General features: G+C 44.3%; 1 pseudogene; it reads left to right on the top strand.

Annotated features, from left to right (window-relative positions):
• The first annotated feature begins 12660 nt into the window (after nucleotides 1–12660).
• On the top strand, nucleotides 12661–69586 carry LOC145861178 (uncharacterized; annotated as a pseudogene).
• Nucleotides 69587–72089: the final 2503 nt, after the last annotated feature.

Raw genomic sequence — 72089 nt, 5'->3', positions numbered from 1 at the left:
AGCTCCCCTTCAGAAGACTCTGGGCTGTGCGGCATCGCTGGAGACTCCGGGCTGAGGAGCGTCGCTGGAGGCTCCTGGCTGAGGAGCGTCGCTGGAGGCTCCTGGCTGAGGAGCGTTGCTGGAGGTTCCTGGCTGAGGAGCTTCGCTGGAGGCTTCTGGCTGAGGAGCGTTGCTGGAGGCTCAGGGCTGAGGAGCGTTGCTGGAGGCTCAGGGCTGAGGAGCGTCGCTGGAGGCTCGTCGCTGGAGGCTCAGGGCTGAGGAGCGTCGCTGGAGGCTCAGGGCTGAAGAGCATCTCTGCAGGTTCCGGACTGGGGACCTTCGCTGCAGGCTCCGTGCCATGGGTCATCACTACTGGTTCCGCGTCATGGATAATCACTGGAGGCTTTGTGCCATGGATCATCACTGGAGGCTCCGGACCATGGGTTATCACTGGAGGCTTCGTGCCATGGATCATCCCTACAAGCTCCGGGCCATGGACCATCACTGGAGGCTTCGTGCCTTGGATCATCCCTATGGGCTCCGGGCCATGGATCATCACTGGAGGCTTCGTGCCATGAATTAACACTACAGGCTCCGGTCCACGGATCATCACTGGAGGTTTCATGCCATGGATTATCGCTGGAGACTTCGGACCATTGACCATCATTAGAGGCTTCCTTCGGGGCGCTGGAACTGGTCTCAACAGACTGGGGAGACGTACTTAGGACCGCGTGCTCACAGCAGGCACCGGCCTTACCGGGCTATGGTGGCGCACTGGAGGTAAAGTGCGGGGAGCAGGAACAGGACGTATTAATGGCCGAGTGCTCATAGCAGGCACTGGCTGTACCGGGTTTTGGAGGCGCACTGGAGGTCTGGAGCGCACGGCCTGCACAACCCGTCCTGGCTGGATGGTCACTGTAGCTCGGCACGGGCGGAGCACTGGCACAGGGCGAACTGGTCTGTGCTGGGGAATGAGGGCTGCCGTGCGTAGAGCAGGTGCAAGGTAAACTGGGCCGAGGAGACGCACTGGAGACCAGATCCGTTGTGCCGGCACACTTCTTACTGGCTGCCGGCCAACTCTCGCCTTGCAACGCTGTGGAGCCCTTATTGGCCTCACCGGACTGTGCGTGCATATGGGCAACACCGTGTGCATTTCTGCGTAACAAGGTGCTTGCTTTATCCGTCGCTCCCCATAATAAGCATGGGGAGTTGGCTCAGGTCTCCAACCTGACTCTGCCAAACTCCCCGTGTGTCCCCCCCCCCCCCCCCCCAATTGTTTTGGGGGGATGCCTCTCGGCCTCATGTAGCTCCCTTAATTTCCTCTCCCAGAAACGTTGTTCTGCCTTCCATGTCCATCCTTCTCCTCGGTGCTCCAATCCCCGCTGCTTGGTCCTTGTTTGGTGGGTGGTTCTGTCATGGGCGTCGTAAGGATTGGACCAAGGTGCAGTGGGTAAAGTGCTCATCTTCTTAATTTATTAAAGAAAACACTTAAACAAAATAAACAAACGATGAAACAGTTCCGTAAGGCAACACAGGCTATACAGGAAAACAACCACCCACAAAACACAAGTGAAACAAACACAACTAAATATGGCCTCCAATTAGAGACAACGACAACCAGCTGCCTCTAATTGGAGGTCATTGCCAAAACCCCAACATAGAAATATAAAACTAGATATAAACATAGAAATAGATAACATAGAACCTAAACACCGAAACACACAAAACAAACACCCCCTGCCACGCCCTGACCAAACTACAATGACAAATAACCCCTTTTACTGGTCAGGACGTGACAGAGGCAACCATATCTGTCGGCGCCATCTTGCCCATAGTACCGCCTGGCGTTTGCTAAACAGCATTGGCACTTGGATTGGAATCGGTGCTACGGCCAGATGACATGAAAATAGAGCTCATCGGCCACGCACACCAGTGGTGGGTTTGGCGTCAAAAACGGAAGCATATGCAGAAAAGTACCTCATACCTGCTCTAAAATATGGTAGTGGATCTTTGATGGGGCTAATTGGCTTCCACTGGTCCTGGTGCCCTTTTGTAAGGTCAAGGGATGGTCTAAGATCCCTCCCAATGTGTCCTCAAATCTCATTCAACATTTTAGAAAAAAGCTCAGTGTCATTATCCTCACAATGGGAGAGTTTTGGAGTATTGAAAACTAGTGTGGCAATAATTTTGACCGCTATTTTTTTGTAATTGTTTTATCAAATCAAATTCAAATCAAATGTATTTATATAGCCCTTCGTACATCAGCTGATATCTCAAAGTGCTGTACAGAAACCCAGCCTAAAACCCCAAACAGCAAGCAATGCATGTGAAAGAAGCACGGTGGCTAGGAAAAACTCCCTAGGAAAAACTCCCTAGGAAGGCCAAAACCTAGGAAGAAACCTAGAGAGGGACCAGGCTATGAGGGGTGGCCAGTCCTCTTCTGGCTGTGCCGGGTGGATATTATAACAGAACATGGTCAAGATGTTAAAATGTTCATAAATGACCAGCATGGTCAAATAATAATAATCATAGTAGTTGTCGAGGGTGCAACAATCACGTCCGGTGAACAGGTCAGGGTTCCATAGACGCAGGCAGAACAGTTGAAACTGGAGCAGCAGCACGGCCAGGTGGACTGGGGACAGCAAGGAGTCATCATGCCAGGTAGTCCTGAGGCATGGTCCTAGGGCTCAGGTCCTCCGAGAGAAAGAAAGAAAGAGAGAAAGAGAGAATTAGAGAGAGCATATTTAAATTCACACAGGACACCGGATAAGACAAGAGAAATACTCCAAATGTAACAGACTGACCCTAGCCCCCCGACACATAAACTAGTGCCCCTGTGACCAAAAATTTGGACCCCCTTGTGGCCCCCCTAAATGTGGAGTATGAAATAATTTTTACATAACACATTTTTGCTATCGTTCTTTTTTTACATCAGTTATTAGACAGTGGCAACGCGGAACACGGTTTTTTGCTTGCTAATGCCTGCAATGCAGTGAAGAAAACGATATTACAACAATAACGTCTAATGTAACTGGCCCCTCTAACAGTACAACTGGCCCCAGCTTGGCCCCCCCAGTTGAAATGGTCTAGAACCGCCACTGCGGAGGCGGCGTCAAGGAGAGAGACGAAAGGAAAAGCAACGTTCTAAGGTGGTGTTAATAGCTGTTTTGATCACTTAAAACTTGTTTTGATAATCTCTCGTGTTGAGTTAATCCTGGTCTTCTTCATCTTGACCTCCAATGCTATCCAATGGATCATGCCCTTTCCTCTCCTCCAGAGCACCGGCTCTCTCACGTTAAAATAAAAATAGTTTTTGACTCCAAAACACCGTCTTTGAAGGAGACAAATTGATTTCAGTGGTTTGACAGTTTGCTACTGTAGTTTATTTGAAAGAAATTCTGTCTTTTTTAAAGCCTTGGCTGACACAGGCTGGAATGAGTTTGAAAAAGGCAGTATGTAACGATACCAGTCTGCGAACACTTATTGGGCTTTCTTGGATACACAGAATTTGGAGTGTATACACAGTTTAAAATGTGTGTGAGACATTTTGACAATCAGAAAGAGAGTAGTTGTGGTGGGTAGAGCAGTACTGTCAATATGCACTTAAGTGACCTTGTAGCACCCAGTGTATGTTTGTGTGTGTGCCGTGTGTGTTAGAGTTGATTTAGTGATACCTGGAAAAGAGGGTTGGATTCTCTCCGATGGGTGTGTCCACCTGGAGCTTGCTGCATGTCTGAGTTCCATGTCGGCTAGCTCATGGTTATATAAGGGAGGATGCTGAAACCACTGTGAGTTTGAGGTGAAAAAACAAGTTTCCACAAGCACGGTTTTTTGGATCCTACCTTTCTCCAAGGAGTGGAGTCACAAAAACAACATGCTTGTTCCTCCAGCACTCCATCTTTCAGCGGCCAGTCACTCCTACCTATTCCAGCTTATTCTTCACAACCCAGATCAGCCCCGCTCCAGCCGCGTTCTGTGTTCCAGTATGGATTACTATGTTTCACTGTTCAGGACCCAAAGCAACACTGTTCAGTTGGAAGTTCAGACCCAATTCTTTTCTGTTCTCCCCACACCACATGTCCACATTATTCCACTGGCAGACGTCGCCTTGTGCACTTCATTACTTTTGCATTTTATTGACCCAAGATGTGTTTCTGTCTCTCAAGCAGATCAGAGGAGAGATTGACTGCCCTAGTGCTCTCGCTCGCATATTTGATCATTTTGTTCTGTGTGGTGATTGGCCTTTTTGAACTGGTGGGGGAAACCCCATAAAGAAGTCGACTGCTTCCCTGTCCCGTTTGGGTCAAGATTTATAGTAATAATCACTTAGCAGGCTGGTCACGGCGGGGACAGTTACATGGAGAAATGCTGCAGGCCTCTTTCACAAACAAGCACATTTGGCGTAGTCTCTCTATGGAACCTGGTCCCTCCACAGGGTTCTACACTAACTTTTACAACTTGTGGCACTGGTGCTACCAACTTTTTCAGTTGGTGGCACCAGCACATGATTTGGTCACACCAATTTTTTTATAAAATCATTTATAATTGATAATGACCTGACCTGTGTAACATAATGTGCCTGCATTCCATACAGAACCAGGCTAACATTGACTATCCATCTTTTAAATTAGCCTGCCCTTTTGTTCTTACATCGATTTGGATAGATTTACTGTAACTACAAAATGTGATTGTTGTGTTTGGCTAAAGGTGTTTCTGTAGCGCACTTGGGATGGAGTTTTCAAAACAAATGGCCACTGGATTGATGCAAATAATCATGATTCTGCAAAGTGGTAATAGGCTAGTAACCAGGCCTGGAATTTCATGATTTTAGGGGCGAGGTCATTTGGCCTTCAAGAGGTGCCCAATCTGTCAGGGCACCAAAGCCATTAACCAAAATAGGCAATTAAACTGATTAGAAACATTAGGTATTCTGTAAAAAAAATATAGAAGTGAATGTAAATATACATACATAATTAGCCTACATGTCAAATTGTAGGTGATGGACACATTGATGCTGACATAAGGGAGGTGCCAGAAAATGTAGCCAAACTTTAATGATGCTTTTAACCTCTTACATCTAGACGTTCCGCTAGCGGAACACCTGCTCCAATATCCAATGATAGGCGTGGCGCGAATTACAAATTCCTCAAAAATACAAAAACTTCAATTTTTCAAACATATGACTATTTCACAGCATTTTAAAGACAAGACTCTCCTTTATCTAACCACACTGTCCGATTTCAAAAAGGCTTTACAGCAAAAGCAAAACATTAGATTATGTCAGCAGAGTACCAAGCCAGAAATAATCAGACACCCATTTTTCAAGCTAGCATATAATGTCACAAAAACCCAGAAGACAGCTAAATGCAGCACTAACCTTTGATGATCTTCATCAGATGACACACCTAGGACATTATATTATACAATACATGCATGTTTTGTTCAATCAAGTTCATATTTATATCAAAAAACAGCTTTTTACATTAGCATGTGACGTTCAAAACTAGCATACCCCCCGCAAACTTCCGGGGAATTTGCTAACAATTTACTAAATTACTCACGATAAACGTTCACAAAAAGCATAACAATTATTTTAAGAATTATAGATACAGAACTCCTCTATGCACTCGATATGTCCGATTTTAAAATAGCTTTTTGGTGAAAGCACATTTTGCAATATTCTAAGTACATAGCCCAGCCATCACGGGCTAGCTATTTAGACACCCGGCAAGTTTAGCCTTCACCAATATCAGATTTACTATTATAAAAGTTTGATTACCTTTTGTTGTCTTCGTCAGAATGCACTCCCAGGACTGCTACTTCAATAACAAATGTTGGTTTGGTCCAAAATAATCCATCGTTATATCCGAATAGCGGCGTTTTGTTCGTGCGTCCCAGACACTATCCGAAATGGTAAATCAGGGTCGTGCGCATGGCGCAATTCGTGACAAAAAAATTCTAAATATTCTATTACCGTACTTCGAAGCATGTCAACCGCTGTTTAAAATCAATTTTTATGCAATTTATCTCGTAAAAAAGCGATAATATTCCGACCGGGAATCTCCTTTTCGGCAAACAGAGGAAAAATCACAAAGACGGGGGCGGCCAGGGCACGCGCCTAAGTCCCTTGATCGGCCACTTGAGAAAGGCGATAATGTGTTTAAGCCTGGGGCTGGGATGACGACATTCAGGTTTTTCCCGGGCTCTGAGCGCCCATGGAAGACGTAGGAAGTGTCACGTTAGAGCAGAGATCCTTTGTAAAAGATAGAGATGGCAAAGAAGTTCAAGAAATGGTCAGACAGGCCACTTCCTGTAAAGGAATCTCTCAGGTTTTGACCTGCCATTTGAGTTCTGTTATACTCACAGACACCATTCAAACAGTTTTAGAAACTTTGGAGTCTTTTCTATCCAAAGCCAATAATTATATGCATATTCTAGTTACTGGGCAGGAGTAGTAACCAGATTAAATCGGGTACTTTTTTTATCCAGCCGTGAAAATACTGCCCCCTAGCCATAACAGGTTAATTACATAGGCCTATTTATAGGCCAAGCGCCAGTCATGTTTGACAAATACAATGTAGGATAATTAATATTAACGTCATTAACATTAAAGGCTTGATTCTGTTGACAAACAATCTAAATACTCAGTGCACGGTTCATTTAGATCAAATGGTCACAAGAGTGGAGAGAAAGGTCAGTGCCTGTTGCACACCGCAAACATCAACCACCTTGCAATCTGAGTGGAGGCAGTCAGCATTTTAAAACTATTTGACCATAAACGGAATTGTTTAATCCAAATAATTAATAATTGATTGGATTTATATAGCACTTTTCCTGCGGACCTGGCACCCAAACAAGTCCCTACACCCAAACAAGGGCACTGCGTTCATCCACCTCTGGTCTGCTGGCCCCCCTACCTCTGTGGAAGCACATTTCCCGCTCAGCCCAGTCAAAACTGTTCGCTGCTCTGGCACCCCAATGGTGGAACAAGCTCCCTCACGACGCCAGGACAGCGGAGTCAATCACCACCTTCCGGAGACACCTGAAACCCCACCTCTTTAAGGAATACCTGGGATAGGATAAAGTAATCCTTCTAACCCCCCCCCCCCCCAAAAAAAATATAGATGTACTATTGTAAAGTGGTTGTTCCACTGGATATCATAAGGTGAATGCACATATTTGTAAGTCGCTCTGGATAAGAGCGTCTGCTAAATGACGTAAATGTAAATGTAAATGTTCTACTAACTGAGGTACTCAAAGCGCATTACATAGTAGGGGGAAACTCTTCCTCTTCCACCCCTCCCTTCCCCCAAAAAAACGATGTCATTTTATGAGGCCTGTCTACCTTGTTTCAAAGTAGCCTATAGCCAAAATCCGATCATATGTTGAGGGAATTATTTTATAAACACTTCCTCATATGCCATTGAAATCAGCATTTCTCTCATGTTCTATTGGGTTTCACCTTTCATTCATTTGTCCAGTAGCCAAAGACACAATAGTATTAGCAACCCATGCTAGTTGTTGCATGTTTAGATTTCAGACACTCGTATGTGCGGTGCGCTTTAGAGAACAGTGTTTTCCCTAGCATTTTGGAACATTTGTGCGTATAGCCTACTGCCGTGTGTGCATTGCTGTTCTTATAAGGTGAAGAAATAATAGTTTATCAGAAAGCTAAAAGTTCTTATGCTGCATCAGTCTAACTGCTTTTTCAAGTTTTTTTTATGTACAGTGGATGTATGAATTTGGGATCTATCGTCCCATAACTGTCCCAGTCTGTTTGGAATATAATTTTTTTTCTCGCACAGAACAAAAAGCTGACCAATAGAATAGGTCAACTTTTCTACAATGGGGGATAGTAGATTGACATAGGCTAGTGATTTTGCTGTCTGTGAAGTGAATGTGGACAGTTCTTCTAACATCTGGGACGCATGCTGTTGCATCCCCGATGTGTCTGTCTGAATAGCTACATGGACTATCTGAGCTAACCTTGTATCCTTATTGACTCACAGGGCTCTACACACTCACACACACACACTATCATCTGCTCACTCACACATAATATGCACATACATTTATACTGGCTCAACACACACGCACACCCACTCACATACAAGCTGCTGCTTCTCTGCTTATCTTCTATACTGTTGCCTAGTCATCTTACCCCTATACATATCTACCTCCATCATTCTAGTATCCCTGCACATTGTAAATATGTAAATACTTATTGAGTTCTTCATATTTGTTCTTATTTTTCATGTGTTTTTTTTCTAGAATTACATTTAATTGATTATTGCATTGTTGGGTTTTGAGTTAGCAAAAAAAGCATTTCACTGTACTTGTGCATGTGACATTAAAACTTGAAACTTCACGTGTAGGAGGTGGTGGGCCATGGCAAGCTATCTGCTTTAGTTTTTGAGATCTCTCTTGAGTGATCTCTGTCAAGGGATCTCTGTCAATCTCTGTTGAGGGAGGAGATGGTTTTTACATATTGTGTATATTTATTTATTCTGAATACATTTGCATTTGTTGACAATGTCAATTCTTGCAAATTATTTCGAAATACTTACTTTTATGTTCACTAGCTGGACAGGCAAATGCTACCAAGTACTAAACTGTAAACCAATCAAAACTTGTGTACTCTTCATGGTACTATCTCTGCTAATCATGTCTTCCAATCACGTCATCCCTATCTAAGGTAGTAGACAGCTGGTGAGATCTCCGTCCGACAAACTGCTATCAGGTCGTCTCTTCTATTTATTTGTAATCTAACTATTTACTTATAGGAACGTGATACTCTCAATGCAAGCAGTAAAAGGACTCACACAGCACCTTAGTAATGTAGCTAGCTTGCTAGTTAGCTATCTAGTTACAACCTGTAGATATGTTTCTAGCTAGCAGGAGCAGCTACCTGTATCACTAGCTAGTGTGTCATTCTGGGACAAGGAGCGTTTTAGCTATCAGTTTACACCAAGTAATGATTTAAGACAAAAAAAATCCATAGGACAAGTAGTGTAAATCTAATACAGTCATCAAGGCAGGACCCACTCATTAAATTCATTCTGACAAATAAAAAATGCAACATTATCTCTGTCAATAGAATGAGTCAGATGATTGCACAGCCCCTTGCTGACTGTCAGGATGTTCATTTCGTAGCTCACAAACAAATGACCTTTGCAGTGATGATTTATTGTATAAATTTTTGTCTGTCACTTTTGTCTCACATGATCTATTCAGCCCTCCTGTGTCCTGCTCCCAGAGATCAACCAAGTCCTATTCATCATGCATGAGCTGGTTCACTTGTCTGTGAGGAAAACCATCCTACTGCAGTTTGAACTATTTAGACATTGGGACCACATATGCATTTGCCTGTTGTCTTTTCTGTGTCTTACACAGTCTAGTGCATTTTAAAGTTGAAGAACACCAACTACAGATACACGTGCTTGTTCGAGTATCTCAAAGACTAAATTCAATGTGGAATCAGTTTATTAACAGGTGATAGATTATTTTACTATTGTAACATGCAGTGGGGAGAATTCTATTGTCCCCGCCAGGAGCCCAGGCTTTTGCCATAGATGGTAGAGTGCTTGTCTCTGAACCACACAAGCTTAAGTTTGCATTCTGCTAAGGTACTTGTCTCTCTCTACATCGGTCAGCTACATTGGTGACCAGGGTGGGATCCTTTCGATACACTTATGGGGTATGGGCACACAAATTCTCCCAAAGAGAAAGAGGAAAACTGAAGTATGCATTGATGACAGTTCTACAGTCTCCATTAGAGGCCCAGGCTTTTTGCATAGATGGTAAAGCTATTATTTCTGGACTGCAACATGGTAAGATTGTGCCCTCCACGCCCCTTGATATACACTATATACATTTGTGGACACCCCTTCAAATAAGTGGATTTGGCCACAACCGTTGCTGACAGGAGTATAAAATCGAGCACACAGCCATGCAATCTCCATAGACAAACATTGGCAATAGAATGGCCTTACTGAAGAGCTCAGTGACTTTCAACGTGGCACCGTCATAGGATTCCACCTTTCCAACAAGTCAGTTCGTCAGAGCTTCCCCGGTCAACTGTAAATGCTGTTATTGTGAAGTAGAAACATCTAGGAGCAACAATGGGTGCATCCTGGTCTCAGAGCATTTCATATTATTCTGTATGTAGATCCGAGACAATCCATCTAGTATGGTATTTATTAATTTGAGTATGTCTATCATCCACTTTCGTATGACGTGTTACAAATTTGCTAAACATACAATATGTTACAAATTTGCAAACCGTACAATATGTTTTTGCCTTAACGCTGCAATATGTAACTTTTTGGGCGACCCAACCAAATTCACATAGAAATATTGAGTTATAGATCTGTCATTCTCATTGAAAGCAAGTCTAAGAAGCATTAGATATGTTCTATGTGCACTATTCCTATGCATCTCGTTCTTACGTTTTGTTTTTGTACACCAGCTTCAAACAGATGAACATACAATATTTTTGGTTATGAAAAATATATTTCACAGTGGTTTAGATGGTAGAATGATTCTCTACAAAATAACTGCCTGTTTCTTCCTACCTCAGTCCAGATCAGAATGGACAGGTCAGTAGCATGGAGAAGTATTTGTTGCGTGGATTAGCTCAGACACATCCGCTATTCTGCCCTATCTCAGACCTTAAGCAGGGAAGAATGCTTCTTTGCTTCCATTGAGAACCGTATTTCCAGACATTGGCTGCAACTTTTCCAAAACCCAACGCAGGTTTTCTTATTAAGCTCAGGAATTCGGAAATGGGTGCTGACAATTTAGATCGGGAGTACATGAAAGGTAAAGAGGGGGGGAGTGTGTCTCAGCGTTGTGTCTGCGGCGTGTCTGTCCATGTGTGTTTAATTTCATTACCTCTGAACATGGCCGAGTCAGTGTTTTCATCCTCTACTGTCGATGGGATAGACTTTATTAGATCCGCTCTTGTATAAAATGAAGGCTGGGGCAACATGTACGTCATTGTTTGAAATGGAGTCAGACTATTTCGACTAGCTTAGCATTATTGTTTGAGGGCATGTTATAGTTCACCTCAGCCCAATGGTTGGGGGGGGGGGGGGGGGGGGGGGGGGTATACACACCACCAGCTCAGTTGGATGTGGCGAGGATGACGATTGTATTTTGATCAGGACCGGATGCACTATACAGCTTGGTTTTGGGTATATAGGCTCTGCTTGGTTCTGGATGGTAGGCAGTGCGTCGAGTTACCACAGGGTTAGGATCTCTACTTAACCCTATCTAAAAACGATGTGGTGTTTTTGCTCACCTTGCCCAGGTAACAGGTACTGTATGTGGCCATAATGACAGAGTAATAAAGACTAGGCCTACAACCCTGACCACAGGTACCACTGAAGAAAGACATATAGGCTAAACATGTTCCCCAAACAAATGAAAGTTGACTACCCTCTTTATTGTTGGTCACCATAGCAGCACCCACCTGTAGCACGCGCTCCAGCAGGTATATCTCTCTGGTCACCCCCGAAGCCAATTCCTCCTTCGGCCGCCTCTCCTTCCAGTTCTCTGCTGCCAATGACTGGAAACGAACTACAAAAATCTCTAAAACTGGAAACACTTATCTCCCTCACTAGCTTTAAGAACCGCTGTCAGAGCAGCTCACAGATTACTGCACCTATACATAGCCCATCTATAATTTAGCCCAAAGAACTACCTCTTCCCCTACTGTATTTATTTATTTATTTTGCTAATTTGCACCCCATTATTTCTATTTCTACTTTGCACTTTCTTCCACTGCAAATCTACCATTCCAGTGTTTTACTTGCTATATTGTATTTACTTCACCACCATGGCCTTTTTTGCCTTTACCTCCCTTATCTCACCTAATTTGCTCACTTTGTATATAGACTTATTTTCTACAATATTATTGATTGTATGTTTGTTTTACTCCATGTGTAACTCTGTGTTGTTGTATGTGTCAAACTGCTTGCTTTATCTTGGCAAGGTCGCAATTGTAAATGAGACCTTGTTCTCAACTTGCCTACCTGGTTAAATAGAGGTGAAATAAATAAATAAAAAATGGTTGTGCAGTGTTGTTGTTGTCGATAAAGTTATGAATTGGCAGCCTGTAGAATGCAATACTTGGAGGAGAGGAAAATACAGTTCTTAACTTCTGTTTAGATACTTTTTCATACACTGTACAAATGACTTGTGACATTGCTGTTATTCATTTCAACAGAGCAGGTAAAGTAGTTGTGCATCTGAACTAATGTGACAACTAGTGGAACTCCAGCCCAGTCAATTCAACTTATAACACATCTTATACAGTGGGGGAAAAAAGTATTTGATCCCCTGATGATTTTGTATGTTTGCCCACTGACAAAGAAAGGATCAGTTTATAATATTAATGGTAGGTTTATTTGAACAGTGAGAGACAGAATAACAACAAAAATATCCAGAAAAACACATGTCAAAAATGTTATAAATTGATTTGCATTTAATGAGGGAAATAAGTATTTGACCCCCTCTCAATCAGAAAGATTTCTGGCTCCCAGGTGTCTTTTATACAGGTAATGAGCTGAGATTAGGAGCACACTCTTAAAGGGAGTGCTCCTAACCGCAGCTTGTTACCTGCAAAAAAGACACCTGTCCACAGAAGCAATCAATCAATCAGATTCCACACTCTCCACCATGGCCAAGACCAAAGAGCTCTCCAGGGATTTCAGGGACAAGATTCTAGACCTATACAAGGATGGAATGGGTTACAAGACCATCGCCAAGCAGCTTGGTGAGAAGGTGACAACATTTGGTGCGATTATTCGCAAATGGAAGAGCCACAAAAGAACTGTCAATCTCCCTCGGCCTGGGGCTCCATGCAAGATCTCACCTCGTGGAGTTGCAATGATCACGAGAACGGTGAGGAATCAGCCCAGAACTACACGAGAGGATCTTGTCAATGATCTCAAGGCAGCTGGGACCATAGTCACCAAGAAAACAATTGGTAACACACTACGCCTTGAAGGACTGAAATCCTGCAGCGCCCGCAAGGTCCCCCTGCTCAAGAATACATACACAGGCCCATCTGAAGTCTGCCAATGAACATCTGAATGACTCAGAGGACAACTAGTGAAAGTGTTGTGGTCAGATGAGACCAAAATGGAGCTCTTTGACATCAACTCAACTCGCCGTGTTTGGAGGAGGAGGAATGCTGCCTATGACCCCCAAGACACCATCCCCACCGTCAAACATGGAGGTGGAAACATTATGCTTTGGGGGTGTTTTTCTGCTAAGGGGACAGGACAACTTCACCGCATCAAAGGGACGATGGACGGGGCCATGTACCGTCAGATTTTGGGTGAAAACCTCCTTCCCTCAGCCAGGGCATTGAAAATGGGTTGTGGATGGGTATTCCAGCATGACAATGACCCAAAACACACGGCCAAGGCAACAAAGGAGTGGCTCAAGAAGAAGCACATTAAGGTCCTGGAGTGGCCTAGCCAGTCTCCAGACCTTAATCCCATAGAAAATCTGTGGAGGGAGCTGAAGGTTCGAGTTACCAAACGTCAGCCTCGAAACCTTAATGACTTGGAGAAGATCTGCAAAGAGGAGTGGGACAAAATCCCTCCTGAGATGTGTGCAAACCTGGTGGCCAACTACAAGAAACGTCTGACCTCAGTACTTGGTGGCAAAACCCTTGTTGGCAATTACAAAGTCATGTTTTGCAGAGGGGTCAAATACTTATTTCCCTCATTAAAATGCAAATCATTTTATAACATTTTTGACATGTGTTTTTCTGGATTTTTTTGTTGTTATTCTGTCTCTCACTGTTCAAATAAACCTACTATTAAAATTATAGACTGATCATTTCTTTGTAAGTGGGCAACCGTACAAAATCAGCAGGGGATCAAATACTTTTTTCCCCCACTGTAAGTGTTATATCTAGCCAAGTGTAACTGAGTAACTAACCATATTCCAGCATGATCTAGGCTCCAAATTACTGTAAACTACCCCCAACCCACACCATGGCAACGAAATCATTTATTTGAACGTGACTAGGATTTCGCAGACCCTAGCCCCCTGGTGGGGATGTGGAGAGAGAGGGGTCTGTATCTGGTTACCTGGTCCCTGACGTATTCGCCACACACACCCTAAACAATGTCTGATTCATCCGTCAGTCCGTCTGTCTGTGCCATAATTCAGGGAAGGAGGCAGAGAGGAATGAAAAAAACCTTCCACTGGGAGAGAGTGCACCATGAGAAGGAGATACACACGCAGACATGTGAGGAAACTAACAGGCAGACACACACACACACACACACACACACACACACACACACACACACACACACACACACACACACACACAGGATAGCTGAGCATAAACCCGTAATTGACTCCCAGCAGCAACTTGCACAATATGTACTGTATTTCAGGTTGCCATTATATATCAACGTATTGTCAGTTTTCTCACCTGTTTTAAGGTAAAGGTTATGAACTTGGAGCATTGGAATCTTACAGCATGAACTGTGTACATCCATTTTGTACTGTGGAAAGGACATTGTACAGGTAGAGTTCTGTGAGAGTAGCTAACTGCTTCGATACCCCGGGTCCAATTTCTACTATCACATATGGATATTCACTTAATCTCTCCTCTCTGAATTAGAGGTATTCATGGATCTACCCTAACCCGATTACCCAAGATTATTATCTCGACCGGATCGGATCCCACATTTTGGAGTTAACCCTTGGAACCTGCATCGGATCCCACCTGGTGTCCATGAGCTTCGGATCTATGTGGAAATATTTGAGTACCGACCGGATCCGACATTATATTTGAAGAGTTATGTACCAAAACAACATAAACGCAAATTGCACACACTTACATTTTATTATCTTAAATGATTGTCAGGGGGTCTCCTTTCATCAAACCAAATGTGTCAATATAATTTTGTGACAAAACAGCATATTCGTTTTATGAAAAGCAGCCACACTGCACGTGACGCGGGGTGAAATAGGCTATAGGCCTAGTTGTTGTGGGAGAGGAGGAGGAAGCAGTGGAAAATAATGATAGCCTATGCTATATAAAATTAGTTTCTGAAACATTGAGTCATTCTTAGAAACTGAATGAAAGAGAGTACAGGATTGAAAAACCGACAGGCAAATTGTCTGTATGTGTCAAGGGTGTGCACGGGAGGCGAAGTCAGGTGCAGGAGAGCAGAGTGTAGTGAACAGGTGCACTTAAATTCCATTCCACAAAATACAGCATATAAAAACAATAATGTGCCAAAAACACGGAACATGGCAAAAGTAAAGCGCCCGACAATAATCCACATCACAAACAAACAATTACACACAAAGACATGGAGGGGAACAGAGGACTATATACATGCAGTAATTATGGAATGAAAACCAGGTGTGTAATGCTCTCTCTAATTTTCTCTTTCTCTCTTTCTTTCTTTCTCTCTCTCGGAGGACCTGAGCCCTAGGATCATGCCTCAGGACTAACTGGCATGATGACTCCTTGCTGTCCCCAGTCCACCTGGCCGTGCTGCTGCTCCAGTTTCAACTGTTCTGACTGCGGCTATGGAACCGTGACCTGTTCACCGGATGTGCTACCTGTCCCAGACCTGCTGTTTTCAACTCTCTAGAGACAGCAGGAGCGGTAGAGATACTCTCAATGATCGGCTATGAAAAGCCAACTGACATTTACTCTCGAGGTGCTGACTTGTTGCACCCTCGACAACTACTGTGATTATTATTATTTGACCATGCTGGTCATTTATGAACATTTGAACATCTTGGCCATGTTCTGTTATAATCTCCACCCGGCACAGCCAAAAGAGGACTGGCCACCCCTCATAGCCTGGTTCCTCTCTAGGTTTCTTCCTAGGTTTCGGCCTTTCTAGGGAGTTTTTCCTAGCCGCCGTGCTTCTACACATGCATTGCTTGCTGTTTGGGGTTTTAAGCTGGGTTTCTGTACAGCACTTTGAGATATCAGCTGATGTAAGAAGGGCTATATAAATACATTTGATTTGATTTGATTTGTAATGGAACAAGACAAAACCAATGGAATATGTGAAATGGAGCGGCGATGGCTAGAAAGCCGGTGACGTCGATCGCCGAACGCCGCCCGAACAAGGAGAGGAACCGACTTCGGTGGAAGTCGTGACAGTGCCCCCCCCCCCTTGACGCGCGGCTCCAGCGGCGCGCCGACACCGGCCTCGGGGATGATCCGGAGGGCGAGGCGCAGGGTGATCCGGCCGGCGACGGTGAAACTCCCGCAGCAGTTCGGGGTCCAAGACATCCGCAACCGGAACCCAACACCTCTCCTCCGGACCGTACCCCTCCCACTCCATGAGGTACTGAAGGCCCCTGCCCGACGCCTCGAATCCAGGATGGAACGAACGGAGTACGCCGGGGCCCCCTCGATGTCCAGAGGGGGCGAAGGGACCTCCCGCACCTCAGATTCCTGGAGCGGACCAGCCACCACCGGCCTGAGGAGAGACACATGGAACGAGGGGTCAATACGGTAATCAGAGGGAAGCTGTAAACTGTAACACACCTCGTTCACCCTCCTCAGGACTTTGAATGGCCCCACAAACTGCGGACCCATCTTCCGGCAGGGCAGGCGGAGGGGCAGGTTTCGGGTCGAGAGCCAGACCTGGTCTCACTGCGGTGACGATCTGCGCTGTTCTTCTGGCGAAGCGCAGCTCGCTGAAGGTGAACATAGGCGGCCTCCCATGTCTCCTCCGCGCACCTGAACCAGTCGTCAACCGCAGGAGCCTCGGTCTGACCCTGATGCCATGGCGCCAGATCCGGCTGGTACCCCAATACGCACTGAAAGGGGGAGAGGTTAGTAGAGGAGTGGCGAAGCGAGTTCTGTGCCATCTCGGCCTGTCAATAGGACTGCAGAACCCTGCCCACATCCTGGTTGACTCTCTCTACCTGCCCGTTACTCTCTGGGTGAAAACCCGAGGTAAGGCTGATCGAGACCCCTAGACGTTCCATGAACGCCTTCCAAACTCTCGATGTGAATTGGTGACCCCGATCAGACACTATATCCTCAGGCAACCCGTAGCGCTGGAAGACGTGAGTAAACAGGGCTTCCGCAGTCTGTAGGGCCGTATGAAGACCGGGCAGAGGGAGGAGATGACAGGACTTAGAGAAACGATCCACAACGACCAAGAAAGTAGTGTTTCCCTGTGAAAGATGTAGATCGGTTAAAAAATCCACAGACAGGTGTGACCAAGGTCGTTGTGTAACTGGTAAGGGGTGTAGCTTACCTCTGGGCAGGTGTCTCGGATCCTTACACTGGGCACACACTGAGCAGGAGGAAACATAAACCCTCACATCCTTAGCCAAGGTGGGCCACCAGTACTTCCCAGTCAGACGGCGCACCGTCTGGCCGATCCCCGGATGACCAGAGGAGGGTGGTGTGTGGGCCCAATAGATCAACTGGTCATGAACAGCAGACAGAACGTACATACGCCCGACAGGACACTGGAAGGGAGCAGGCTCTGTACGCAACGCCTGCTCAATGTCCGTGTCCAGCTCCCACACTACCGGCGCCACCAAGCAAGAAGCTGGAATTATGGGAGTGGGATCCATGGACCGCTCCTCTGTGTCATACAGCCGGGACAGTGCGTCTGCCTTCGTATTCTGGCAACCTGGTCTGTAGGACAGGGTAAACACAAAACGGGTAAAGAACATGGCCCACCTTGCCTGATGAGGATTCAGTCTCCTCGCTGCCCGGATGTACTCCAGGTTGTGGTGGTCAGTCCAGATAAGAAAAGGGTGTTTAGCCCCCTCAAGCCAATGTCTCCACACCTTCAACACTTTAACCACAGCCAACAGCTCCCGGTCCCCCAAATCATAGTTACACTCCGCTGGGCTGAGCTTCTTCGATAAGAAAGCACAGGGGTGGAGTTTTGGTGGCGTACCCGAGCGCTGTGAGAGCATGGCTCCTATCCCAGCCTCAGACGCATCCACCTTCACTATGAACGACAAAGAGGGATCCAGATGGGCCAGCACGGGAGCCAAAGTAAACAGAGCTCATAGCTGCTCAAAAGGCCTGTCTGCCTCAGCTGACCACTGCAACCGTACGGGACCCCACTTCAGCAGTGAGGTAGCCACCTGGCCAAAACCCCGGATAAATCTCCGGTAGTAATTGGCAAACCCTATAAATCGCTGCACCTCCTTTACCGTGGTGGGAGTCGGCCAATTACGCACGGCTGAAATGCAGTCACTCTTCATCTCCACCCCTGATGTGGAAATGCGATACCCTTGGAAGGAGACAACCTGCTGAAAGAACAGGGATTTCTCGGCCTTGACGTACAGGCCATGCTCCAACAGTCGTCCAAGTACCTTGCGTACCAAGGACACATGCTCGACGTGTGTAGCGGAGTATATCAGAATGTCATCGATATACACCACTACACCCTGCCCATGCAGGTCCCTGAAAATCTTGTCTACAAAGGATGGGAAAACTGATGGAGCATTCATCAACCCGTACGGCATGACTAAGTGCTCATAATGCCCTGAGGTGGCACTAAACGCTGTCTTCCACTCGCCCCCGTCCCGGATACGCACCAGGTTATACGCACTCCTGAGATCCAGTTTCGTGAAGAAGCGGGCCCCATGCATTGATTAAATCGCCATGGCAATAAGAGGTAGCGGGTAACTGTACCTCACTGTGATTTGATTTAGACCTCTATAATCAATGCACGGGCATAGACCTCCATCCTTCTTCTTCACAAAAATAAACTCGAGGAGGCGGGTGAAGTGGATGACCGAATGTACCCCTCACACAGGGATTCAGAGACATATGTCTCCATAGCCACTGTCTCCGCTTGCGACAGGGGATACACGTGACTCCTGGGAAGCGCAGCGTCTACCAGGAGATTTATTGCACAATCTCCCTGTCGATGAGGTGGTAATTGAGTCACCTTCTTTTTACAGAAGGCGAGAGCCAAATCGGCATATTCTGGGGGGATGTGCACGGTGGGGACCTGGTCTGGACTTTCCACCGTGGTAGCACCAACGGAAACCCCTACACACCTCCCCGAGCACTCTCGCGACCACCCCGTGAGAGCCCTCTGTTGCCAGGAGTGGGGTTATGTTGAGCTAACCAGGGAAAGCCTAGTACCACGGGAATTGCAGGAGAGTCAATGAGGAAAAGACTGATTCTCTCCTCATGACCCCCCTGCATCACCATGCCCAAGGAGATGGTGACTTCCCTGATTAGCCCGGACCCTAATGGTTGACTATCTAGAGCGTGAACCGGGAAAGGGCTAACTACAGGAATAATGGGGATCCCTAAACTAAGGGCTAACGCTCTGTCGATAAAATTCCCAGCTGCCTCTGAATCGACGAGCGCCTTATGCTGGGAATGCGGGGGAAGTCAGGGAAACAAACAGGTACAAACAGGTGGTCAACAGAGGACTCTGGATGAGTGTGGTGCAGACTCACCTGGGGTGATGCCAGAGTGCCCTGCCTGTTGCCTCTACTCCCAGAGGAACCGACAAGGCACCGGCCGGCATTGTGCCCTCTGCGGCCACAGATGGTGCACATGATGGCTCCTCCTCCAGTCTCCCTACGCGCAGCCCCTCCCAACTCCATGGGCATCGGAGCGGGGGTGCTGGAAGATGGCACCGACAGAGCCCCCTCTGGACGTCCGCGGGTGACCAGCAGGTTATCCAACCGGATGGACAAATCCACTAGTTGGTCGAAGGAGATGATGGCATCCCTGCAGGCCAGCTCACGTCGGACGTCCTCGCATAGGCTGCACCGATAGTGGTCGATGAGGGCCCTGTTGTTCCAGCCTGCTCCGGAGGCCAAGGTCCGGAATTCCAGGGCGAATTCCATGACGCTCCTCGTCCCCTGCCTCAAATGAACGAGCCATTCCCCCGCTGCTCTACCTTCGGATGGATGGTCAAAGATGGCCCGGAAGCGACGGGTGAACTCCCCGAAATGGTCCAACGCCGCGTCTTCTTCTCCCCACACGGCGTTTGCCCACTCCAGAGCTCTCCCCGAGAGGCATGAGATGAGGGCAGACACTCTCTCCCTTTCCGAGGGAGCTGGGTGCACAGTGGCCAGATAGAGGTCCAGTTGTAGCAGGTATCCCTGGCACTGTGCTGCCGTCCCATCATATTCCCTGGGAAGGGAGAGATGCATCCCTCTGGGACTGGGTCTGGATGGGACGGGTAGAGGTAACCACGGTTGCGCTGGTCGAGGCACTGGGGAGACTTCCTGTCTCTCCCAGCGGTCCATAGTCTGGACAACGCGATCCATCATGGTACCAAGATGATGTAACATAGCAGTATGTTCCTGGACACGCTCCTCGACTCCTCTAACCAGGGTCCCTGCTCCTGCTGACTCCATAGTTTGGTGTGTAATTCTGTCAAGGGTGTGTACGGGAGGCAAAGTCAGGTGCAGGAGAGCAGAATGTAGTGAACAGGCGCACTTTAATTCCGTTCCACAAAATACAGCACATAAAAACAATAACGTGCCAAAAACACGGAACATGGCAAAAGTAAAGCGCCCGACAATAATCCACATCACAAACAAACAATTACACACAAACACATGGAGGGGAACAGAGGACTATATACATGCAGTAATTATGGAATGAAAACCAGGTGTGTAATGGAACAAGACAAAACCAATGGAATATGAGAAATGGAGCGGCGATGGCTAGAAAGCCGGTGACGTCGATCGCCGAAAGCCGCCCGAACAAGGAGAGGTGCCGACTTCGGTGGAAGTCATGACAGTATGGGTCTCAATTATGCACATTGCAGATACGGAGGGGAAAAGAGCGCCCATATTTTCAAGACCTGAGCTATTTAATTTAATTGTTTATTTTGGCAATTTAATTTATTTTGTTTAGGCTTGGACTATTTAGTAGGCTATTTTGCTATTTTATTTGGGTATTTTCTTTTGGCCTATTAAATGACTAGAGTAAAGTGGGATATTTGTCAGCATAAAGATGGGTGACTCATTCGTGCGCTAGTTTCGTGTCTTTCGTTCAAAATAAAACGTTATACTGCAGAGTTACGACATATTCTTTCTGATCGTCTTTAATAAATAGTCTAAAAAATGTTACCAATTTAATCTGCTCATGTTGTGTGTGTATGTGCAGTAGATTGATAGCCGTAGGCTTATCTGCATAAAATAATGTGGCCTAATGTTGAAAGGCTGTCGATTTATTGATTGTGTAAGGCATTGATAGGCATAAGAAATATCAGGAAAAATGTCTCTTCAATGATGAATCTTTAATTAACTCTCCGGATGGTACAGCGTTGGTGTGGGGGACTTTTCCATCAAACCCCCATCCAACCAATGTCCCCAGGAGGGAGGATTTTCCTTGTTTTACTCTCCTTGTTGGGATTTTGGGGGATTTTAGGTCCCCACAAGGATTGAAGAACCAACCAACACACGGTAGCTGCAGATGTAGACGCGGTAGACTGCCAGTCTAGCCTATCATAGACCCGTAATTGACTCCCAGCAGCATATTGGTCCTGTGGACAAACAGGTTCTGTGGTGAAGCCCTCACAGATGGAATCAGATCACACTCTGGATTAAACCCACAGTGTCGTGATTTGGGGGCCCCTCTCTGGTGCACCCCTACCCCCCATCAACCTAGCTGATCTCGGCCCCAGCCGAACCGATGCATGCTGACACCTTAAAAGGGTTGATGAGGGGTAGAGGTGCCGAACGAGTGTGTTCGCATACTCCCTTCAAAGACCTTCGCTTGAAAAATGTGAAAAAAGCGGTAACAGTATTGCTTGTCTATCTTGAGACGCCGAAACCTCAATATAGTCTTACTTAATCGAAGATAACTCAAAAAATCTGTCATTCATTTTGTTGTTTTTGCAGAGGAGATCTTAGTCGCACAATTTTGCATCCAACTAAGATGTTTGGTGCAATATTTCTCAGGTGAAAAATTTGCATTAACATTATTAGTCTCTCGTTGAATGACAACATACACTTCATTGAAGAATTCCTACAGTTGACCAATCACCGACGAAGGGGTGTAGGCTTCGGCTACCGACTTCGGCTTGCTTCAACCAAAGAATGTGTGTGCACAAACAGGAGAAAAAAAACTTGCCGAAGACCAAAATGAACAAAAATGTTGTCATAATATATGCACAAACTGTTCCGAACTGTTTTGGATGGGAAGCATGTGGATGCCAATCCTGGCCACAGAGATCTAGGTGATGATGGGCCCCAGAGCCTCCCCAGTAGGCCTCTCCCACTGGTCACCAGTCTGAATGGGTGTCTATTCCCACCACATCTGTCTCTCATCGCCACCCCATCAATCCCACTGCCGCCACCAATGTCTCATCATCTCCCACCATCCCCACAGAGACAGGGCTCCGCTTTGTCCCATGATATGCCCACCGCATAGCCCACCCACAGGCCCCCAGCACCACAACCCCCAGCCACTCATGGGGAGTGACAACTATCTAAATTAGTCTCCTTAAATGACAGCATCACCTGCTAAGCATTACCCTGTCCTCTACCAAATCAAAATGCCACCAATCAAAATGCTACCCGAATACTACCCCCACCCCAAAACATGAGTACTACTACCCCCAAAGAGAACCACCCCCACAGTATCCAAATACCAGAATACTACTGAGAGTTACGTGTAAAGATCGTGCATGAGGGCGCGAGCCTCCTCGTAGCCTGCCGGTCCGTTATTGTTCTGTGTCAGCACGTGGTCCTGTGTGACAGCAAATGTACTGTAGTCGTCAGAATGGATCACTATTTAATGAAATGTCTCGATTTGTAGGGAACTTCAATGGAATTCACTGTGGGGATCGAACTTGATCATAAATTAAGTTAGCTAAAAAAACAGGGGTAAAATATGTATTGTTGGGGTGTTCTGGAGATTGTAATTTCTTTCTAGGGCTTTTGGCACCATTACGTTGCTATGCAGTAGCCGATCAGCAGGGACCTGGATCAGACTCACCCTCCCATAATATATGCCATATTACATTATTATGTCAGGAAGTCATGTTGTTGTCATTGGCAGAGCTATTGATGCCGAAATTAATACATGGATCTTCCAAACAAGTGTATTACACAATATTGAATGAACATATTAAATTAATAGACAACGTGTAATGACAGTCACACACCAGATGTGGACGTCAAATATGGCATGGTGAAATGAATGGCGCTGTCACTTGACATTATAACAATAGTTCCAATATTGTCTATTGCCCTGAAATCATGATGTCTTCAGTTTAGTTTCTCTGTGGGCTTTTCCTTGGTTTAGAATGACTAATGCTAACAATACCAGGTGATATCAGTCAGAAGGTGTAATGTGCCTTGGCTGCTCAGTGTGGGTGTGTGTGTGTGTGTGTGTGTGTGTGTGTGTGTGTGTGTGTGTGTGTGTGTGTGTGTGTGTGTGTGTGTGTGTGTGTGTGTGTGTGTGTGTGTGTGTGTGTGTGTGGTGTGTACACAATAGTGTGTATGATGTGTGTGCACATAGCTTCCTTCCTATACTCTTTCCTGCTCTCCGTCGTCAGATTCAGACAGATTTATTGGGTGCTGGTTCTATAAAGTCAATATGAACTCAAACCTGTTTGTTTCCCTCTACTTTCTGTTTTACACTTGATATAGTCCTCAGCCAAAAGAGCCGAGCCAAGCTGAGCTGTAATGGTCTGGCCTGGTTACATATCCACCATAGTTGGTGAAACCATGCTGGAAAGGGCAAGAAAATATCAGTCAGCCCTCTACGGTTCAGGTCAGCCCTATGGTTTTGTGACGCAAACTAGTCCACGCTGTGCTGGTCTGTCAGAAAGTAGAGGGAATCCTTTCCTTTCAGTGGATGTACTGATGATCTCTTTCACTTTGTCATAATGGCAGTCTTGTTTTGCTAAATGCAGAACCTCATAGTGGTCTTAGAGAAACATAGGCCAGATATCCTCCAACGTTCTCAGAGCCACTGGACTAGAGCTCCCAAGGCCTTCCAAACATACACGTAGACACTCTTTCTCCTACTCACTACTATCATCTCTTTCTCCTACTCACTACTATCATCTCTTTCTCCTACTCACTACTATCATCTGAGACTGAAGGCAGCCTGGTCTATCAAAGCCTGGTTCTACAAACCTTGATGGCAGTCACCATATCAAAATAGGCTTACAAGAGCTCTATTGGCCTTCAGAGACACTTTATACTGCTACTGTTAAGCCTTCCTTACCAGCCCTGCTCTGACAGGACTGTGTTGTCCTAAACCCTTTTCACACTACCTAGCTGAGCCAAGCTGTACTGTCCTGACTTGGTTACAAATCCCCTATAATTGCTGGAAAGGACAATATGAAAATAAAATAGTGTAGGCAGCACAGTACAGTTTGTCAGTGTACAAATGTTTGCACTGGAGTTCCTATTTCTCTGCAGGCGTCCATGCAAGTCCTGTATGTGTGAGTGGGCCTTGATATATAGTGCTGAACGATTAACCAAATTGTTTTCTGTGAGCTCAATGTGTGCATTGAAACAGTTTCTCTAGAGATAAATCAGATCCAGCCTGAACTGTGCGATGTAGTAGGGAGTTGTAATTTCCAACAGGCCCATATTCTACATAGTTTAGCGCATAAAACGTGGTAATTAACTACAATGATCATAATCCATTGCGCATCTACATGTGTAGTCTTTGTTTCTTTTACGCCTGATACAGAAGACACAAGAATGCACAATGGTGAGGTGAAATAGAGAGCAGCTGTTGCTTCGTGAGGTATCTCTACCTGAAAATATATGATCTAAGTGATTGATAGTTGGTACTCAGCAGTCATAAAAGTATGCATTATTGACTTTGAACTACAAAATAGTGATTTTGTCAGACAGCATAGGCTGCAGCTCTATAGAGATGAGACGATGACTTGGAATTAATTAATAGTCATCAAATAAAACAAATATAATACACACAACAAATGAAATATTTTATTAATGTGAATAAATGATGGTTAATAAGTGATAAGCAATGGGCAGTCACTACCAAATACTAATTATTTTATTTTGTGTTACAGCATTCAACCCAAATAATCGAAACCGAAGACTGTGATATTTTTTTTTATGACCACAAAAAGCACTAATCGCTCAGAACTATTGTTAGGAGCCCAGAACCAATCCGTACTGAGTCATTCCACCTCAAAACGTACAAGAAAGAGGAGTTCGACACCCACCATCTTAGATTGTTCTGAAATCGTTCCTGTAGTTAGAAATAGATAAAATTAGCATTCCTGTTTTTTAATCTCCATTTATTTATAGGATTCATATAATCTTCAATAAATATATTACCTAAAATCCAATTTGGACCATCATTTTTCTAAACAATTAGTAAGACATGAGGAATCCAATAAAATTATGAAAAACTACTCACGGACCCCCACACCCAACAACCAGTATACAGTATCAGTTCTCTATGTTTGCCAAGTAGTATGGAGCTTCTGCTTGGAGTATTGATTCTTCATCCTTTGTAATGTATTCCCTGTGAATTTAGTAATGGTTTTCGCCCCTGTTTATAGAAATTAGCCGTTGAAGTCGCTTGCATTATCTACCGTAAATTAGTGCGAAAGTAAGTTCTGATAGATTTTTTTGTAATTATTTTTTTTATTTCACCTTTATTTAACAAGGTAGGCCAGTTGAAACAAGTTCTCATGTACAACTGCAACCTGGCCAAGACGGCGTAGCAGTCGGATGTCTGTTTTGTTTGTCTTGTCCCATCCTGTGAATATATCATTTTCCTTCGTATATATTTTTTATATTTTCAATCTCAATTTCCCTCTACGGACTGAACATACTCTCCTGGAACCCACCTCACCCAATGTGGTATGGATCTGCTATTTTTCATACTTTAGAACCAGAACCCCCATCAGCGGCTAGCCAGCTAACTAGCTACTAGCTAGTAGTCAGTCACTGCTAGCGGTCATCACCGTTAACTCGGACGTCAGCCTGCCTCAGTCCGGTCAATTCCTGCCAGTCTGCACAGTGCCATATCCACCCAGAGCATATCGGACTGCTTTTTCTCTACCACATCTCCGGATTCCTGCCGCAAGCTCTGAACCTTTACACCGGATCATCGCAGCTATCTAGCTGCTATCCGAGCGGCTACTCCTGGCTAATGTCTCTGTCCCGAAGCAAGCACCAGTTAGCCTGGAGCTAGCCTCAAGCTAGACCCATCTCCCGGCTAGCCAAAGAGATCCATCAGACAATTCCAGGGCTTCAATACCTCTTTTGACTATTGGCCTGGACCCTTTACTACCGACACGGAGGCCCGCCGATGCATCACGACTGGTCTGCCGACGTAACTGTCAGAGGGGGTTTCAACAGGCTCTCCCGTTGCGATGTCCCCCTGAGGCCCATCTGCTAGCCTGCTAGCCCCGGCCTGCTAGCTGTCTGAATCGCCGTGTCTCCAGCTTGCCTAGCTACTCACTGGACCCTATGATCACTCGGCTACACATGCCTCTCCCTAATGTCAATTTGCCTTGTCTATTGCTGTTTTGGTTAGTGATTTTTGTCTTATTTCACTGTAGAGCATCCAGCCCTGCTCAATATGCCTTAGCTAGCCCTTTTGTTCCATCTCCCAGACCTCACCTGGCTTAAATGGTCCCTCTAGAGACAAAACCTCTCTCATCGTCACTCAATGCCTAGGTTTACCTCCACTGTACTCACATCCTTCCATACCCTTGTTTGTACATTATGCCTTGATTCTATTCTTCCGCGCCCAGAAATCTGCTCCTTTTACTCTCTGTTCCAAACGCACTAGACAACCAGTTCTCATAACCTTTTGCCATACCCCTTTCCTACTCCTCCTCTGTTCCTCTGGTGATGTAGAGGTTAACCCAGGACCTGCAGCCCCTAGCATCACTCCCATTCCCCAGGTGCTCTCATTTGTTGACTTATGTAACCGTAAAAGCCTTGGTTTCATGCATGTTAACATTAGAAGCCTCCTCCCTAAGTTTGTTTTATTCACTGCTTTAGCACACTCCGGCAACCCGGATGTCCTAGCTGTATTTGAATCCTGGCCACCAAAAATCCAGAGATTTCCATCCCTACCTATAACATTTTCCGCCAAGATAGAACTGCCAAAGGGAGCGGAGTTGCAATCTACTGCAGAGATAGCCTGCAGAGTTCTGTCATACTATTCAGGTCTGTGCCCAAACAATTCGAGCTTCTACTTAAAAAAATTCACCTTTCCAGAAACAAGTCTCTCACCATTGCCGCATGTTATAGACTCCCTTCAGCCCTCAGCTGTGCCCTGGACACCATATGTGAATTGATCGCCCCCCATCTATCTTCAGAGTTCGTACTGTTAGGTGACCTAAACTGGGATATGCTTAAAAAGCTTCTTAAGGATTGACGTTCTGTCAACGGGACAGTTGTAAATCATGCAGCGCGTTATATCAAGATCACAGATTTTAGAGTAACAACAAATGTCGGAACATGTCTTACATCGGCTGAAAGATTAAATTCTTGTTAATATAACTGCACTGTCCAATTTACAGTAGCTATTACTTCGAAAAAATACCATGCTATTGTTTGAGGAGAGCTCCTAACAACAAAAAACTTTTTTCAACGTGATAGGTTTGATAAATTCACCTCTGAAGGTGAAATGTGTACTTACATTCTGAAATCTTGCTCTGATTTATCATCCAAAGGGTCCCAGAGATAACATGAAGCATCGTTTTGTTAGATAAAATCCTTTTTCATATCCTAAAAAAGTCCATATCGATTTTGTATTTCCACTCGTTCAATTTGTAAAGAAAGGAATCTGTTAAAATCTCACCCTAAACATTGTTTGAACGAGTCAAATCATGTTCGTATCTATTCCCCAGAGATCCTAGAAGGTAACAAGACTTCCCTATTTTATTAGGGGTGTAGTATATCCTATAGGACACCATATTTGGACAGAGAGCGATGCCTTCATGGCACGCCGATGACGCGGGCGGCCATCACTTGAACAACTGTATCTTTGTCAAATAAGGACCAATCGGGGTCAAAGCTAGCTAGACAGCCATTGATCTGGGCTTTACGGGAGAACCCGGAAACCACATATATGTCGTAAAATGTAGCTTCTAACCTTGTACAAACAGCATGCCTTTTCATTTTGGACACAAATTAGAAGGATATTTAGAGTTATGAAGTCACGAAAACTGTTTGTTTTGCAAATGTTGAACTTATAATATGGCTACTAATACTTGGACAGCTAAATCAAAGTCCAAGTATACAGATTTGACAATTTTATTGCAGAAAAATGGAATATGAATGCGAATGTCTTCTTCACAATTTGCCCAAATGTACGTGGGGATTTCACACTAAAAGTCTTGTTGTTCACTCATTTTTCAAGTTATCCATCTGAAACTTTGCACATACACTGCTTCCATCTTGCTGACACTATCAGAACTACAACCAGAGTGATGGCTATAACTATAACCTTTCTCTTGCATTTCAAAGATGGTGGTAAAAAAAGACCGGTTGGTTTTTTCTTTGTATTTTCTTCTACCAGATCTATTGTGTTATATTCTCCTACATTCAATTCACATTTCCACAAACTCCAAAGTGTTTACTTTCAAATGGTACCAAGAATATGCATATCCTTGCTTCAGGGCCTGAGCTACAGGCAGTTAGATTTGGGTATGTCATTTAGGCCTTTCTAATCGACCTGGCCAGGGTATCCTGGAAAGATATTGACTTCATCCCGTCAGTAGAGGATGCCTGGTTGCTCTTCAAAAGTGCTTTCCTCACCATCTTAAATAAGCATGTCCCATTCAGAAAATGTAGAACTAAGAACAGGTATAGCCCTTGGTTCACCCCAGACTTGACTGCCCTTGACCAGCACAAAAACATCCTGTGGCGTTCTGCATTAGCATTGAATAGCCCCAGCGATATGCAACTTTTCAGGGAAGTCAGGAACCAATATACTCAGTCAGTTAGGGAAGCTAAGGCTAGCTTTTTCAAACAAAAATTTGCTTCCTGTACCACTAATTCCAAAAAGTTTTGGGACACTGTAAAGTCCATGAAGAATAAGAGCACCTCCTATTAGGATAGGAAACACTGTCACCACCGATAAATCTACGATAATCAATAATTTCAAAAGCATTTTTCTACGGCTGACCATGCTTTCCACCTGGCTACCCCTACCCCGGCCAACATCTCAGCCCCCCCTGCAGCAACTTGCCCAAGCCCCCCCCCCTTCACCCAAATCCAGACAACTGATGTTCTGAAAGAGGTGCAAAATCAGGATCCCAACAAATCTGCTGGGCAAGACAATCTGGACCCTCTCTTTCTAAAATTATCTGCCGAAATTGTTGCAACCCCTATTACTAGCCTATTCAACCTCTCTTTCATATCGTCTGAGATCCCTAAAGATTGGAAAGCTGCGGCGGTCATCCCCCTCCTCAAAGGGGGAGACACTCTAGACCCAAACTGTTATAGACCTATATCCATCCTGCCCTGCCTTTCTAAAATCTTCGAAAGCCAAGTTAACAAACAGATCACCGACCATTTTGAATCCCACCGTACCTTCTCCACTATGCAATCTTGTTTCCAATGCTTAAAGTTAGTGAGGGAGATATAAGACTCCAGCTTCAGTGATTTTTTGCAATTTGATTCAGTCATTGGCAGCGGAGAACTGGAAGGAAACGTGACCAAAGGAGGAGTTGGCTTTGGGGATGACCAGTGAAATATACCTGCTGGAGCGCGTGCTACGGGTGGGTGCTGCTATTGTGACCAGTGAGCTGAGATAAGGTGGGGAATTACCTAGCAAAGACTTATAGATGACCTGGAGCCAGTTGGTTTGGCAATGAATATGAAGCGAGGGCCAGCCAACGAGAGCATACAGGTCGCAGTGGTGGGTAGCATATGGGGCTTTGGTGACAAAATGGATGGCACTGTGATAGACTACATCCAATTTCCTGAGTAGAGTGTTGGAGGCTATTTTGTAAATGACATCGACGAAGTCAATGATCGGTAGGATAGTCCGTTTTATGAAGGTATGTTTGGCAGCATGAGTGAAGGATGCTTTGTTGTGAAATAGGAAGCCGATTCTAGATTTAATTTTGGATTGGAGATGCTTAATGTGAGTCTGGAAGGAGAGTTTACAGTCTAACCAGACACCTTGGTATTTGTAGTTGTCCACATATTCTAAGTCAGAACTGTCCAGAATAGTGATGCTATTCGGGCAGGCGGGTGCAGGCGGGTGCAGGCAGGTGCAGGCAGGTTTGTTAATACAGTGTCCAAAGACGGGCCAGATGTATACAGAATGGTGTCGTCTGTGTAGAGGTGGATCAGAGAGTCACCAGCAGCAAGAGCGACATCATTGGTATATACAGAGAAAAGAGTCAGCCTGAGAATTGAACCCTGTGGCACCCCCATAGAGACTGCCAGAGGTCCGGACAACAGGCCCTCCAATTTGACACACTGAACTCTATCTGAGAAGTAGTTGGTGAACCAGGCGAGGTAGTCATTTGAGAAACCAAGGCTGTTGAGTCTGCCGATAAGAATGCGGTGATTGACAGAGTCGAAAGCCTTGGTCAGGTTGATGAAGATAGATACTGCTGTTCCTGCTACTTTCACCACACCCTTTTATCCATTTTGCTGGTCTCTGGTGTTAATAAATGGATCACATCTTCTTTGCAATTTTGGGTAGAAAAGCAATAGTTTTTGCCCATGATGAAAATACACTGGTTAGATTTCGAGCGTGAGTGTAATGTGTGAGTCTGTGGGATAACCTTTTGTCTGTAGGTAGCAGCTTGACGGCTCGGGGCCCTCAGTTTTCTTCTTTTCCAATGTTTTTTCAAGTAACTCAGAGCGTTATATGGTTGCAGCACAGTTATTATTATTATTTATGATTAATTATACATATCTTTAAGCTCCCATCTCAGGTGGGGAAAGAGTGGTGTCATGTGCATCTGGATTTGCGTTTATTTTATACTCTCTCCATAGAGAAGAGTGGTGGTTTTGGGTTAAGAGTTTAGACTGCGTCGGCTACGTCAGTTCTCCTAGTCCAGCTCCAGTTCTGCTGGTCAAGGGGTATGTGATAAGCTTATTCAGGGCTGTGGTGTGGTTGTTGTTGGTCTTTGTGTTGTTCCCGTGCTGACTACTGCCATCTTTCTTGTTTATGTGGTGTGATTTGGCTCCAGTCTGCAGTCATGGCTCTTGGCTCTGTGTGGGACGTTGGTTTGGATCGGAGCAGGATCTTCATCCAGGATGCGGTTAGTCCATAGGGGATGATGACACAAACAGCGCACAAACAAACACAGCACAGCATCTAAGAGAACATATCCCAAAGGGGGAAACTAAGAGTCCCGTAATTCACTTTGATTGAATACGATATATAGAGTACTGTACATCAACAAGAGGAATAATATTTTTCAAACTTGTTTTGACATGGGATACCTTGCCAATATCGTAATCTGATTAAACACGATAACCATGCCGCCTGAGGATATATGTTCTCGTTTGTTTGGCCGCCGTTCAAAACAAAGGCCCCATATTGGCGCTGCTGATTGGAAGAAAAAGCTGCTTAAAAAAACATGATTAATGTTTTATTTGTGTACTCATTTGAACTAATTTTGCACTTGGTGAATCAGTGGAAAATTGTTTTTAGAACATTATGTAGCTCTGATGTCATGTACATGCAGATGGGGTAGCTCGGTATCAGTGGAGGCTGAAAAACATTTATAGTAAAATATTATGGGGAATGGGAATGAGAGGGCTGCTTACAGTGTTGGGAAGGAATCACAGCAGTGATTGAATAAGGCTGTGAGGCATGAGTTGAGGTGTTCAAAGACCTAACTTTAGTGCAGGACATGCTTATCGTGGATGGATGATGTTGGAAAACTCAACATTTCCACTGAGGGCAGGGCAGGATTTTACTGGGAAGACAAAAACAATAACACAACACAGTTAGACAAAATAGCAAAGAATCAGTTAGTCTAAGCAAGGAGTAAAATCATTGATGTATATGTGTAATAATTATGTTTTGTTAGTCGCTGGTCTACAATGGTATATATCCAAGCATGAGAAGGCTACTTACACAATGTTGAGAAGGGTTCATAACAGTGATTATATGAGGGTATGAGTTCAGAGGCTTGACTTCAGTGCAGGACAGGGGTTATGGTTTTCAGAGGCTTCAGTGCAGGACAGGCTCATCATGGATGAATGATGTTAGAGAAGAGCTCAACTCTTCCAGGGCAGGACAGGATTTGAAAAGAGCTAAGAACGAGTTAGTCCAGCCAATGATTAAAATTACATGATTAAAATGTATGTGTAATAATGGGATTGTGTTTGTGTATGTGATTATGTGATTGACGTTACATACAGTAATGAGAGAAACATTTATAGGGCATCTCGCAGTGCATGGAGAGAAAACATTCAATGCGCCAGCGGATGAGAGGGCACATGAGACATGGCTTCAGTTCATGTCAGGAGACAGTTGACACTGGTAACAGCCTCCATTCTTCAGGAAGGCTTTCCACTATATGTTGGACCATTTCTGTAGGGGCTTGCTTCCAGAGGCAGTTTGAAACTCGTTAATGCGTGTCGCAACCGAGGGCAGAGCGCTTCAGCACTCGGCGGTCCCGTTCTGTGAGTTTGTATGGCCTACCACTTTAAGACTAAGCCATTGTTGCTCCTAGACATTTCCACTTCACAATAACAGCACTTACAGTTGACCGGGGCAGTTCTAGTTGGGCGGAAATTTGACAAACTGACTTGTTGGAATGGTGGCATCCTCTGACGGTGCCACGTTAAAAGTCACTGAGCTCTTCAGTAAGGCCATTCTACTGCCAATGTTAGTTAATTGGAGATTGCATGGCTATGTGCTCGATTTTATACACCTTTCAGCAACAGCGTTGGCTGAAATAGCCGAATCCACTAATTTGAAGGGGTGTCCAAGTACTTTTGTATATATAGTGTAGATACATTCCATTACAGCAGTACCATCATAGGTTTGGGCAACACGTTTCTCCATGAAGTTAAACTCAAACATCTCAGACTTCACAAAGTCAAACACAGACTGTGCATCTCGCCCACTTGACACAAAGTAGGTCAAGAAACGTTCCTGAATATAGCCCTGATCATCCACATACCTGATGATAATTGACAACTGTGAGTGACAGCTGATGTCTGGTTTCATCCTCAACCTCTCTTTTATTCTCACTTTTAATGGATGATGCGTTGGAAGCTATCAAATTTATTTTGACATCCCAGAGAAGACAATAGAAACTTCCACATGCTCAGCAAGTTGTAAAGTGGTTGTTCCACTGGATATCTTAAGGTGAATGCACCAATTTGTAAGTCGCTCTGGATAAGAGCGTCTGCTAAATGACGTAAATGTAAATGTAAATGTATGGTAATGTACAATTACCTCTGCAAGCTCCTTGTAGTTTCCCTTATTAGCGTAACTTTCCCTTTCATCGTGCCTAAAAGCCAACTCTTATATGCCCAAAAATGCAGTAGTGTCGATAAGGTGCTTGAGAACATCCCTGTTTCTTCTTACCTTCTTGTTGTGGTAAGTAGTTTGAATACACATATGTTTGTCCATTACATGACAGATGCATCTTTTTCTCAGAACCTTGAATCTGATGTGGTCAATAAAATGACTTCAACAAAAAATCCACTACATTGTCATTAGTGTTAGCTAGCCATTCTGGCATAGAAAATAAGAGTCAAAGCCAGAGGGGTCAATGAGAAGGTCAATGATAATTTTGCTATGATTTTGAATTTTAAGACCACTTGAAGTATCAAAAAAATTAAATAAACAAATATTACATGAAAATGTGTATTTGGCCTGCTATTTGGCCTGATATACTGCTATTAGCTCATACAAACACATGGAACAACAGATAGTCCCCAAAAACAAATCTTAAGGAAGTTTGTTCTGAACATATAAGAAAGATCAGGAAACATTTTTATTCTGTATTTTTACTTGTATTTAACCCCTTACTTTTGGCACTTAACACTCTCAATATATACTTCCATTCATTTATTCAACAGGTTCCGGGGGACATTCAGATGAGTTTTGTAAGGCCTGTGGGCGTCCTAGAGCAAAACAACCGACGTGTACATGTTCGTGAGAGACTCACCTCATGTTAGTGTATAGCCCAAACTGTTCCGGCACTACAGACAGAAGTTGGCAGATCGGCTGTACCGACTTCAGACGAGTGGGGGTTGTAGAGCAAAACGGAGAATAAGAGTTCGGACTTTACAGACGTTTTCGTGAGAAGACCGATATTCGGGACGTCTCATGGTCTGACAAACACAGTTCAGACACCTTTATCGCAGGTGCGTAAATGCGACATCAGCGTATGTGGTGGATTAAGACACATCCAATGCAAAACATATTTCCAGCTTAAATTGATGGATTCTGATGGGGATTTCGACACTTTTTTTCTGAAATTCACTGAATGGTCCTCCCCTTCCTCCTCTGAGGAGCCTTGGTATCCATCTGTTGACAATAATGTCAAAGCCAAATCTCTATCTATGGATAAAATTGTGTGTACTGTGAGAAAAGCATGACAAGTCTTTGGCTTGTGGAGAAACATATCTAAGTAAACTTTCAGGGTGACATTAGAAGCAACAGGTTGAGAAACTCTCATGGAAGCCTGTATGATCTTAGGCCGTAGATTAACCGTGTTTAGCTAACCAGATTAGCATAGCTTTCTTGGCAATCTTAAACACTGTATCCCAGCCATCAGAAAACAACCTCTAGCTATTGTTCTGCTGCTTATAATAGTTTGTTTGCCTCATTCTCTGTTATCGATCGGCTTTTTCCACAGTGCGCATATATTACAATTATATTTAAATAGCCCTGCATTCTGAAATGTGCTTACAATGTGCTTGCAATTAAAGTGGTGATCTGAGGGGGTAAATAGTTGCATATCGGCTTAACAATGAGGCAGTGCTAAAGACTTGCGGGTCAGTACACAGGTCTGAGAGCATGTGTCCCTGCTGCAGGGTGGGCTGCAGGCGTGTGTGTGTGTGTGTGTGTGTGTGTGTGTGTGTGTGTGTGTGTGTGTGTGTGTGTGTGTGTGTGTGTGTGTGTGTGTGTGTGTGTGTGTGTGTGTGTGTGTGTGTGTGTGTGTGTGTGTGTGTGTGTGTGTGTGTGTGGCTGATACAGGGGAAACCACACTCAGCTGGTTAGTAGTATAGGGCTGATCAAGCAGGATCAGGCTCTAATTAGGAACAGGGGGTCCTGCAGGTCCTGCAGGACTGAAACCTAAGCCTCGGTGTAGCTATAGAGCTACAGAGGAACGGGGAAAGAGAACGTTTGTACACACATAAGTTCCCTCAAAGGCTGTGCTCATAGTTGAGTGACTGCCACCCCTCGGCACGGCTCGTGCATTTGTTACATCCGTAACCATTGGTTCCCAGGCCTAGCCATTGCCATGGTGCTGGGCTGTCATTTACTGGACTCCCGAGGACTGAGAGAGAGACTTGAAGTGGCCAGTAGGTTGAGTTGTGTGTGTGTGCATGTGTGCGTGAGCATGCCCACATGCATTTGCAGATGTATGTGCATTATTTCATGTAATACACAGTTCTGTGAGTCCATTCCCTGTGTGTGTGACTGTGTAAGACTGTGTGAGAACCTAATATGTGAAAAGGGGAGAACGGGGAAACTCTCTTACACCCCCTAGAGTCGATTGACACACCTGTTTTTATATTGAATCGCTCCCTGTGTGTTTACGCAAGAGACTTACCGTTTCTTGTAGTTCTAGTGGCTGCAGCTCAATCCCCTCTTTACGTAGATATAAAGTTTGCTCCATTTCCATAACATGGGGCTTGTGGAAGTGGCCTTTTTCTACACATCAGAGGACCCAGACGAGGAAATCGTTATGAAATCGTCTGTAAAACCAGAACCGTGTGGGGTCCAAACTAATATGTCAATGTCATCGAAAGGGAAGACACTCACGAACAGGACAGGGTCAGTTGTTCGGCTCTACGACATCCACAAGCTTTACCGCAGTTGTCTGAACTCTCTGTTGCGGATGTCCTCATTTTGAAGAGGTCTTCTCACAAAACCGACCGTCCAGACTGTACTGTTGGAGCTACAAACTATACTGAACAAAAATATAAACGCAACAATTTCAATAATTTTACTGAGTTACAGTTCATATAAGGAAATCAGTCAATTTAAATAAATGTATTAGGCCCTAATCTATGGATTTCACATGACTGGGCAGGTCCGCAGCCATGGGTGGCCTTGGGAGGGCATAGGCCCACCCACTCGGGAGACTGGCCCACCCACTAGGGAGCAAGGCCCAGCCAATCACAATGAGTATTTCCCCCACAAAAGGGCTTTATTACAGACAGAAATACTCCTCAGTTTCATCAGCTGTCGGGGTGGCTGGTCTCAGACAATACCGCAGGTGAAGAAACCAGATGTGGAGGTCCTGGGCTGGAGTGGTTACAGGTGATTTGCGGTTGTGAGGCCAGTTGGAGGTACTGCCAAATTCTCAAAAATGTTTGAGGCGGCTTATGGTAGAGAAATGAACATGAAATTCTCTGGCAACAGCTCTGGTGGACATTCCTGAAGTCAGCATGCCAATTGCAGGCTCCCTTAACTTGAGACATTGTGTTATTTGACAAAACTGCACATTTTAGAGCGGCCTTTTATTGTTCCAAGCACAAGGTGCACCTTTGTATTGATCATGCTGTTTAATCAGCTACTTGATATGCCACACATGTCAGGTGGACAGATTATCTTGGCAAAGCATAAATGCTCACTAACAGGGATGTAAAGAAATTTGTGTACAACATTTGAGAGAAATAATACTTTTGTGCATATGGACATTTTCTGGGATCTTTATTTCACCTCATGAAACATGGGACTAACACTTTACATTTTGCGTTTATATTTTTGCTCAGTATAATATGTCACCAATATCGTAAGGGGAGACTCTCACGAATACAAAGGTGTCGGCTTTTCTGCTCAACTCACACAAGCTTCATGGGAGTAGTCTGATGGCAAAAAGCGCAAAGAGGTAAAATGTGACAAAAACAACGTGACCAAACATGGATCTAAAATGTATTTTATTTTTTCGTACGTTTTCTTCTATGTCTCAGATATTGGACAGACACTTGTTACTTATGATTTACTTTTTGACTTTCTGTTTTGCCATTTATGAATGTATTATTCAATGTGTTTCTATGGGCTATAGCAATAAAGGCCAAATTCAATGTTTCATCAAATATTTGTTTTATATATATGTTTTAATACCTACTGTAAAAGGGTCCTACAATTCCAAATCAAATTGGTAAATTATACATTTCATGACCATTTTAAAACAATTCCATATGTTAGCTTAGTAGATATTGCAATTTAAGTGCTTAGACCTACAGGTGTAAACACCCAAACAGAATTCAGCAGCAGCCAGGGCACTCGACTCTTAATGTTTGCACGTATGGATCCTGGCCATTGTTAAACCCCATAGGAACACCACCTCCATCAAATGGAAACAGTTAGATAGATTCACAAAGATGTCTATGAATCTTAACACTTCTGCTATTGATACATTCATCTCTTATTAAAAGAGATTCCAAAGAGATTCAATCTTATTCTCCTCTACAGTTTTCATATAAAGACAAATAGAGCCACAGAATATTTAACTATAACAGGACTGAGGATTGGCTTCGTTATTGACACATTTTTCCCACTGGGCACAGATATCAATTCAACGTCTATTCCATGTTGGTTCAATGTAATTTCATTGAAACAACGTTGGTCCAACCAGTGTGTGCTCAGTGAGATCTTTTATTAAGAGATGAAGTTCAATTTTACTTCCTCCTATGGTTTTCATATGGAATAATTTCAGACATTAGAGCCTTGATTGAGATCCCTCTCAAGCTGAGGGTTGGACTCGTCTTGATGCTAATTCCACTTTTTCACAGGGAGTTAGTGAAATGAGAAATGTGCTGTTGCTTGTGTTGATTGTGGCAGTCAGCTCACTAAAACGTAAATAAAACTAAGAGCTTGTTGACACACATGGTTTATTTCTCTGTGGCTGTGGATTGTAAATCACAGCAAGCAGTGTCAAACCTAGCTGCCTGGCCTGGCGCACACATTACCACTCGCATCCGTTTGTGTGTGTGTATGTAAGCGCGTGTGTGCGGGTCTGTGTGTTTATTTGTTTGCATCTGCAATGACTACCTCTTACCTGTCTATGCAAATACACCTTGGCCTGGCATTGGTGTCCAATCTGTATGTGAAATGATAGTGGGTAGAGAAGAGTGTGAGGAGCCAGGGGTAGATGATACTGGGACATTCCACCTCAAAAAGCACACGAAAGAGGATTTTGATTGTTTCTGTAGTTCAAAAAATATCAGATTAGCATTCCTGAAACATTATTTTGTTGAAATACAGTTGAAGTCGGAAGTCTACATACACTTTTCAACCACTCCACAAATTTCTTGTTAACGAACTACAGTGTTGGCAAGTCGGTTAGGACATTACACAAGTAATTTTTCCAACAATTGTTTACAGACAGATTATTTCACTGTATCACAATTCCAGTGGGTCAGAAGTTTACATACACTAAGTTGACTGTGCCCAGAACAACAGCAAAGAACCGTGTGAAGATGCTGGAGGAAACAGGAACAAAAGTATCTATATCCACAGTAAAACGAGTCTATATTGACATAACCTGAAAGGCTGCTCAGCAAGGAAGAAGTCACTTCTCCAAAACCTCCATAAAAAAGCCAGACTACGGTTTGCAACTGCACATGGGAACAAAGATCATACTTTTTGGAGAATTGTCCTCTGGTCTGATGAAACAAAAATAGAACTGTTTGGCCATAATGACCATCGTTATGTTTGGAGGAAAAAGGTGGAGGCTTGCAAGCCGAAGAACACCATCCCAACCTTGAAGCACGGGGGTGGCAGCATCATGTTGTGGGGGTGCTTTGCTGCAGGAGGGACTGGTGCACTTCACAAAATAGATGGCATCATGAGGTAGGTGTCACGTGGAATGACGCTGTTGAGACGAAGCAGGTACGGGGAGGACAACATTTAATGATAATGGACAGAGACGAGACAGTGTCAGAAACAAATTCAAAAGACAAAAACAATACATTGCAGCAGCGGGGAACAGAGCAAGGGACACACAAATATAGGGGAGGAAAAGAACGTGATAAGTGAGTCCAGGTGAGTCCAATAACACTGATGCGAGTGACGAGGGAGGGCAGGTGTGAATGATGGATGGCAGGAGCGTGTGATGCAGGGTAATCTGGCACCCTCAAGCGCCAGGGGAAGGGAAGAGTGGGAGCAGAGGTGACAGTACCCCTCCCTATTGCTTTTAAATCTTTTTTATGAATTTTTATCTTATTAACACTTTGTTCTAGCTAGCTAGTTGTGTAGGTAGCTAGACATAGCACAAAATAGTTTAAGGAAAATTCTTGAAAATCTTTTGAAGTTACATAAAAACACTTTTCTGACAATTAGAAGAGTTTAGAAAAAGTAACAACGCATATAAACAAATTATTTTCTTTGAAAGACTATAAAAACTAGTCTCTAGAGCGAAATGGCGAACCGGCCGAGACATGGGCACTGGGCAAGCCGGTTGGGGCGTGAAAACCCGACGGACCGGTAGGTGCGTGAGAGCCTGGCGAGCCGGTCGAGGCATGAGAGCCTGAAGATCCGGCTGAGGCAAGACGCCTGTCGATCCCGCAACAGAAGGGGAGCCCGATGATCCAGTGGAGTGTGGCGTGGGATGGGATGCCACCGAACCAGGAAAACCTCTTGAGCCAGCCAGGGTGTGAAAGCCCGACGGGCTGGCTTAGGCACCCAGGTTCCATCGGCGGTGGAATCCACCCCGACGTCACCAACAAAACAAAAGACAAACAAAAATCTCCTGGACCGGCAGGGTGAACAAGAGCTGACGATCCGGCTGAGGCCCGATATGGGATGGGCACCATCCGAGCCAACCGGGGCAAGGAAACCTCTCGAGCCAGCTAGGGCGTGAAAGCCCAATGAGCTGGCTAGGCTTCCCCGGTTCCATCGGTGGCGACCCAGAGCCGCTGTCACCATTCCAACCGGAACGCCAGTACTCCCCGATTCTTCGTATGTTTGGCTGCTGCATTCTGTCACGCGGAATGACGCTGTTGAGACAAAGCAAGTACGGGGAGTAAAACATTTAATTATAACGGACAGAGACGAGACAGGAACAGCGTCAGAAACAAATTCAAAAGATGAAAACAATACATTGCAGCAGCCGGGAACAGAGCAAGGAAACAGACAAATATAGGGAAGGAAAAGAACATGTGATAAGTGAGTCCAGGTGAGTCCAATAACGCTGATGCGAGTGACGAGGGAGGGCAGGTGTGAGTGATGGATGGCAAGAGCGTGTAATGCAGGGTAATCTGGTACACCTCAAGTGCCAGGGGAGGGGAAGAACGGGAGCAGACGTGACAGCAGGAAAATTATGTGGATATATTGAAGCAACATCTCAAGACATCAGTCAGTTAAAGCTTGGTCTTCCAAATGGACAATGAACCCAAGCATACTTTCAAAGTTGTGGCAAAATGGCTTAAGGACAACAAAGTCAAGGTATTGGAGTGGCCATCACAAAGTCCTGACCTCAATCCTATAGAAAATGTGTGGGCAGAACTGAAAAAGGGTGTGTGAGCAAGGAGGCCTACAAACCTGACTCAGTTACACCTGCTCTGTCAGGAGGAATGGGCCAAAATTAACCCAATTTATTTTGGGAAGCTTGTGGAAGGCTACCCGAAACGTTTGACCCAAGTTAAACAATTTAAAGGCAATGCTACCAAATACTAATTGGGTGTATGTAAACTTCTGGCCCACTGGAAATGTGATGAAATAAATAAAAGTTGTAAAAAATCATTCTCTCTACTATTATTCTGACATTTCACATTGTTAAAAGAAAGTGGTGATCCTAACTGACCTAAGACCGGGCATTTTTACTAAGATTAAATGTCAGGAATTGTGAAAAACTGAGTTTAAATGTATTTGGCTAAGGTGTGTGTAAACTTCCGACTTCAACTGTATATTTTGATCTCTGATAAATTAAGCATATTGATTGCAAAATTGTTCATTTAATTTATAGGATTCATATTATCTTCAATAAATATAGTATCAAACTGATTTGGACCATAATTCTTCCTAACAATGACTATGTTTACATGCACAGTTATAATTCGATATTATTATTACTATGTCAGTATTAAACTGATTGTGTAAACTGTCATGGTCAAAACATATTAATACAACAGTAGCTAAGATGGGAAGAGGTCTGTCCATAATAAAGCGCTGCTCTGTCTTCTTAACAGCACTATCAAAAAGGCAGGTCCTACAGGCCCTGGTTTTGTCGCACCTGGACTACTGTTCAGTCATGTGGTCAGGTGCCACCAAAAGGGACTTGGGAAAATTGCAGTTGGCTCAGAACAGGGCAGCACGGCTGGCCCTTAAAAATACACGGAGAGCTAACATTAATGACATGCATGTCAATCTCTCATGGCTCAAAGCGGAAGAGAGATTGACTTCCTCATTACTTGTTTTTGTATGAGGTGTTGACAAGCTGAGGGTACCGAGCTGTCTGTTTAAAATACTAGCACACAGCTCAGACACCCACCCCATAAGACATGCAACCAGAACAGACTATGGGAAGTGCACAGTACTACATAGAGCCATGACTACATGGAACTCTATTCCACATCAGGTAACTGATGTAAGCAGTAGAATCAGATTTAAAAAGCAGGTAAAAATACACCTTATGGAACTGCGGGGACTGTAAAGTAACACAAACATAGGCACAGACACTTGCATACAAAAACATGATAACATACGCACTATACACCCACGTACACATGGATTTTGCGCTGTAGATATGTGGTAATGGAGTATGGGCCTGAGGGCACACAGTGTGTTGTGAAGTCTGTAATGAATGTATTGTAATGTTTTTAAAATTATATAACTGCCTTAATTTTGCCGGACCCCAGGAAGAGTAGCTGCAGCCTTGGCAGGAACTAATGGGGATCCATAATAAATACAAATACAAACACCTTATTCTGCTTATCTTAATCGGCGTCAAGGTCAAAATTTAAGTAAGAATATGCAGATTGAAACACCTGGTTTTCTGAGTAATCTTTCAAATGATTAGGACACGTAAACACCTTAATCGGCATTTCAGCAGTGCATTTGATCTGAACATGTGCTAGAACCAGCCAAGTGAGCCTCCCTCTTTAGCGTGAGTGAAGTGAGTTCGGAACAACAATGTATGCATCTTAGAAGTAGTTTTCACATACACACTTTATATGTCTGAACTCAGAATCAAATATGCTTCCCAAAAATAATATGGCCGCTGTGGTAGAATGTGTATTTTGATTGCCAATTTTTTTTGCATTTATCAGTGCTATCAGGTAGCCTGATTTCAGATGTGTCCATGTAAACAGGATTATTATGGAAATCGTTATTCTTGCAAAGCATGTAAACGTTTCAATCAAACTATTATATTAATCTGACTATCCAATTGCATTATTGTGTGCATGTAACCATACACAATGAGAAATACATGAGGAATACAATAAAATGATTGAAGGCCCTCCACACCAATCCCACCCCAACAACCAGTATTCAGTATCAGTTCTCTATGTCTGTCAAGTAGTATGGAGCTGCTGCTTGGAGTATGGCTTCTTCATCCTTCGTAATGTATTCCCTGTGAATCTGGTGATATTTTTTTATTCTGTTTAGAGAAATTAGTCATTGAAATTGCTTGCATTACCATGAATTTGTGTGAAAGTACATACATTTTGCCCATTCGATGCCGCTGTTCCTGCTACTTTTATTCATTTTGCTGGTCTCTTAAGTTTATTAAATGAGAATGGATCTTCGGGTCTTCGGGTAGAAAACCTATAGCTTTTGCCTTTGCTCATGATGAAAATAAATAGTTTGGTCATTCTTACAATACAAACCAGTCCTCCATGAAAGCAATTCTGTTCGTCCTTCGCTTACACTTAATTTGTGTCTAGGAAACGGCCCCTCTTTGAGTGTTTTTCCTTAAAAATATATATGTATTAGTTAGACCATTCCTGGCAAACAAACAAACCATTAGGCTACAGCAGATCTAATGGTTTTAATGTTATGTTCTCAAATGGTCTTCAATGGTAAAAGTCCCAAACATATTTAAATAGTATAGTGTTTTGCAATGGTAATGGTATTGGGTTGGGTTTCATGGTAAATGTCACTAGGAGATGGATCGATATTGGAGGAAAATGGGGTAGGGTTATGCTTTTCACATTTCAGTCAAGGGGAGGGTTTAGTATTTTTTTTATCTAGTTCAGGGGAGGGCCATGTAATTTGTAATTGATGACATTTCTACGTTTCTCAGTGTTTTAGACTGAGGAACTCATTAGGCTATATATCAGTGTGTGCTCAATGCCACTCCTCATGTCTGATTCTCTGCTTGGCGCTCAATATCAAGTGTGCAACGAAGTGCATGCTCGGAGAAGCACAGAGTAAAGTTCTATTTCTAAGATAGCTGCTTGGATGGTGTAAATAAAACTAGGCTGTATTATACAACAGATATTCTATCCCTGAGCCCCGGCCTGGTCTGCTCTTGCTGATCAAAAACTATGTTTTGTGCTGCCTAATCAATAATGTGCTGTGTAGTCCTACAGTGGCAGTTCAGGAGGAGAGTCAAATAATTCTTACGGAAATTATTTTAGATTAGGCCCAGTACAAACAAATGCAATCGCGGACGAGCCTATGATCAGTTCAGTTTGAGAAGGAGAGCGTGAAGATGAGAAGGAGGACTGGAGGTCAACTTTGATAGTTTGCTACTACTATAATTTATTTTAATAGAAACAATATGTTTCTTGCCCATGATGTATTTATCAGAGGTATTGACCTCACAATAAGCCAGATTCGAGCAACTGACGTTGTGTGCTGAAGCTTGAAGCAGCAGTCATGGCACAATCATTTGGAAATGGACAGATCATGGTGCTGAAGGTAGGCAAATTTGAGTAGGCATAATTCATTTAAACCGTTTTAATTTTAATTAGACTTTACTAACAATAAGAGGGCTTTGTGTTGGAGCCTATTTCTGTTGGAGACTCTTAATTTAAGGATTAGCCCCTTTTTTTCAATTTTCGCCTAAAATGACATACCTAAATCTAACTGCCTGTAGCTCAGCCCCTGAAGCAAGGATATGCATATTCTTGGTACCATTTGAAAGGAAACACTTTGAAGTTTATGGAAATGTGAAAGGAATGTAGTAGAATATAACACAATAGATCTGGTAAAAGATAATACAAAGAAAAAAAAACAATGTTATTTTGTATTTTTTTTGTACCATTATCTTTGAAATGCAAGAGAAAGGCCATAATGTATTATTCCAGCCCAGGTGTAGTTTATATTTTGTCCACTAGAGGGTATCAGTGTATGTCTAAAGATTTAGACTGATCCAATGAACCATTGCATTTCTGTTCAGAAATGTGTCGATACTGCCCAAATGTACCTAATTTGTTCATAAATAACTTTTCATGTTCAAAATTGTGCACTCTCCTCAAACAATAGCATGGTATTATTTCACTGTAATAGCTACTGTAAATTGTAATGTTCTTGTTACTTTCAACCTCATGCTAATCGCATTAGTCTACGTTAGCTCAAACGTCCCGTAGAAGGGACACCGATCGTGAAGAAGTTTTAAGAAATAAGAGGTAGGCCAACCTGTTTCACAGATGAAAATAGGCTTCTACTGTATATACTGTAGGCTACATACTGTGATTTGTCGGTCAATTCCTCCACCCACCATGCACTCTTTAAATAGCCTACCTCCGTGTCAGTGAAGGGCTGTTAAGTTAATAAACAGATCCGATTATAATGTATAAAGTGATCTATAACAGTGCTTTATGCTGGAAACAGCTGTAAAATACCTGGAAAAGACGTGACTCTGATGCATATGGGGATATAATTTTGTTTATTCGACATTCAGAGGCTGAGCTACAATCTTCTATAGCCGACCAGACAAAAAAATGGACTTTGCTTGGGAAGTAATCTAATTCTGTCACTATCAATTGATTAAGCTGTTCACATAGAATATGTTTAAACCCATACAGCTTTTAGTGACCTTCTCTCATTGGGTTAAGTCATGAAAGTTGAGAAGCCAGCAGTTAAAGCTTACATTTTTCTGCGTCGGTAGGCCTACCGGCTGGGGTGGAAAGGTAGGCCTTACTTTTGAAAGTACCATGCTCAGATTCCTAATGATGTCACATATTTAATTATTCGCAAACAGGGACAGTTGTTTCATTGCAAACAAGACACACTGATTTGCATTGGAGAAATATGATAAGATGAACACAGAACTATTTCCCTGTACATTCTTAGCCTGTAATTTTGGTAATTGTGCGCTGTTAAAAAATATTTGGCTAATATGTAAAATGACATACAATTGCATGAAATGTTTATGAAAGGCAATTCTTTCTCGGACCTGCAAATACAATGATAGATTCATGCAATGATTTTACTATAGAGTTTAGGTCAAATATATTTTGCTGAAGGGAGGGCCATCCATTTTAATTTCAGACGTTCGAATTTCTCAATGTAACCCTTATTATGAATAACAATCAATCCCTAATCACATATAGATGTTTTCTAAAATGTTTATTGAAAAACATGTGACTGCAATGCAATGGTTTATAATGTTATTATCTTATTAGGGTTGTCACAACATTTGAGTTAGTAACCGATTTCTCCATCAAAGTTTTGGGCTTGTAGGAAAACTTTTCATATGAGAATTGCACCATATGGATAGTCCTCTCAGAAAGTTGCCATGTGTTGGACTATTCAAGGTGTCAAGGCTGGCTCAAGAAAGCAGGAGAGGTAGAGCCAGGCGCAGGAGACAGTGAATTCTTGAACACACTTTAATTCAAGAAAACTGTTATGGTCGTCAGAAAATAGGGACGCAGCCCTTAAATACTTCTGCGGTGGTAAAACACAAAAAACCAACCACAGGCAGAGGGGAAAAAAACACACGTTCCTCAAGCACACAAACCCGATAAGGAACATAATCACGCACAAACACAGACATACTACGCTAAACTAAATAACCCCCCCTACTAATAACTAACCCAAAACAGGTACGTGCCTACCTAGACCTAACCAACAGAAAGTGAAACAAAAAGGATCGATGGCACCTAGTAGGCCGGCGACGACGGTACTCCCCCCCTGACGCGTAGCTCCCGCAGCGCGCCGACGCCGGCCTCGAGGACGCCCCGGAGGGCGAGGCGCAGGGCGATCCGGATGGAGGCTGTGGAACTCCCGGATGAGCGCTGGGTCCAATATGTCCTCCACCGGGAGCCAGCACCTCTCCTCCGGGCCGTGCCCCTCCCAGTCCACGAGGTACTGCAGGCCCCTCGCCCGGCGTCTGGAGTCCAAGATGGACCGGACTGTGTACGCCGGGGCCCCCCCGATGTCCAGGGGGGGTGGAGGGACCTCCAGCACCTCATCTTCCTGCAGCGGACCAGCTACCACCGGCCTGAGGAGAGACACATGAAACGAGGGGTTAATACGATAATAAGAAGGAAGTTGTAATCTGTAACACACCTCGTTTATTCTCCTCAGGACTTTAAATGGCCCCACAAACCGTGGACCCAGCTTCCGGCAGGGCAGGCGGAGGGGCAGGTTCCGGGTCGAGAGCCAGACTCTCTCCCCTGGGGTTAACACGGGGGCCTCACTGCGGCGCCGGTCAGCGCTCGCCTTTTGTCGCTCCCTGGCTCGTTCCAGGGATTCCTGCACAGCGTCCCAGGTCTCCCTTGAGCGCTGAACCCATTCCTCCACCGCAGGGGCCTCCGTCTGGCTCTGATGCCATGGCTCCAGGACCGGCTGATAACCCAACACACATTGGAATGGCGACATGTTGGTAGAGGAGTGGCGCAAAGAGTTCTGAGCCATTTCGGCCCATGGCACGAACCTTGGCCACTCCCCTGGCCGGTCCTGGCAGTAGGACCGCAGAAACCTGCCCACCTCCTGGTTTACCCTTTCTACCTGCCCATTACTTTCGGGGTGAAACCCTGAGGTCAAACTGACCGAAACCCCCAGTCGCTCCATAAACGCCCGCCACACTCGGGACGTGAACTGGGGGCCTCGATCTGAGACGATATCCTCGGGCACCCCGTAGTGCCGGAAGACGTGGGTGAATAAGGCCTCCGCGGTCTGCAGGGCCGTAGGAAGACCGGGTAAAGGAAGCAGACGGCAGGACTTAGAGAACCGGTCCACGACGACCAGGATCGTAGTGTTGCCCTGAGACGGCGGGAGATCGGTCAGGAAATCCACCGCCAGGTGGGACCATGGTCGCTGTGGAACCGGGAGGGGCTGTAATTTCCCTCTAGGCAGGTGCCTGGGAGCCTTACCCTGAGCGCACACCGAACAGGAGGAGACATAGTGCCTCACGTCCCTCACCAAGGTGGGCCACCAGTATCTCCCACTAAGACCACACACTGTCCGCTCAACCCCTGGGTGACCCGAGGAGGGAAGCGTGTGCGCCCACCGAATCAAACGATCGCGAACACCGAGCGGAACGTACTTACGACCCACTGGACACTGCGGAGGAGTTGGCTCCGTCCGTAATGCCCGCTCGATGTCCGCGTCCACCTCCCAGACTACCGGTGCCACCAGGCAGGAGGCTGGAAGTATGGGAGTGGGATAGGTGGACCGTTCCTCGGCGTCATGGAGACGAGACAGTGCGTCGGCCTTAGTGTTCCGGGAACTGGGATATACGAGATGTTAAACTGAAATCTAGTAAAGAACATCGCCCACCTGGCTTGACACGGGTTCAGTCTCCTCGCCACCCGGATGTACTCCAGATTGCGGTGGTCAGTCCAGATGAGAAAAGGGTGACGCGCCCCCTCAAGCCAATGTCTCCACACCTTCAGGGCTCTGACCACAGCCAACAACTCCCTGTCCCCCACATCATAGTTACGCTCCGCCGGACTCAACTTCCTAGAGAAGAAGGCGCAGGGGCGGAGCTTGGGGGGGGTGCCCGAGCGCTGGGATAGCACGGCTCCTACCCCAGCCTCGGACGCATCCACCTCCACTATGAAGGGCAAAGAGGGGTCCGGATGCGCCAGCACCGGAGCGTCGGTGAACAAAACCTTCAGACGACTAAAGGCCCTGTCCGCCTCCGCGGACCACCGCAACCGCACCGGGCCCCCCTTCATCAGTGAGGTAATAGGAACCGCCACCTGCCCAAAGCCCTGGATAAACCTCCGGTAGTAATTGGCAAATCCCAAAAACCGCTGCACCTCCTTCACCATGGTGGGAGTCGGCCAATTACGCACGGCTGAGATGCGGTCACATTCCATCACTACCCCTGATGTGGAAATGAGATACCCCAAGAAAGAGACGGCTGGTTTGGAAAACTCACATTTCTCAGCCTTGACGTATAGGTCATGCTCCATCAGTCGCCCAAGCACTTTACGCACCAGAGACACATGCTCGGGGCGTGTAGCGGAGTAGACCAGAATGTCATCGATGTACACCACTACACCCTGACCGAGCAGGTCCCGGAGAATCTCGTCCACAAAGGATTGGAAGACTGCGGGAGCATTCTTTAACCCATACGGCATGATGAGGTACTCATAATGGCCAGATGTGGTACTAAATGCAGTTTTCCACTCGTCCCCTCCTCGGATACGCACCAGATTATATGCACTCCTGAGATCCAATTTCGTGAAGAAGCGCGCCCCGTGAAATGACTCTATCGCCGATGCGATGAGAGGTAGTGGGTAACTGAAACCCACTGTGATGGCATTTAGACCTTTATAGTCAATGCACGGGCGCAGACCTCCCTCCTTCTTCTTCACAAAAAAGAAGCTCGAGGAGATGGGTGAGTTAGATGGCCGAATGTATCCCTGCCTCAAAGACTCAGTGACGTATGTTTCCATAGCCGCTGTTTCTTCCTGAGACAGGGGATAAACGTGACTACGAGGAAGTGCAGCGCCCACCTGGATGTTTATCGCACAGTCTCCTCGTCGTTGAGGTGGTAATTGGGTCGCCTTCGTTTTATTGAAGGCGATATCCAAATCGGCATACTCTGAGGGAATGTGCACGGTGGAGACTTGGTCTGGACTCTCCACCGTAGTCGCACCGATGGAAACTCCTATGCACCTGCCCGAGCACTCATTTGACCACCCCTTAAGAGCCCTCTGTCCCCACGAAATCTTAGGGTTGTGAGTGGCTAGCCAGGGAATCCCTAGAACCACTGGAAACGCTGGGGAATCAATGAGGAAAAGACTAATCCGCTCCTCATGACCCCCCCGCATTACCATGACCAGTGGCACAGTGACCTCCCTGACCAGCCCTGACCCTAGCGGTCGACTATCTAGGGCGTGCACGGGGAAGGGTTGGTCCAACTGGACCAGGGGAATCCCTAACTTAGCCGCGACCCCTCCGTCCATAAAACTCCCAGCCGCGCCTTAATCGACTAGCGCCTTAAACCGGGAGTGAGGGGAGAAACAAGGAAAAGACACTGACACATACATGTGATGGACAGGGGGCTCTGGGTGAGGCTGGTGCTGACTCACCTGAGGTGTCAAAGGAGCGCTCTGCCTGCCTTCTGGACTCCCAGGTGAGTCTCTCCAGCACCGGTCCACAGTGTGCCCTCTGCAACCACATGAGGTGCAGGAGCGAACTCCCCCTCCAGTCTTCCTGGCTGCTGCCCCCCCTATCTCCATAGGCGTGGGAGCAGGAGGGCTGGAGGGTGGAATGAGCAGGGCCCGGGTCGGACGTCCGCGGGCGGCCAGCAGATTGTCCAGTCGGATGGACAGGTCCACCAGTTGGTCCAGGGTGATGGTCGTGTCCCGACAGGCTAATTCCCGGCGGACGTCCTCCCTCAAACTACATCGGTAGTGATCTATAAGGGCCCTCTCATTCCACCCTGCTCCCGCGGCCAGGGTCCGGAACTCGAGAGCAAAATCCTGCGCGCTCCTCGTCTCATGTCTCAGGTGAGTCCGGACTGTCCCACACGGCGTTTGCCCAGTCCAGGGCCCTACCCGTGAGGCAGGAGACGAGGACGCTGACGCTCTCCTCCCCCGAGGGAGAGGGACGAACGGTCGCCAGGTATAACTCCAACTGGAGTAAGAAGCCCTTACACCCAGCGGCCGTCCCATCGTACTCCCTGGGGGGAGCGAGTTTCACCCCACTGGTACTGGGTGCTGTGGGTGCTGGTTGGGGCGCAGGCAGTTGACCTGCCGCGTTCGTGGGGCCGAGAGCGCTTCGGTCCCAGCTCTCCATGCGCGCCAACACCTGATCCATGGCGGTACCCAGACGGTGGAGCAGGGTGGAATGTTGGGCAACTCTTTCCTCCATGGACAGGGTTGGCGCTGAAGTTCCTGCTGACTCCATCAAGTTGGTGCATGATTTCTGTCAAGGCTGGCTCAAGAAAGCAGGAGAGGTAGAGCCAGGCACAGAAGACAGTGAATTCTTGAACAAACTTTAATTCAAGAAAACTGTTATGGTCGTCAGAAAATAGGGACGCAGCCCTTAAATACTTCTGCGGTGGTAAAACACAAAAAACCAACCACAGGCAGAGGGGAAAAAAAACACACGTTCCTCAAGCACACAAACCCGACAAGGAACATAATCACGCACAAACACAGACATACTACGCTAAACTAAATAACCCCCCCTACTAATAACTAACCCAAAACAGGTGCGTGCCTACCTAGACCTAACCAACAGAAAGTGAAACAAAAAGGATCGATGGCAGCTAGTAGGCCGGCGACGACGACCGCCGAGCCCCACCCGGTCGAGGGGGGGTGCCACCATCCGTCGGTGTCGTGACACAAGGAGAGTTGGTTTGAAGAATTTGGTTGCTAAGAGAAGGACAAACTGAATTGTTTTAATAGGGGACTGGCTTGACCACACAATTAATCACACAATATATTTTGAGCAAAAGCTGTTGGTTTTTCGACCTAAAGTTGCAAAGAAAATGTTTTGATCCATTTAATAAAAAGAGACCAGCAAAATGGGTAAAAGCATGCAAAACCTGGTACTTTCACACTCATTTATGGTAAAGTGACTTCAATTGCTAATATCTCTGAACAAGGGAAAAACATCACCTGATTCACAGGAAATGCATTATAAAGGATGAAGAAGCAATACTCCAAGCAGAAGCTCTATGCTACTTGACAGACATAGAGAACTGATACTGTATACTGGTTGTTGGGGTGGGGATTGGCGTGGGGTGTGGGGGGTCCGTGGATGGCATTTGACCATTTCATTAGATTCCTCATGTCTTACTCAACGGTAAGATGATGTTTGGTCCAAATCGACTGTTGAATATCATCTTATAAATCATCTTATAAATGAAAAGGGTCAATTTGGATGCAATCAATTAGCATAATGACCTAAAATCCCTATTTTAAGCTCATGGGTTAGGTTTAGGGCTAGGGTTACAATTAGGGTTAGAGTTAGGGGTTAGGTTTAGAGTTAGGCATTAGGATTAGGGGTTACGGTTAGGGTTAGGTGTTAGGGAAAATAGGATTTTGAAAGGAAATACATTTGACGTCCCCTCGAGGATAGAAGAAAAAGTGTGTGTGTGTGCCGGTGCTCATGCCCTTCTGTGTGAGTGCCTCAGTGTGTGTGACCGCTCACCCACGTGTGTGTAATAAAGCAGTGCAGACCAGGAGCCCAACAAACAATCCTCCATCTTGTCAGCAGACACAGTGCAGGAGTACTGCTCTCCAGCATCAGCCGCGGCAACCTCGCCAGCCTCTGTGACTTGGAAATGCAATCTTTTTCATTATTTATTCTATCTGATTTTATATAATTTTTTTTCTAAAAGGATAGACATACTGTTCATAAGTTCATGACATTACGCATGCCTTGGCCCCTGGATGATGTAGATGAACACACTGAGAGGGGGATAACCAAATAAAAGTGCAGAAAGCATAATGAAAGCAGCGAAACACTAAAGCCCACACCGACCTCATGCTTAGGTTGCAGCGCCAGAAAAGTGTCTCGATCCAGCGAGAGGCCGTTCCTCATTTAATTACATGTTCCATTTGTGCGTTCCAAGAAGGCTTCAGGCAGAGGGGCTTCTGAGCAGACCCGATCTCTCTCACGCATGCACGCACGCGCAAACACATTAACACACGTGTAGATACGCACAGTCACACAAACACACACAGATACACGCACACTACTCTAACGCTGAACTTGCTGCCTAATTAAACAGGACAGCACACAGCTCTCTCGCTGTCTCTCTCTGAATGGTTTAGGTTTGGGATAGGCTTAAAATAAACATACAACCTTTGGCACCAGAGGTTGGACCTTGACTGGGCTCACAGTTGTGGTTTTGTGAGACGAGAAGAAGAGTGTGAGTGAGTGAGTGAGTGAGTGAGTGAGAGTGAGCGAGGGAGAGAATAGATAGGAAGGGAGAGAGAGAGAGAATAGAAAGGAAGGGAGAGATATTTTTTATTTAACTAGGCAAGTCAGTTAAGAACAAATTCTTATCTACAATGACAGCCTAAGAACAGTGGATTAACTGCCTTGTTCATGGGCAGAACAACAGCTTTTTTACCTTGTCAGCTCAGGGATTTGATCTAGCAACCTTTTGGCCCAACGCTCTAACCACCGTCCAGAGAGACAGACAGAGACAGACAGAGACAGAGAATAGATAGGAAGAGAGAGAGAGAGAATCCATCTAGACACCGTTGCCCTAGAGCACACAACAAACTATACATACCTTGGCCTAAACATCAGCGCCACAGGTAACTTCCACAAAGCTGTGAACGATCTGAGAGACAAGGCAAGAAGGGCATTCTATGCCATCAAAAGGAACATAAAATTCGACATACCAATTAGGGTCTGGCTAAAAATACTTGAATCAGTTAAAGAACCTACTGCCCTTTATGGTTGTGAGGTCTGGGGTCCGCTCACCAACCAAGAATTCACAGAATGGGACAAACACCAAATTGAGACGCCGCATGCAGAATTCTGCAAAAATATCTTTCGTTTACAACGTAAAACACCAAATAATGCATGCAGAGCAGAATTAGGCCAATTATACCCATTAATTATCAAAATCCAGAAAAGATCCGTTAAATTCTACAACCATCTAAAAAGAAGCAATTCCCAAACTTCCATAACAAAGCCATCACCTACAGAGAGATGAACCTGGAGAAGAGTCCCCTAAGCAAGCTGGTCCTGGGGCTCTGTTCACAAACACAAAACACAAAAAAAGACCCCACAGAGCCCCAGGACAGCAACACAATTAGACCCAACCAAATCATGAGAAAGCAAAAAGATAATTACTTGACACATTGGAAATAATTAACAAAAAACAGAGCAAACTAGAATGCTATTCGGTCCTAAACAGAGAGTACACAGTGGCAGAATACCTGACCACTGTGAATGACCCAAACTTAAAGAAAGCTTTGACTATGTACAGACTCAGTGAGCATAGCCTTGCTATTGAGAAAGGCCACCGTAGGCAGACCTGGCTCTCAAGAGAAGGCAGGCTATGTGCACACTGCCCACAAAATGAGGTGGAAACTGAGCTGCACTTCCTAACTTCCTGCCAAATGTATAACCATATTAGAGACACATATTTCCCTCAGATTACACAGATCCCCCAAAGAATTAGAAAACAAACCTGATTTAGATAAACTCCCATATCTACTGGGTGAAATACCACAGTGTGCCAACACAGCAGCAATAATTGTAACCTGTTGCCACAAGAAAAGGGCAACCAGTGAAGAACAAACACCATTATAAATACAACCCATATTTATGTTTATTTCTTTTCCCTTTTGTACCTTTTTTTTTTAACATTTGCTCATCTTTACAACACTCTATATATACATAATATGACATTTGTAATGTATTTTATTATTTTGGAACGTCTGTGAGTGTAATGTTTACGATTCATTTTTATTGTTTATTTCACTTTTGTATATTATCTCCTTCACCTGCTTTGGCAACGTTAACATATGTTTCCCATGCCAATAAAGCCCCTTGAATTGAATTTAATTGAGTTTGTTTGTACATTCAAAGTATGTGCTCAGACACCTGTCGTTTGGTTAATACTTAGGCACTTGTTAATACTACTTGTATGTATCAACTTCTAGCCTGTATTAAGTCCTGTGTGTGTGTGTGTGTGTGGGATATATGTGTTTGTGGGTTTCTGCGTGGAAGTTTCATTTTATTTATCTTTTTTTTCACCCCTTTTTTCTCCCCAAAAAAGGGGGAGCGATGAGTCTTGTCTCATCGCTGCAACTCCCAAACAGACTTGGGAGAGGCGAAGGTCGAGATCCATGCGTCCTCCAAAACACAACCCAACCAAGTCGAACTGCTTCTTGACACAATGCCCATCCACCCCGGAAGCCAGCCGCACCAATGTGTCGGAGGAAACACCGTACACCTGGTGACCGTGTCAGCGTGCACTGCACCCGGCCCGCCACAGGAGTCATTAGTGCGCGATGAGACAAGGATATCCCTGCCGGCCAAACCCTCCCTAACCTGGCCGATGCTGGGCCAATTGTGCGCCGCCCCACAGGCCTCCCAGTCATGGCCAGCTGATACAGAGCCTGGACTCGAACCCAGAATCTCTAGTGCCACAGCTAGCACTGAGATGCAGTGCCTTAGACCACTGCGCCACTCGGGAGGCCCATCGTTTTCTTTATCAATGAAACAATAAATACAATAAGGAGTGTGAATGCAATAAGGGGTGTTAAGGAGTGGTATGGAGTGTTAAGGGGTGTTAAGGAATGGTAAACAATGTTCCCAGCCCACGCAGAGATGCACGAGATTGAACTTCACAAAAATATACACTATCTTTCCTGGCTTTAAACATATCAACTTTTGCCTCTACTGTGGAAATTGGGATTAAATCAAAGTCCCTTTCAATGCAACAAATCCAACATCAAGACTGAGTTGGTGATTTTGTTGTCAGAGTAGCTTTGTTCTATTTCACAGGCATGAGTGGTCTTTCCACCACCAGCAGTCAGAAAGTGATTACAGAGCAGAGCTGCATGTAGCTACATGTGCACATTTGTTGGTACAGTGCCTTGCAAAAGTATTCACCCCCCCTTGCAATTTATCCTATTTTGTTGCATTACAACCTGTAATTTAAATGCATTTTTATTTGGATTTCATGTAATGGACATACACAAAATAGTCCAAATTGGTGAAGTGAAATGAAATTCAAAAAAATAAAATGAAAAAGTGATGGGTGCATATGTATTCACCCCTTTGCTCTGAAGCCCCTAAATAAGATCTGGTGCAACCAATTACCTTCAGAAGTCACATAATCAATTAAATAAAGTCCACCTGTGTGCAATCTAAGTGTCACATGATCTGTCACATGATCTCAGTATATATACACACCTGTTCTGAAAGGCCTCAGAGTCTGCAACACCACTAAGCAAGCGGCACCACTAAGCAAGCGGCACCATGAAGACCAAGGAGCTCTCCAAACAGGTCAGGGACAAAGTTGTGAAGAAGTACAGATCAGGGTTGGGTTATAAAAAAATATCCAAAACTTTGAACATCCCACAGGGCACCATTAAATCCATTATTAAAAAATGGAAAGAATATGACACGACAACAAATCTGCCAAGAGAGGGCCGCCCACCAAAACTCACAGACCAGGCAAGGAGGGCATGAATCAGAGAGGCAACAAAGCGACCAAAGATAACCCTGAAGGAGCTGCAAAGCTCCACAGCGGAGATTGGAGTATCTGTCCATTGGACCACTTTAAGCCAAACACTCCACAGAGCTGGGCTTTATGGAAGTGGCCAGAAAAAAGCCATTGCTTAATGAAAAAATAAGCAAACACATTTGGTGTTCGCCAAAAGGCATGTGGGAGATTCCCCAAACATGTTGAAGAAGGTATTCTGGTCAGATGAGACTAAAATGTAGCTTTTTGGCCATCAAGGAAAACACTATGTCTGGCACAAACCCAACACCTCTCATCACCCCGAGAACGACATCCCCGCAGTGTAGCATGGTGGTGGCAGCATCATGCTGTGGGGATGTTTTTCATCGGCAGGGACTGGGAAACTGGTCAGAATTGAAGGAATGATGGATGGCGCTAAATACAGGGAAATTCTTGAGGGAAACCTGTTTCAGTCTTCCAGAAATTTGAAACTGGGACAGAGGTTCACCTTCCAGCAGGACAATGACCCTAAGCATACTGCTAAAGCAACACTTGAGTGGTTTAAGGGGAAACATTTAAATGTCTTGGAATGGCCTCATCAAATCCCAGACCTCAATCCAATTGAGAATCTGTGGTATGACTTAAAGATTGCTGTACACGAGCAGGAACCCATCCAACTTGAAGGAGCTGGAGCAGTTTTGCCTTGAAGAATGGGCAAAAATCCCAGTGGCTAGATGTTTTTTTTGTCTTATTTCTTGTTTGTTTCACAATAAAACATATTTTGCATCTTCAAAGTGGTAGGCATGTTGTTTAAATCAAATGATACAAACCCCCCAAAATCTATTTTATTTCCAGGTTGTAAGGCAACAAAATAGGAAAAATGCCAAGAGGGGTGAATACTTTCGCAAGGCACTCTATATCCCAAGGTAAGTCCATGAGATTAAATTACGTGGATCTCCTGGACTGAGTTTATGATCCCATAGCATTACACCATCTCACACACACACTTGCAAAACCAATAGAGTCATGGAAAGGCCTGAGTTAAAGAGAGTTCAACTGTTTGTATAGCAGTCATGAACATTTGAGTGGATTTTCCATCATTGAGGAGAATGTTTAACAATGGATTGTTTATGATGGTGGAAAAAGTGTGTGTGTGTGTATGTGCGTGTGTGTGCGTATCAGAGTGGAGAATGATAAACAATTATTTTTTTATGATGAAACAGTAGTGATTTTGATTGATAAGGAAACGTTAGTGGTGGTGATCACCGTTTCCCCCATTGTCAAATAAGTGTAGTGCGCTTTAACATCTCTGGCTCCAGGCCGATTCCCAGACAAGACATAATAACGGTGAGGCAAAACTAGGAGTGCTGATCTAGGATCAGGTCCCCCCAGTCCATATAATCATATTTATATTCACTCTGAGATGCTTGGTGAATATGTCCCGACTCAATCGAGTAGAAAATAGCATCTCTTAGGTTAAAACCATATCCAGCTCTCCTTACCACTCCTTAACACCAATGTTTCTTCTAATTAATTTAAAATGGCGCCGACAGAGAGGGCGGTAACTCACCAGCACTACCAACATTACGACCAGGAATATGACTTTCCCGAAGCAGATCCTTTGTTCACACCCCCCAGGGCAATTGAACTGATTCCAGAGGCCTACCCAAAACAACGCAGGCGGAGGAAAGGTACTCAGAATGGTCTTCTAGTCTGACTTAGGAGGCGCGCTCACCACCCACCACTTCCGAGTATATTACTCGCTAATGTTCAGTGTCTGGATACTAAAGTTGACGAGCTCAGGGCGAGGGTTTCTTTCCAGAGAGACATCAGGGAATATAACATTCTGGGGTTTCACGAAAACATGGTTCTCTTGGGATATACTGTCTGAGTCGGTCCAGCCAGTTGGGTTCTCAGTTCATCGCGTAGACAGGACTAAGTACCTCCCCCGGGAAGAAGAAGGGCGGGGGTGTATGTTTAATGATTAATGACTCATGGTGTAATTGTGATAATATACAGGAACTCAAGTCCTTTTGTTCACCCGACCTAGAATACCGCAAAATCAAATGCCGACCATATTATCTCCAAAGAGAATTTTCTTCGGTTATAGTCACGGCCGTGTACATCCCCCCTCAAGCCGATACCATGATGGCCCTAAAGGAACAACACTGGAATTTATGCAAACTGGAAACCACATATCCTGAGGCTACATTTACTGTAGCTGGGGATTTTAAGAAAGCAAATTTGAGGAAAAGGCTACTGAAGTTAAATCAACACATTGACTGTAGTACTCGAGCTGCTAAAACACTAGACCACTAGTACTCCAACTTCCGGGATTCCTACAAGGCCTTCCCCCTTTTTTCTGCAAATCTGACCATGACTCCATTTTGCTCCTCCTTTCCTATAGGCGGAAACTCAAACAGGAAGTACCTGTGCTAAGGACTAGAGTGCCTTGAGAAAGTATTCACACCCTTGGCATTTTTCCTATTTTGTTGCCTTACAACCTGGAATTACATTTTTGGGGAGGTTTGTATCATTTGATTTACACAACATGCCTACCACTTTGAAGATGCAAAATATTTTTTTTTGTGAAACAAACAAGAAATAAGACAAGAAAACAGAAAACTTGAGCGTGCATAACTATTCACCCCCAAAGTCAACACATTGTAGAGCCACCTTTTGCATCAATTACAGCTGTAAGTCTCTTGGGATATGTCTCTATAAGCTTGGCACATCTAGCCACTGGGATTGTTGCCCATTCTTCAAGGCAAAACTGCTCCAGCTCCTTCAAGTTGGATGGGTTCCTGCTCGTGTACAGCAATCTTTAAGTCATACCACAGATTCTCAATTGGATTGAGGTCTGGGATTTGATGAGGCCATTCCAAGACATTTAAATGTTTCCCCTTAAACCACTCAAGTGTTGCTTTAGCAGTATGCTTAGGGTCATTGTCCTGCTGGACGGTGAAGCTCCGTCCCAGTCTCAAATCTCTGGGAGACTGAAACAGGTTTCCCTCAAGAATTTCCCTGTATTTAGCGCCATCCATCATTCCTTCAATTCTGACCAGTTTCCCAGTCCCTGCCGATGCAAAACATCCCCACAGCATGATGCTGGCACCACCATGCTTTACTGTGGGGATGCTGTTCTCAGGGTGATGAGAGGTGTTGGGTTTGTGCCAGACATAGCGTTTTCATTTTAGTCTCATCTGACCAGAGTACCTTCTTCCATATGTTTGGGGAGTCTCCCACATGCCTTTTGGCGAACACCAAATGTGTTTGCTTATTTTTTTATTTAAGCAATGGCATTTTTCTGGCCACTTCCGTAAACCCAGCTCTGTGGAGTGTATGGCTTAAAGTGGTCCAATGGACAGATACTCCAATCTCCGCTGTGGAGCTTTGCAGCTCCTTCAGGGTTATCTTTGGTCGCTTTGTTGCCTCTCTGATTCATGCCCTCCTTGCCTGGTCCGTGAGTTTTGGTGGGCGGCCCTCTCTTGGCAGATTTGTTGTGGTGCCATATTCTTTCCATTTTTCAATAATGGAATTAATGGTGCTCTGTGGATGTTCAAAGTTTCTGATATTTTTTTATAACCCAACCATGATCTATACTTCTCCACAACTTTGTCCCTGACCTGTTTGGAGAGCTCCTTGTTCTTCATGGTGCCACTTGCTTAGTGGTGTTGCAGACTCTGGGGCCTTTCAGAACAGGTGTATATATACTGAGATCATGTGACAGATCATGTGACACTTAGACTGCACACAGGTGGACTTTATTTAATGAATTATGTGACTTCTGAAGGTAATTGGTTGCACCAGATCTTATTTAGTGGCTTCATAGCAAAGGTGGTGAATACATATGCACGCACCACTTTTCCATTTTTTTTTTTTTCATTTCACTTCACCAATTTTTGTGTATGTCCATTACATGAAATCCAAATAAAAATGCATTTAAATTACAGGTTGTAATGCAACAAAATAGGAAAAACGTTAAGGGGGGTGAATACTTTTGCAAGGCACTGTAAAGATTATGTTGTCGGGCCGTATACTGTGTAAGATAGATTTACTGAGTAATGGTCTATGCTGGTTCTGTGTCAATAGGCATGCGACCGGAGAAAATAATGTGAAATTGAAGAAATGTAATGGTAGTGACATAGAACATGTACAGTACCTTCGTAAAGAAATCAGACCCTTTGACTTTTTGTTACGTTGCAACCTTATTCTAAAATGTATTATATCATTCTTTTTACCTCATCAATCTACACACAATACCCCATAATGACAAAGCAAAAACAGGTTTTTAGAAACTGAAATATCACATTTACATAAGTATTCAGACCCTTTACTCAGTACTTTGTTGAAGCACCTTTGGCAGCGATTACAGCTTCAAATCTTCTTGGGTATGATGCTACAAGCTTGGCACAACTGTATTTAGGGAGTATCTTCTATTCTTCTCTGCAGATCCTCTCAAGCTCTGTCAGTTTGGATGAGGAGCGTTGCTGCACAGCTATTTTCAGGTCTCTCCAGAGATGTTCGATTGGGTTCAAGTCCGGGCTCTGGCTTGGCCACTGAAGGACATTCAGAGACTTGTCCCGAAGCCATTCCTGTTCTTTGCTCCGTTCATCTTTGCCTCGATCCTGACTAGTCTCCCAGTCCCTGCCACTGAAAAACATCCCAACAGCATGATGCTGCCACCACCATGCTTCACCGTAGGGATGGTGCCAGGTTTCCTCCAGACTTGACGCTTGGCATTCAGTCCAAAGACTTTAAACTTGGTTTCATCAGACTAGAGAATCTTGTTTCTAATGGTCTGAGAGTCTTTAGGTGCCTTTTTGGAAAACTCCAAGTGGGGTGTCATGTGCCTTTTACTGAGGAGTGGCTTCCGTCTGGCCACTGCCATAAAGGCTTGATTGGTGGAGTGCTGCAGAGATGGATGTCCTTCTGGAAGGTTCTCCCATCTCCACAAAGGAACTCTAGAGCTCTGTCAGAGTTCTTGGTCAGGTTCTTGGTCACCTCCCTGACAAAGGCCCTTCTACCTCGATTGCTCAGTTTTGCCGGGTGGCCAGCTCTAGGAAGATTCTTGCCGATTTTAAACTTCTTCCATTTAAGAATGATTGAGGCCAATGTGTTCTTGGGGACCTTCAATCCTGCAGACATTTTTTGGTACCCTTCCCCAGATCTGTGCCTCGACACAATTCTGTCTCGTAGCTCTACGGACAATTCCTTCAACCTCATGCCTTAGTTTTTTCTCCGACATTCATTGTCAACTGTGGGACCTTATATAGACAGGCGTGTGCCTTTCCAAATCATGTCTAATAAATTGAATTTAACATAGGTGGACTCCAATCAAGTTGTAGAAACATCTCAAGGATGATCAATGGAAACAGGATGCACCTGAACTCAATTTAGTCTCATAGCAAAGAGTTTTTTATTTTTTATACATTTTTACAAAATTATAAAAATCTGTTTTCGCATTGTCATTATGGGTTATTGTGTGTATATTGCTGAGGAAAATATTTTATTTAATAGATTTCAGAATAAAGCTGTAACGTAACAAAATGTGGACAAAGTCAAGGGGTCTGAATACTTTCACTCACACATCAAGTGTTATGAGATGTTTGTCTGACAACTTCCATAACTGTATGAACTTTTCCAATTGAACTCTTGTTTTCATTTTGTTGTTTTTCTCCAGTGAACCCTTCATCATCCTCATCATCATCACTAACCTGTTATGTTTTTTCTCTTACAGTGCCAGCTGTCAGAGAGTTGAGAACGTCACACAGGTATGGAGACTTCTCTTTCAAACATCCAAATGTTATATGTCAACCAAATCAATACATTAGGGAAGAACCAGTTTGGAGAACTTCATAATGGTTAATAGGTTTTGGTTCAGGTCTTGTTAGTGTGTTGCAGTTTCCTGGCTGTCAATTCTTAAATACACAAGAGAAAAGTAACCCACCTGATCTGTGGTTGACAGACATTTTCTCCTATCATGAATCATGTGGATACAATCAGACTGTGCAATACAGCCATTCTGATTGTGCTTCATCTTTTAATGTGCTGAAAGTCTTTTGGAAGTTAAGCAGAGCTGTAGTATATGAGTATAACAGAACTTATTTGGCAGGCAAAACCCCGAGGACAAACCATCCAGGAAAATAATTATTTGAGGTCACTCTTTTCAATGGGTTTTCATTGAGATTCTAGAATTCTAAGGCAGTTGCTTGCAGTTCCTATCGCTTCCACTGGATGTCAACAGTCTTTAGAAATTGGTTGATGTTTTTCCTTTGTATAATGAAGAAGTAGCCCTGTTCAGAACGAGGGTAGAGTGAAGTGTACTGTTTGATAGAGGCGCTTGACCTGAAAAGCACGCTCCACTTTGTTTTCCGGTATTGAACGCAGTTTATCCCGTCTTAAATTTTATCGATTATTTATGTTAAAAAATACCTAAAGTTGTATTAGGAAAGTTGTTTGAAATGTTTGGACAAAGATTACAGGTAACTTATGACATATTTTGTAGTCATGTTGCGCGAGTTGGAACAGGTGTTTTTCTGGATCAAACTCGCCAAATAAATGGACATTTTGGATATATAATGATGAAATTAATCAAACAAAAGAACCATTTGTGATGTTTATGGGACATATTGGAGTGCCAACAGAAGAAGCCCGTCAAAGGTAAGGCATGAATTATATCGTTATTTCTGAGTTTTGTGTCGCGCCTGGCGGGATGAAATATGATTGTCTGTGTTTGTTTGATGGGGTGCTGTCCTCAGATAATAACATGGTTTGCTTTCACCGTAAAGCCTTTTTGAAATCTGACACGGTGGCTAGATTAACAAGAAGTTCAGCTTTAATTTGGTGAATTGCACTTGTGAATGTATGAAAGTGAAATATTTTTGAAATTTCCTTTTTAATTTGGCGCTCTGCCATTTCACCGGATGTTGTCAAATCGATCCCGTTAACGGGATTTGAGTTATAAGAAGATAAATTATTAACATTTCCGGCATTACAGCAAATTAAGATCCTAAATCTGTAGGTCTTTTAGAAGCAGAGCAGTTGGTGGCTGATGTCAGGCTCGGAGGACTGTGGTGTGTCTGTGTTTGTGTGTGTGTGTGTCCCAGAGCCTTGTCAGTTCCAATGATGTGCATAAACCCTGGATGACTGACGGGGTGTTGTGTTGCAGCCACCGCACAGCCATATTGGTACTCCTCCTCCATTATAAAAGGTATAGAAATCCAATTAGGGCTAGGGCCTATTTTCCTGAATTTCCGCCTGACTGATGTGCCCAAAGTAAGCTGCCTGTTACTCAGTCCCAGAAGCCAGGATATAGGTCCCAGGCTCTTATAATGGAAAGATACGGGTCCTATGCAATTCTAGCTCGAAGATTGCAATTCCTATGGCTTCCACTAGATGTCAACAGTCTTTGTTTAAGGTTTCAGGCTTGTTTCTTCCAAAACGAAGAAGAATTTTGAGTTTTGGTACAAAGAATCACAGTGGAAAATCAGTCTGTCGGCGTGCCTGCTAATTTTACTTTTCTATTGAATATACTTCTTTCCGTATGAAATATTATAGTTTATTTACATTTTAGGGTACCTGAGGATTAAATAGAAACATAGTTTGACTTGTTTGAACAAAGTTTAGCGGTAGCTTTTTGGATTCCTTTGTCTGCATGTTGAACAAGTGGATTACTGAAATCGATGGTGCCAACTACACAGACTTTTAGGGATATAAAGAAAGATTTTATCTAACAAAACAACCATTCATGTTGTAGCTGGGACCCTTGGGATTGCAAACAGAGGAAGATTCTCTAAAGTAAATTATTTATTTAATCGCTATTTGTGATTTTATGAAGCCTGTGCTGGTTGAAAAATATGTTGATGTGGGGCGCCATCCTCAATCAATCGCATGGTATGCTTTCGCTGTAAAGCCTATTGTAAATCCGACAATGCAGTTAGATTAACAAGAATTTAAGCTTTTAAACAATATAAGATACTTGTATGTTCATAAATGTTTAATATTACGATTTATTTATTTGAATTGCGCGCCCTCCAATTTCACCGGATGTTGTCTGGCAGGACACCTAGCCTTAATTTTAATTTAATTTAATAATGTCTATACGTTTTTGACACGTTTATTCTATTATAGACACCTTAATGCATACTTTTAAAATATATTATGTGAACTAAACCTAAAATGAAAAAAATATACACTGAACAAAAATATACATACAACCATTTCAAAGATTTTACTGAGTTACAGTTCATATAAGGAAATCAATCAATAGAAAATCTTTTATTACCCCCTAATTTCACATGACTGGAAAACTTATATGCATCTGTGGGTAAACAAATTTGTGCACCACATGTTAGCTAAATAAGCTTTTTGAGCATATGGAACATTTCTGGAATCTTTATTTCAGCTCATGAAACATGGGACCAACACTTAACATGTTGCATTTATATTTTTGTTCAGTATATAAAAAAATGTAATGAAAGTATTATCTTTTTTTTTGTACTGATACTACCCCAATATACCAAAAAAAAAGCTTAAGTACATATACAGTTGAAGTCGGAAGTTTACATACACCTTAGCCAAATACATTTAAAGCCAGTTTTTCACAATTCCTGACATTTAATCCTGGTAAAAATTCCCTGTCTTAGGTCAGTTAGGATCCCCACTTTATTTTAAGAATGTGAAATGTCAGAAAAATAGTAGAGAAAATTATTTATTTCAGCTTTTATTCCTTAAATTACTTTTCCAGTGGGTCAGAAGTTTACATACACTCAATTAGTATTGGTAGCATTGCCTTTATATTGTTTAACTTGGGTCAAATGTTTCGGGGTAGCCTTCCACAAGCCTCCCACAATAAGTTGGGTGAATTTTGGCCCATTCCTCCTGACAGAGCAGGTGTAACTGAGTCAGGTTTGTAGGCCTTGCTTGCACACGCTTTTTCAGTTCTGCCCACACATTTTCTATAGGATTGAGGTCAGGGCTTTGTGATGGCCACTCCAATACCTTGACTTTGTTGTCCTTAAGCCATTTTGCCACAACTTTGGAAGTATGCTTGGGGTCATTGTCCATTTGGAAGACCCATTTGCGACCAAGCTTTAACTTCCTGACTGATGTCTTGAGATGTTGTTCAATATATCCACAGAATTTTCCCTCGTCATGATGCCATCCATTTTGTGAAGTGCACCAGTCCCTCCTGCAGCAGAGCACCCCCACAACATGATGCTGCCACCCCCGTGCTTCACGGTTGAGATGGTGTTCTTCGGCTTGCAAGCCTCCCCCTTTTCCTCCACACATAATAATGGTCATTATGGCCAAACAGTTCTATTTTTGTTTCATCAGACCAGAAGACATTTCTTCAAAAGTACGATCTGGTTTTGGATCAGTGGCTTCTTCCTTGCTAAGTGGCCTTTCAGGTTATGTCGATATAGGACTCGTTTTACTGTGGATATAGATACTTTTGTACCCGTTTTCTCCAGCATCTTCACAAGGTCCTTTGCTGTTGTTCTGGGATTTATTTGCACTTTTTGCACCAAAGTACGTTAATCTCTAGGAGACAGAACGTGTCTCCTTCCTGAGTGGTATGACGGCTGCGTGGTCCCATGGTGTTTATACTTGCGTACTATTGTTTGTACAAATGGACGTGGTACCTTCAGGCGTTTGGAAATTGCTCCCAAGTATGAAACAGACTTGTGGAGGTCTACAATTTTTTTTCTGAGGTCTTTCTGATTTATTTTGATTTTCTCATGATGTCAAGCAAAGAGGCACTGAGTTTGAAGGTAGGCCTTGAAATACATCCACAGGTACACCTCCAATTGACTCAAATGATGTCAATTAGCCTATCAGAAGCTTCTAAAGCAATGACATAATTTTCTGGAATTTTCCAAGCTGTTTAAAGGCACAGTCAACTTAGTATATCTAAACTTCTGACCCACTGGAATTGTGAAATAATCTGTCTGTAAACAATTGTTGTAAATATTACTTGTGTCATGCACAAAGTGGATGTCCTAACCGACTTGCCAAAACTATAGTTTGTTAACATGAAATTTGTGGAGTGGTTGAAAAACAAGTGTATGTAAACTTCCGACTTCAACTGTAATTTTGTCCTTTAAACATTTAATTGAAATACTGTAGAATTCCATTAATTCCTAATGGAGGACTGCTCCTACAGCGGAGTGCCAATATGGCCGACCAGTGGCTTCAACGCCTTTCAATGGCCAATACATTGCATCTGTAATCCAGGGTTTATATACATCATTGGTCAATCCCCCTCCCGTGGTGTCACCATGGGGCCATTATTAAGGCCTGCTGTATGTTTTCCTGGAACCTCCAGACAGACTTCTGTGCTGCTGCTGGTTCTGCTGTGGAGGGAAGGCGTAATGCTGGCAGACCTGTTACTGTACTACACATACATGCAAGCATACACACACACATACACACACATGCAGATAGGTTCTCTATAACCTCTGTTGTGACCGTGAGCTATAGAGCCATTAGAGAGATGGATGAATTGGCGAGGGGGCAGTTCAGACCATTTTGATCTCCACCGTGACGGGGTTCAGCGTAACATTAATTCCTCCTCCGAGAACCATCAACTATGTCCCAACAGGAAGTTCCAGTCTCAGAAGGGTTACAGTGGTAAACAGACTGGGAGGGAGGGAGGGAGGGAGGGAGGGAGGGAGGGAGGGAGGGAGGGAGGGAGGGAGGGAGGGAGGGAGGGAGGGAGGGAGGGGGAAATGGGTGTGTGGATGGATGGATGGTAGATCAAGGTTGAGTTGTATTTACTTGGGTAGCGGTAACTGAGGGAGGAGAGGGTGGATTGGCTGTCCGAGGAATAGGGAGGGAGAGGGGGAGTCTGAAACCCAAGTCTGGGTCTGAGTGGAAACTTGAATGGAGTGGAAACTGGGCCGGGGGCCACTCTGCAGATCCACCTGAGTCCTGCCAGAGCAATCAGCTATCAGAGAGTTTAGAGAGGGAACCATTTGCCACACTAAGTAAAACCGGCAGCGGTTTGTAGGGATTTGGCCTAACGTTTAAGCCTTAATGTCGGGATATTTGGGTACGTGAAGTCGTTTTGTTTTGGGGAGTGGGTGCCAGACCTTGTCTGCCTCAAAGTGGGATCATCGGCACTGTAGCAGGCAGCAATCTCCCCTGCTGGAACGCATGCCAGGTGAAGTGAATCTACTCGCAGCTTCCAGCTGTGTAAACACACATACACACACGCAGGAACGTACACAAACACACACACCACACATATGGACATACATGCGAACACACACACACACAGTTTTGTGTTGCTATCCTTGTGCGGACCAAATAATAGATTCCTATCCAAAATCCTATTTTCCCTAACCCTTAACCTAACCTTAACCCTAACCCCAAACCCTAAAACCATACCTAACCCCTAACCTTAATTCTAATCCTAATCGTAACCCCAATCCTAACCCCTAAACCTAAAATAGCATTTTTCCTCATGGGGACCGGACTATCCACAAGGATAGTTAAACAACACACACACACACACACACACACACACACACACACACACACACACACACACACACACACACACACACACACACACACACACACACACACACACACACACACAGCAATACTACCAATCCTAATAAAAGCACTATGTCTAACTGGAACACATCAGGGGGAAATGCTCCCTCACACTCCCTTTTTCTGTCAAATTAAAACAAAGCTGAATTTTCTCCACTCTGAATGGGCCTTTAAGCCTTGTTAAAAACAATGAGTTCCTTCAAAGAAGTAAACATATTTAACAAGGTCTGGTGTTGTCTTCTTCCTGTCTGGGAACTTGCAGCGGAACGTGACACTGTCCTTCCTCCCTCACCCTTTCTCTAATAATCTGTCTCTTTAATTTTAGACCCCTTCCTTTCTCTCTCCCTCTGTGTGTGTGTTTCTCTCTCTTTCTTGCTCTTCCTCTTCTCTCTCCCCCCTCCACCCCTCTCTGTTCCTCTTGGTCATTTTTTCTCTCTAACTCTCCTGTTAGCAATAGACACACATACAGTAGGTTTTTTGTACGTGTCCACTGTAATTTAGCATTTTCCGAAACATTGATTTATAGCTATTTCAGAGATATGGTGCATACCGTAAACACTGACAACCAGTCTTCCCTGTGGCTCAGTTGGTAGAGCATGGTGTTGGCAACGCCAGCATGGTGTGTGCAACGCCAGGGTTGTGGGTTCGATTCACACGGGGGGCCAGTCCAAAAAAAAAAAATGCATGAAATGAAATGTCTCTGGATAAGAGTGTCTGCTAAATGACTAAAATGTAACCATGTACAATGGTAGATGTGCTATGTATAATCTAACTGCACCTATATATGACAGAAACTTGCTGTACAGTTTTACTGTAATGTAACGGTACCAATGGTGGCACCTCAACAGTTAACATCCAAAGACCTGCAGAATTTCAGGTATTAGAGTATTGGTCACTTTAGGAGCTGGCTCTCCTTACTGTAGGCTGCTTGTGGACGACTAGAAGGATTCAGAACCTGGAGGCGGCAGGCAGGAAAACAGTCCCACTCTGTGTCCCAAATGACACTGTATTCCCTACATAGTGCACTACTTTTTACGAGAGCCCTATGGGTGCATTAAATAGGGAATAGGGTGCCATTTGGGACGTTGTCCCTGTCTTGGCCAAAAGGCAGTAGCTGGATAGCTGGGCTGTTAAAGGCATTGAGACTTTAAAGCTTCATTGTTTGTGTATCCAGTAGAAAGCAGAGACTCCCCGACGGCCTTCTTCAAATCAGATGCCGGGGATTTCTTTTATGGTATATCGCTCCTCGCTTGTCGCTACCAAAGAGATCCAGAGCTGACGTGTGCACACACACCAGTGGAGGCTGCTGAGGGGAGAATGGCTCATAATAATGTCCAGAACAGAGAAAATGGAATGGCATCAAACACCTGGAAACCATGTGTTTGATGTATTTTATACCATTCCACTGATTCCACTCCAGTCATTACCACGAACCCGTTCTCCCCAATTAAGGTGCTACCAACCTTCTGTGACACACACACACCATTGTGAAAGGAAAACAGCCTACCTTTACTTTAGTGTTAGTGGGGGTTATTTACTTGTGCTGGTTAACCTGTTTATTTGCTTGACCCTGTTTGTGTACAGTATCTGTCTAGTTGCAATAGGCCCCTGCTTTGTCATGGTGTGTTATGGTTCTGGGCCTGTGGTGGTGCTGATGGTAATGTCCTGTTTAGACGGTTTCTATAAAAAATGACAGGGCTATGTTGGTGTGTGACATTAGGGTCTGTGTACTGTACTGAATACTACTTAATAGACCCATACACACCACAGAGGGAGGGACATGGAGAGGAGGTAGAGTAATACAGTCATGCTTCCCCTCCTTCTTTCCCTTTTCCTCTCCTCTTCTTCCTGGTATTATCATTCTTATGGTTGTAGGAATAGTTATATAAGTATGGATGGAGTTTTATGGGCCCCTGATGTGGAGTGTGGTATCTCTCCCTCCCTCTTTTCCTCCTCTCTCCATGTGTCCCTTCTTTTCTTCCTCTCTGTCCAATTGTTTCCATCATCTCCTCCTCTCTTCTTCTCTCTGTTCACCCTCACCTCTCTTTCCATCCCCCACCCTCTTCTCCCTTTATTCTCCCCCCTAGCTGCGATAATCACATCACTCACACTACTTTACAGCTCTGTACGTTCAATCAGCAACTCCAGACTCCACTGTGACTCTTAAAGTAGAATCAGACCACAGGAGACGTGGCAAGAAAGGGCCTTGCGGTCGTGCCGTCCACCAGCCTTCCACCAGCCGTCCAACAGCCTCCCTGGAAACAATAACACTGGGCCGTTGGACTCTTCAGACCCACCAGACTCAGCGCTCAGAGCAGCAGACCGACACTGTAGTGGTCCTGCAGGATACAGTTCAGCCTGAGTCCAGCTGCTACCAGACAGGGAAGACCCAGGATGCAATAGATACGCCACACAAGCAGAGTGAGTGAGGACCCACACACACACACACACACACACATAGGCTCAATCCCAATACCCCCCCTTAGCCCTCCCCCTGTTTTCAAGCAGTCCAATACCCCACCGAGGACTGCTCGAAAACAGAGCAACTAGTGGTAGGGAGAGCTAAATAAGGCCTTTCGAAAGGGACATCACTACAGTACATCATTCGGGCACATCAGAAACTGCCAATGGCTACCACGCAATTAATTGACGATGAGCCTTGTGTTTTCACAATGCCTGTTCTGGGGGCTGCTATAAATTCCTTATATTTCTCATGCAACAAATACGTACTTACCCTATGAGCAACAAATGAGAGCAGTAGAACAACAATGTTCCCTCTGGCTGTGGTTCAATGTGGAGTTGTACTGAAGCAGGACTTTCATTCCATAGCAGTTTGACATGTAACGTTAACAGTCACATTTCCTTCACTCAGTCATTACTCGTTGAAGCATTAGAACAATTTAAACCACTGTTCTGAACTAATATTTATACCAAACATTTTAGGGTCCATACACAACCCAGATCGGCTACATAGCTACACAGAGAGCGAAACATTTTCCCCTGCTTGCTATTTTCCGCTTTTCCCTACGTCCAAGGTTATAAATACAGTTAAATTCAATTTTAATTGTAACATGCTTCGTAGACAACAGGTGTAGACTAACAGTGAAATGCTTACTTATTGGTCCTTTTCCAAATGTATATATAATAATAGAAATAGTGGCACAGTGAATAACGAAAAAACATAACGAATAAAAATAACATGGCTTATATATAGGGAGAGGAAAATAACATGGCTATATACAGGACGTTGAAAATAACATGGCTATATACAGGACGTTAAAAATAACATGGCTATATACAGGAAGTTGAAAATAACATGGCTATATACAGGAAGTTGAAAATAACATGGCTATATACAGGACGTTGAAAATAACATGGCTATATACAGGACGTTGAAAATAACATGGCTATATACAGGACGTTGAAAATAACATGGCTATATACAGGACGTTGAAAATAACATGGCTATATACAGGAAGTTGAAAATAACATGGCTATATACAAGGAGTAGAAAACAACATGGTTATATACAGGGAGTACCAGTACTTAGTTGATATTCAGGGGTACAAGGTAATTGAGGTAGCTATGTACTGTGCGTATAGGTAGGGGGAAAGTGACTAGCAGCAGCAGTATGTGATGTGTGTGTGTGTGTTTGTGTGGATGTATGTGTGTGTTGGGGTGTCAGTGTAAGAATGTGTGAGTGTGTGGGTAGTCCAGTGTGTGCATAGAGTCAGTACAAGAATTAGTGCAAAAAGCATCAATGTAGGTAGTCTGGGTAACCATTTCATTAGCTGTTTAGCAGTCTTGTTAATAAGTCTTATGGCTTGGGTGACTGGAGAGAGAACAGTCTGTGGCTTGGGTGACTGGATTCTTTGACAGTTTTTTGGGACCTTCCTCTGACACCACCTGATATAGAGGTCGTTTTGTTGTTTCTTTAAATACCTTTCATTTGTTGTGATTTTAATTAGATTTATTTGCCAATTTAAAAACCCAATACAACCACACATGTGAACATAATGCAGTCCTGTCATTGAGGATGATGCAGAAAAGTGATACACCTAATAATTGACAGTTTAAGTAGATTAATGATATATGGATGATTATTCCCAAGAATAGCCTACATTTTTGCCATGGATTTAATATACTATATATTTGAGGAAATACAAACGGTTCCTTTCTAGCAATAAATGCCACTCCCTAAACCGCCTCACCCACTTGAAGAAAAGTGCTGATCACTACGTACAGTCATAGAACCAGTAGATAGTGATAGCGCTGACATCATCCACGTATTCCTATGGAAAGCTCCCAATGGTGCATGAAGTATTATAATTTGAAGCACCAAAAAGTATCATGGTGAAAGTTGTCCGTAACTACAGTCGCAAAGGATCATGGTTGATGTAGTCGTTTTCATCTTGCCTGAGAGAGTCAACCTATAAGCCCACCACAACCCCTTAGGCGCATGTGTAAAGAGCTTGCATGAGGGCGCGAGCCTCCTCGTAGCCTGCCGGCCCGTGATTGATCTGTGTCAGCACGTGGTCCCGTGTGATTACAAATGTAGTATTCGGAATGGATTAGTATTTCATTAAATATCTTGATTTCTAGCTAACTTTAAAGTAATTCACAGTGGGAATCAAACTTAATCACAATAAACACATTTTAGAGCCTAAAACGGCCGTCCCCCCAAAAAGTAATTTCGCCATTCTGGTGAACGTAATTTACATAAGCTTTCTAGGGCAGACCAGGGCTTTTGGCACTGCTAGGTTGCTACGCAGTAGCCGACCAGTAGAGCTCATGACTTCACGCTCCAGACCCGACACTGAGGACCTGCGTACAGTAGGTGGGGGCACCTCTTAAATCTCGCAGAAGAAGCCAAAAAGCCTCAGCAGGAAGTTATCTTTGTTAAAATCCTCAAACGAATTTTAAAACCTGTCT

The sequence above is a fragment of the Salmo salar genome, chromosome 16 (assembly GCF_965601325.2).
Source record: "Salmo salar chromosome 16, fSalSal1, whole genome shotgun sequence".
Taxonomy (NCBI): Eukaryota; Metazoa; Chordata; class Actinopteri; order Salmoniformes; family Salmonidae; genus Salmo; species Salmo salar.
The sequence above is the reverse complement of the archived record's forward strand: the minus strand, read 5'-3'. Positions and strand labels throughout refer to the sequence as shown.